This window comes from Nomascus leucogenys, chromosome 5 (assembly GCF_006542625.1).
Source record: "Nomascus leucogenys isolate Asia chromosome 5, Asia_NLE_v1, whole genome shotgun sequence".
In the NCBI taxonomy this organism is placed as follows: Eukaryota; Metazoa; Chordata; class Mammalia; order Primates; family Hylobatidae; genus Nomascus; species Nomascus leucogenys.
The window spans coordinates 105,590,039-105,662,127 of record NC_044385.1 but is presented as its reverse complement, the minus strand read 5'-3'; the positions used below and the strand labels follow the sequence as shown (position 1 = coordinate 105,662,127).

The following is a 72,089-nucleotide window of genomic DNA, read 5'->3' as shown; positions in this document are numbered from 1 at the left end:
ACTTCCCTTTATAATGCTGTTCAGTGCATTTGTCCAATAACTCATTGTCTCAGAAATTGTCTTGCTCACTTCCTATAGACATTCTCCTGTCTCCTCAGTGACACATTCATGGAGATAGACATTCACAGTCGCCTCTTCTGGCTTCTCTGGCTCCACCTTGATGCATTCTTGCCTTATCCCAGACCAGGCCAGGCCCTTGCTCTGGATCTCAAAGGCCCAGGCCACATAAGGGCAGAGCAGCCACGTCAGAGCTGCTCCTGGCACCAAGGAAAATTATTTGCCCTGAGAGGCAAACACAGCCCCAGCAGTGTCCAGAGTATCAATCCCTCTCTTCTCTGTTATAAAAGGCCCTATTGTAGAAACACAAATCATTCAGAGATGGCATGTACAATGTCTAATCACTTAATAGCCACTGGGCACCTACTGGGTATGGGCCCCAAACTAGATACTGTCTGTAACCTATTCACTAGAGGGAGACAGGTAGGAATATGACACAGATTTATATTCATCTCCTGTTCTAGCCCATTACACCATGGCCAACACACAGCCTTTGAACAAGTAGACAATTACAGCCATAATAGAGATGAGAATATTTTTATCTGTGAGTAGCAAGGTAGGGGATAGAACACAAGCTTGCTATTCACACTGACCTAATTTTGAATCCTGCTTCTATACTTAATCAACTGTGTGGCCTTGGGGAGCTTACCGAATCCCTCTGGGATTATCTGGCCCTGTTTGCAAAAGGAAAATAATAATCTCTACACCATAAGTGCTGTGAAGAACAATTTAGAAGGTAGAAAGGCCAAAAGCTATGGGAGGTATACAGAGGACACAACAGTATTAATTCCCTTACCCATCTTTTGGTTTCTAAATAATTGTCAGGACATTTTATATTCGATATCTTATTATTTGAACCTTATGCAAATCCTACTTGTATGTACTTCAATCTCAGAGATAGAATTTTAGGTCGTTGGATCTCTTTTTGTTTTCCTTTTGGAAATTTGATTGAAGAAACACACTTGTTTTCTCCAATTACCTTAGCTTTGCTCCTTGGCAAGTTTTTCAAAATACCCGAAGCCATAAAAAGGGTTAATTTTATTCCAGTGTACCAGATGTCTTCAGCACCTTGACTTTAGTAATGTACTAAGAACAGTAAGTCTTTTTAATGAAAGTGAAAGGTATGCATTGTACTTAAATCTGGAGCTTTTTCCCCTGAAGAAACGCTGCCGCTGGGACTGCATCCCGCCATTTTAGACGGGGTGAGATATGTTTTTGCTTGCGTTTACCCTTTTGCAGTACATTTTCAAGCGACTGCAGTTGGTATCCAAGCAGTTAAAACTACATCAGCACTAATAGCTATGAGCTCATCTTGTATAAAGACATTTTTAGTTAAACACCACAATCTTGGGGGGAAAAAGTTAGCGTGCTTAACCAGGCCAGCTTGGAATAGCTCACAATATGACGCATACCACAGGAAATAGAGTGGTATGAGGCACCTACAAAATATTTTTCAAACAAGTCATTGACGCTGTAAGCCCCATGCCTCAGCTTTAGGAAGTCACTTATTAAGAATCAACACCAGCCGTGCCAAGCTAAGCTTTTGCTCTTGGTGATTTTCCAATTGAATATTCAGGGCCCTGTCTCAGTCTTGTTTTCAGGGAAGTACATGCCTGGAATGTTAGCAAGCTATTTGCTGGAAAAAATGCCCACAACAGGCCTAATGTTGATCACATTAATGCGTTTGAGTGGGTATAGAGTGCAAATGATTGAAAATGCTTCCAGATCCCTGTTGCAGGGGACAAAGCAGGCTCTGTTCTCTGATCTGATGGTCACTTTTTTTTCCAGTGGAGGATGTGGCGCAGGAAGAGGGAAGAGTGCCAATCTCTGTCTAATGGTTCCAAACAGGCCCTGGGCCTAGCTCTTTGGATGCTGATGAGTGGGAAATGAAACACAGATGGGTCAGATGGGTAAGGAGAGGGGGATTACAGGTCAGGCCAAAGAGTTGGAATAAATTAAGTGCTTATAAGGTACAGAATGGCACATTGTTTAAGTGAATGGACAGGGAAAAAACATTCCTGCATTGTTTGGTCCAGTGAGTGAACTCCACATTCCTCTTCCCAGACCAACCTAGGCCACAGAGGTCCCCATCATCAGAATGTATATGAGCAATGAACCAAAATGTGGCCAAATGGTGCCTGAAATATTCTGCTATACCCCAAAGCAGCCAATTTTGTTTTATTACACAGGAGATGTAATTTATTGGGAGAAATGTTTGGGCTCATATGTCAGATCATAGAGAGTCAGATTTGGGGTTCCCTTGGGGATCTCTGAGGAGAAGGTGAGTAACCACAAATTAATACAGCAGGGAAATAAAGTGACAAAAGAAATGTTTCATTGTGCTTGAAATATTGAACCAATTTCCCCCTTTTTAGCCTTTTAAACCTTTGCTCACAAATCAAAGAGTAGCTCAACTTAAGAGAACTCAGCAGAAGCCTGTCGTGCCCAGTAATGACAACAAAAAACGTGAAGTCCAATGTATCCTTGGTTTTAAGTGTCTTCATAACACAGGGAAAGATAGTAAAAATGACTTTCTGAGGATGTTAGAAAATGATCAAAACTATTAGATAACTAAAAAAGAAAATGCTGATAATCACAATGGATCTGTCCATTTTGTGTTCTAGGTGTGTTAGAAAAATCATGAAATCCCAAAGTGTATACAAAGCTGATTATTCAGCATTAGGTAATTATAGGACAGGCTGGATGAATTGTGTTTACTTGAAGGCACAAAACTAATAGAATGTTAAGGGCAGAAAGCGTTACATAAAGAAGAGCTAAAGCTGCAGTTGCCAACAAAATTAGAAAGTTCTAAAGCTTGGAATTGATGGTTTATTATTTATTTTAGTATGACAGAAATTATTTTCAGAAGCTTATTTTCATACCAACCATGTTTCCATTTTATGGACTTGACCTTTACTAGAATATCCCACAGGCAAAACTGGAGACAGTGGTTGTCTGTAATCATCAGGGATGCTCATGCTTCAAGTATTAAGAGTGTCTGTTTATCAATTGGTGTGTTACAACTCCAGAGACTACAGGGAGATCATTTCAAATAATGAGTATAGAAAGTCTTGATGCAGCATATCTTTCAAAGGCTGGTAATTTTCACTGTTGTTAATTTTAGTAAATTGGTTCAGTGAGCAATATCAATTATATGTATATATCATCTTATTTTCTACAGTCTATGACCACTTCAAAACTAATAGCTGTATTACTTGTAATTTAAATATTTTATCTTTTCTCCTGACCTCCTCCCCTTCAAAACCTTTATTACGCTAATGCTCTGAGTCTTGAGAAGGGGCTCCAGGAATAAATGACCAATTCTTTTTTTCTTTTAATTTTATGTTACTTTAAGTTCTGGGATATGTGTGCAGAACGTGCAGGTTACATAGGTATACATGTGCCATGGCGGTTTGCTCCACCTATCAACCTGTCATCTAGGTTTTAAGCCCTGCATGGATTAGGTATTTGTCCTAATGCTCTCCCTCCCCTTGCCCTCCACCCCCTAAGAGGCCCCGGTGTGTGATGTTCCCCTCCCATGTGTTTTCATTGTTCTACTCCTGCTTATGAGTAAGAACATGTGGTATTTGGTTTTCTGTTCCTATGTTAGTTTGCTGAGAATGATGGCTTCCAGCTTCATCCATGTCCTGCAAAGGACATACACTCATTCTTTTTTATGGCTACATAGTATTTGATGGTGTATATGTGCCACATTTTCTTTATCCAGAAATGACCAATTCTTAAAGCAAATTTGAGAAACAACCATGATACAAGCATCATTATTAAGAGTTTGAGGGCCAGGCCTGTAATCCCAGCACTTTGGGAGGCTGAAGTGGGTGGATCACCTGAGGCCAGGACTTCAAGACCAGCCTGGCCAACATGGTGAAACCCCATCTCTACTAAAAATACAAAAATTAGCCAGGCATGGTGGTGTGCACCTGTAATCCCAGCTACTCGGGAGGCTGAGGCAGGAGAATCACTTGAACATGGGAGGCGGAGGTTGCAGTGAGCCAAGATTGTGCCACTGCACTCCAGCCTGGACAACTAAGAGTGAAACTTGGTCTCAAAAAAAAAAAAAGGAAAGAAAGAGTTTGAGAAAAAAACAAGATTACAGAGAAATTTATATCTTAAGCTGAGCAAAAACATAAAACTATTATTCATTGAAAGAATGACATAGACTTATAAGAAACTAATAACCAGTTTGGGGTATTTGCTGTTTCTTTTCCAATAAAATGAATGCTGTTTTTTTCAGTCTCCTTTTCTCTCTTGACTACAAATAAAATAAAAAAAATATGGCAGTGGGAAATGTTCACGGAAGAACCAGAAGGTGGAAGCTTGTGTGTAGGGGGGGTGGTGTTTAGAAATGGAGATGTCACTATGTTGCCCAGGCTGGCCTTAAATTCCTAGGCTTTTGATAATGCTTAAATGACTATGTGTTATATCATAAAATTGGAGATAATTCTTTTCAGAAAAAAATATATGTAACAGGATAAGGTTCCCAGGAGATTGCTGTTTTATCTAGAACACATTTTCAATGGGATGTCAGATGAGTGGGTGACAGGGCGTTGGGGCTACCACAGAGTTCCAATGTGCCTTCTGGAGCTAGACCCTGAAGGTGATAGAAAGGGGAGTGAGTAACAGAGATCTCTCATGTGCCTCTGAGGATACCTGGGCCACCTGGCAAGAAGCCAAGTATTACTATTGGATGGAAAATGTCCTGAGGCTAGAAACAGCCAGTCCAACATCTAAGTCTAAGGTATAAGCCTAATTCAGGACACGGAAGCTTCCATGATAAACACTCTTAAGTTGGAAAAGCAGGCAGTAAGGGTGAGGCCATGGCTACCATCAGCTGGTACAATCTACCTGCAGCCATGCCTGACTGTCCACTCACACAGGGCACATCTTTTGAGGGATGTGGCCCTTAGGTTTACCAGGTAGGAGAAAACACTAGAAAAGCACAGCTCCCTGGAGCAGTGGAATGAATCTATCATCAATACCATTCCTACAGTTACTCTGCAATTAACATGGTATAGTAGACAACAATTAGGAAAAAAAAAAAACTCTTAAAAGGAGCTTTATATTTTATATGCTCCAGACCCCACAAAACCCTAATTTACCCTTGGGATTACCATTTATGAGGTGGAAGTAGCGAAAGAGTTTTTGGAGAGAGAAGGGAAGTATACAATTGGTTTCTTGATATGCCTGGCTTGAAGCACTGTAGAATTTAGGCAAAGCAGTCCATTTGATAGCTAAATATCGTCTCACGAGTAGGACTGAAAACAAATTCTTCTGATCAATTCTGTACACTGGGGTACACAACTTTTGAACCACATCATATGTCTTTCATTTAACAAAGACAAGTGTAGAAACATTACACTTGATCTAGGCAGTCTTGTAAAAGTTAGTTGACAATTTCCAAACCCTCATTTCATTTTGTGTGTGTGTCTTTAAAAACACATAATGCAAACAGAAATATGAAGACTGGTCTCACACTAAAGGAATTTCCTTTACTGCCAATAACTTCAGAAATAAGGAAGGAAGTATTGACTATCTTCAAAGCAGGTTCTTTATGCCATTTTCGAGTTGTGGGGACGGATTTATGCTCCTCCAGCATGCATTTTTCCCTTGACTCTTTTATAAATGAAGGCAGGTGTTCACAAGGCAGTTGACTAAGGTAAGATGTGCCCTTTGGCCATGGAGTACAGCAAAGCTATCTGTACTATAAGGGGGTTGTCGCACCTGTGCCTTGATCCTTCTTTAGCAGAGGTTTAGAACCCGTCGGCATACACTCCACATAGCGGTGTTCTGTTCAGTCAGAGGCTAGAACAGGGAGGCCCTGACATTACTATTTTTATCATGGCTCCTTGGTAATAAGCATAAAGAAAATACGGAACCATTATCCTCAAGGTAAAAATTAATGCACAAGAGGTACATAGTAGAGATTAAATTCAAATGAAGGACTTCTGAAACCCTGTCAGCCAGGCCAATAATATAACTCATAGACCATTTCACCTCCATAGAGTTACTTTACAGCACTTGGGTGTTTTCTGTATGCTCAATTAAAATCCTACTCTGGTGGGAAAAACCAGATTTCCAACTGGTGATTTTATTGATTCAATAAAATTTAAGAAATTCTGCTTATGGAAAACCTCATTACCCAAAACTAATAAATAAAAGTTTACCCTGCAGTCTGGTTCCTCTTTATTTGACAGAATTAAAAATCACTCTGGAACAACTTAGTTCATTTTTCACTTGTTAATTGAGCTTAATAGTTTAGTAACTCCCTTTCTGTTCTAAGCTTGTGAACTCTTCATTCTTTCCGGCAGCACTTGCATTCTCTCACTCTTAACTTTACAGAGCATACATTTACAAAGAAGTTTAATAGAAATAAAGAGCACAGGCGAAGGGGGAAGAAATAAGAACATTTTATTTGGGGTGAAGCAATGACTTAAGGCTCAGCCCAGTCTTTGGGGATGGGTGTCAAGTTGCACTACACTGTTAGAAGGATATTTTGTCAAAGCCTCAGGTGCAATGTCCATGTGAGGGACAATTTTATTATTGAATACATGTCACAGCAGATTTCCACTTATGTTCGGCATTTATAGAAATCACAAAGAGCCAAAGTTGTGCCTGGAATGGACAAAACCTTTCAATCAATTTCACCTTCTGGCACAAAGATTTATTCTTTGGAAGGCTATTAGTGTACAAATGTTTGCTTGTTTGTTCTTCCTGCCACACTTATCATATGTCTTTTTAAAGTAGGAATTTATTAAAAGCAACTTTGAATATGATGGGTGTGTTACAATCTTTAAAGTGCAAAACTCAAAGGACAATAACAAAGTTGGTCAAGATACTTCTGTCACTCTTCAGTTTTCCATCCAACTCCTGATACATACTCCAGCCATACCTGTTCTAGTCAGGTAACTAATACCACATCCATCCTGGATTGTCTGTACCAACCATGCCCACTATACAGAAAACAATCAGCCAACTTTTATACTACATACATCTTAAAGACTAGTAGTTGAGGTATGAGTTAACCTGAGTTGTGGAGCCTTTGAAATATATCATGTGGCCTCATTTTATGTCACCCTATGGTGATGATGACGACTCCTCCTCCTCCTCCTCCTGCTTCTCTTTCTGCTTCTGCTTCTTCTTTTTTTCCATTTATCCATTGAAAAGATAATTAGGAAAAACAAGACATTTTCAAGCAAGCAGGAACAAACTAGTTCAATGTATGCAGATGCAAATATATGATTGTTTTGTCTTCAGATGCAAATTGAGTACAAAAAGAAAACCCAGCCTGGACTTCATTAGGTAGTGCCAAATTGTTTTCCAAAGTGGTTGTACCAACTTAGGCTTCTATCAGCAATGTGTAAGTGTTCCCATTGTTCTACATTCTTTCCAGTGTAGGTCTCAAGTAATTCATAATTCTAAACATGGCAAAATCCTCAAAATATGCTAATGTAGTAACTATTTTCATTTCTAAATTAAATTGTTGAAGTCAAGTCAGAGAGAAAATTGTTGAATTGGTCTGGGCTCAAAATCAGCTCACTTTTCTTCTCTATCCTCACATTCACAGTTGATCTTATTTAGGCCTGTGATTTGAACCAGCATTCAGTGACCTCCAAATTTATATCATCTGTTCGGACCTCTTTCTGCTTTTTACTTGATTGCTCATTCACTAACTCCTTTCATGAGTTTAACATACATCTCAAACTTAACCTCCCTGTCTCTCTCTAACGGGACCACTTGACATCCACAAAAAAAAGCAGTCAACAACTATAAATGGCCGGACTGGTTCATATCTGTTCAAATAAAAACTCCTCATTAAATATATAAAGAATCAAATGCCTCGCCTTTAAAAAAAACTATTCACTTCTTGTCCCACCTCTTCTGAGAGGTTTTACTCTTCAATCATTTTTATCTGATTATCAAGTGGATCAAGTTTGGGGACTTTTTATTTGGATAATTTTCTCCCAGTTATGAAACTACTTACTAACTATTTCAACATCTTGAATTTTCACTTAACTTCATAGTGTCAGGCATCTGACTTGTTATTTCAAATTCTCCTAAAACTACAGCTATAAATGCCTGCATAATATTACATTGTATACAGAAACCACAATTTTTTTCGTTTCTCTATTTTATAGCACATATTCCTAGATAGTTTATATTCTTTGAGTCTATTAATGATTTCTTTTTTCAGTATATTTATGCAGATGGTTATTGCTGGTGCCTAGGAAAGTTATTAATTAAATGCATATGTTTATCTTGTGCCAAGCCACATCATTAAACTTTTCTAAGAATTATAGCTAATTTCTACTAATAATAGTTATTCAGTTGTTTCTTTACTGTTTGCAGGGATGAACAAATGCTGTATAATAGAAATAATGTACAATAATAGAAATAAATTTTCTTCCCAAAATATAATTTTGTTTCGCATTCTAGTATTAGTACTTCCGAAACAATATTAAGTGATAACATTTTTTACTTATGGAACACTTACTATATAATAGACCCCATTATGATAGCTTAATAAAATTATATATTATTTCATTGTTTGCTAGATTTTTTGCTAATTTTTTGAAAAAAATATTTTCAATATCCATAAACATCTGATTGGCTATTGGTTTGAGATGATAGTTTATCATGCAAAAGCAAGAATTTTGTATTTCTTTTTTTCAAATGAAGTTTTATTTTAAAACAGCTTTAACATTTATAGAAGAGTTGTAAGGATAGTCCACAGAGTTTCTGTGTGTCCTTCCCCTGGTTTCCCCTAATTTGACAACTTAAATAACCATGGTTCATTCATCAAAACTAAGAAATTGACAATGGCACATATTATCAAATAAGCTGTAGATTTATTTCAGCTTTCTACAGTTCTTTTACTAATAATTTCCTTTTTCTGCACCAGAATCCCATCCTGGTTACTATATTATACTTAGTCATATGTCCCATTAGTTTCCTGTGATAGTTTCTCCGTCTTTTCTTGTTTTTAATGACTTTGACAACTTTGAAGAGTACTGGTCAGATATTTTGTAAAATACCCCTCAATTTTAGATTGTCTGTTTTTCTCATGGTTACATTCGGGTTATGGGCTTGGGAGAAGAATGTTACAGAGAAGTGCCCTTCTCATCACATCATGTAAGTGAGTATGATAGCAACCCTAATTGTCAGTGGTATTAACTTTCATTAAGGTAGTGTGTGCCAGGCTTCCCCACTGCAAAATTGCTATTTTTCTCCTTTCCACACTCCATTCACTAGGCCAGTTACACTCTCTCCTCCAGGAGGAGAGGGGAATTAAGCTCCACTTCCAGGAGGAGAGGGTGTCTATATATTATATTTAGAATTCTTCCGTAAGGAAGATTTGCCCCATCTCCTCCATTTACTGATTTACTCATACGTTGATTTATATTAGTATGGGCTCAGAGATATTTATTTTATACTTTGGGTCCAATGCTACATTATTTACTTTGTTGCTCAAATTAATCCTGCTTTGGACAGTTGGCCCTCTCAATTGACTCCTACATCCCTTTGACATGCCCCATTGTTTGCTTTGCTCCATTTGTTTCTTTTAGCACTTCACTTCTGTAAGAAGCTCCAGGCTCACCTGGCCCTTTACCTGCCGCAGTCCTAGAAACAGCCACTTCTCCAAGGAGCCTTAGTTTGTTTTATTGGAGAATAATCAAAATTTGGGCAATGGGTGTTGTATTCCTTTTTGCATGTTACTACTATTTGTGTTTTGTTTTACTTTTTAAAAATAATTATGGTAATATACACACACTAAGCACAAAACGTGTCATCTTAACCATTTTTATTTTTTTTTTTGAGATGTAGTTTCGCTCTTGTTGCCAAGGCTGGTGTGCAGTGGCGCAATCTCAGCTCACTATAACCTTCACCTTCCAGGTTCAAGCAATTCTCCTGCCTCAGCCTCTCCAGTAGCTGGGATTATAGGCGCCTGCTACCACTCCCAGCTAATTTTTGTATTTTTGGTAGAGAGGGGGTTTCACCATGTTGGCCAGGCTGGTCTCAAACTCCTGACCTCAGGTGATCCACCTGCTTCGGCCTCCCAAAGTGCTGGGATTACAGGTGTGAGCCACTGCGCCTGACCATCTTACCCATTTTTCAGTATGCAGCTTAGTGACATATATTCACATTCTTGTACAACTAGCTCTATTATCCATCTCCAGAATGGTTTTTATCTTGCAAAATGAAACACGCTACTCATTAAACTATAACTCCCTATTACTTACTCCCTCAACCCCTGGCAACCACCATTCTACGTTTTTTGTTTTTGTTTTTGAGACAGAGTCTTGCTCTGTCACCCAGGCTGCAGGCTGGAGTGTAGTGGCGCAATCTTGGCTCACTGCAACTTCCGCCTCCCGGGTTCATGCATTTCTCCTGCCTCAGCCTCCCTAGTAGCTGGGACTACAGGCACGTGCCAGCATGCCCAGCTAATTTTTGTATTTTTAGTAGAGACAGGGTTTCACTGTGTTAGCCAGGATGGTCTCAATCTCCTGACCTTGTGATCCACCCTCCTGGGCCTCCCAAAGTGCTGGGATTACAGGTGTGAGCCACCATGCCCAGCTTCTACTTTCTACCTCTACAAATTTGACTAGATACTTCATACAAATGGAATCATATAGTATTTGTCCTTTTCTGACTGGCTTATTTTACTCAGCATAATATCCTCAAGGTTCTTCTGTGTTGTAGCATGTACCAGAAAGAATTCCATTCCTTTTTGAGGCTGAATAAATTTCCATTGTATATATATGCTAGTTTGTTTGTCCATTCATCTGTTGGACATTCATCTGCAGGTTGTTTTCAGCCCTTGGCTATTATGAATGCTGTTATGAACATGAATGTACAAATATTCTTTCAAGTTTCTGCTTCCATTTTTGGGGGATATATACCTACTAATAAAATTGCTGGATCATATGGTAAATTCTTTTAATGTTTGGAGAAACTTTCATACTGTTGTCCACAGTAGCTCTGTCATTTCACATCCACATGAACAGGGCCCAAAGATTCCATTTTCTCCATAATCTCACCAACGCTCGCTATTTCCTGGCTTAGTTTTGTTTTTGTGTTTATAGTAGCTATCCTAATGCATGCAAGGCGGTATTTCCTTGTGGTTTTGATTTGCATTTCCTTAATGATTAGTGATATGGCACATCTTTTCATTGGCCATTTGTATATCTTCTTTGGAGAAATGTCTATTTAAGCTCTTTGCCATTTTTTTCATTGAGTTGTTTGTTTTGTTGTTGTTGAGTTGTACTAGTTCTTTATATAATTCAGTTTAATGCCTTATCAGACATACGATTCACAGATATTTTCTCCCATTCCATAGGTTGCCTTTTCATGTTGCTGATTATGCTCTTTGATTCACAGAAAATCTTAATGTTGGTATCATCCAGTTTATCTATTTTTTCTTTGGTTGCCTATGCTTTTGGTACCATATCCAAGAAATCATTGCCAAAGCCAATGTTATAAAGTGTGTTTTACTTTTAATGAACGTTTTCCTATTTCATGAGACCTAGATAGAAAATAGTTTTTACTAGGAAATAATGGAAGATAAAGGTGGAGTCAAGACAGGTTAGGACTACTATGTAAGAAGCACTTAATTATAAGATAAAGAATTTTGGAGTTGATCAAATATGTATGGAAAAGTCAATGAAGGTTTTTGAGTAGGTAAGCAACTGACGAAAATCAGTGTTTCAAGACGAACAAAAAACGGTGAGTGAATCCTGCACCTTCAGCTGTGGTATCCAAGTGTTCTCATTGGGACTGACTATGGGGTTGGCACAACCCACAGAGAGCAAGGAGAAACAGAGCGGACTGACAGCCCACCCAGGAGCCTCACAGGGCAAGGAGAGCTCCCACCCCAGCCAAAGGAGGTGGTGAGTGGTTATGCTATCCTGCCTGGGAAGCCATGCTTTTTCCATGGATCTGTGCAACCCACAGATCAGGAGATCCCCTCATGAGCCCATGCCACCAGGGCCTTGGGTCCCAAGCAGAGAGCCATGCAGATGCTCGGTGGCCACTCAGGTTTCAGCCAGTGGTAGCAGGCTGGAGACTGCCTAAGACAACCAAATTTCCAGGGGGAGGGGCAGCTGCCATCACTGCAGCTCCAGTCTTCCATTTTCCCCTGCCAGTATTGGGGAGGCTGGGTGGTTTTGACTGGGAGGAATTCCCCACTGCACAGCACAGAAGCTGTGGCAGATTGTGGCCAGACTGCTTATTTAGGTGGGACCTGGATCCATTCCTCCTCATCAGGCAGGGCCTCCCTGTGGGAATTTCAGCAACTCAAGCCAAGGGTTTATGAACATAACTCTGATATCCCTGAGAGGAAGCCCCTGGGGTGGAAGGGGTGGCTGCAGTCTCCACGGTTCAGCAGACTTAGTCTTTCCTGCCTGCTGGCTCTGAGGAGTCCAGACAGTCCAGATGAGGGGCATTTCCCCCAGTGCAGCACACTTATTTTGCCAAGAGGCAGTCAGAATGCTTCATTAAGTGGGTCTCTGATCCTGTGCCTTCTGACCAGGTAAGACCTCCTAACAGGGGTCACCAGATACCATATACTGTAGAGTTCTGGCTGGCATTAGGTTGGTGCCCCTCTGAGATAGAGCTCTCAGAGGAAGGAACAGAAAGCCACCTTTGCCATTCTGCAGCCTCCACTGGTGACACTTCCAGGTGTGGGAGGGACCCAGGAGAATGGGGTCTGGAGTAGACCCCCAGCAAACTGCAGCAGCCCTATGGGCAGAGGGGTCTAAACAAACAAACAAAAAAAGCAAAAAAACAAACAGAAAGCAACAGCAATATCAACAAAAGCAACCCCACAAAAACCATGTCCTAGGGTCAGCAGCCTGAAAGATCAAAGGTAAATAAGTTCACAAAGATGAGGACGAATCAACGCAAAAGTGCAAAAACTCAAAAAGCCAGAGTGCCTCTTCTCCTCCAAATGATTGCAACACCTCTTCAGCAAGGGTACAGAACTGGGCTGAGATGAGATGGATGAACTGACAGAAGTAGGCTTCAGAAGGTGGGTAATAACAAACTTCACCGAGCTAAAGGAGTATGTTCTAACCCAATGCAAAGAAACTAAGAACCATGATAAAACATTACAGGAGATGTTAACCAGAATAATCAGTTTAGAGAGAAACATAAATGACCTGATGAAGCTGAAAAACAAAACACGAGAACTTCACAATGAAACCACAAGTATCAATAGCTAAACAGACCAGGCAGAGGACTCTCACAGCCTGAAGACTAGCTTGCTGAAATAAGACAGGCAGACCAGATTAGAGAAAAAAGAATAAAAAGGCACCAAAAAAGCCCTCCAAGAACTATAGGATTATGTAAAAAAGATCAAACCTACAACTGATTGGGGTACCTGAAAGAAATGAGGAGAAGGAACCAGGTTGGAAAATATACTTCAGGATATCATCCAGAACTTCCCCAGCCTAGCAAGTTAGGCCAACCTTCAAATTCAGGAAATCCAGAGAACCCCAGTAAGATACTCCAGGAGAAGATCAGCCCCAGTACATCTAATTGTCAGATTCTTCAAGGTCAAAATGAAGGAAAAAAAGTTAAGGGCAGCCAGAGAGGAAGGCCAAGTCACCTACAGAGGGAAGCCTGTCAGACTAACAGCAGACTTCTCAACAGAAACCCTACAAGCCAGGAGAGATTGGGGGTCAATATTCAACATTCTTAAAGAAAATAATTTCCAACCCAGAATTTCACATCTGGATGAACTAAGCTTCATAAGCAAAGGAGAAATAAAATCCTTTTCAGACAAGCAAATGCCAAGGGAATTCATGAGCACCAGGTGTGCCTTGCAAGATTTCCTGAAGGAAGCACTATATATGGAAAGGAAAAACTGTTACCAGACACTACAAAAACACACTGAAGTACACAGACCAATGATACTATGAAGCAACTACATTAACAAGTTTGCAAAATAACCAGCTAGCATCATGATGACAGGATCAAATTTACACATAACATCAACATTAAATGTAAATAGGCTAAATGCCCCAATTAAAAGGTGCAGAATGGCAACTGGATAAAGAGTCAAGACCCATTGGTGTGCTGTATTCCAGAGACCCATCTCATGCGCAAAGACACAACTAGGCTCAAAATAAAGGGATGGAGGAAAATTTACCAAGCTAATCAAAAGCAGAAAAAAAGCGAGGATTGCAATCCTAGTTTCTGACAAACAGACTTTAAGCCAAAAAAGATCAAAAAAGACAAAGAAGGGCATTACATAATGGTAAAGGGTTCAATTCAACAAGAAAAGTTAAGTATCCTAAATATATATGCACCCAATACAGGAGCACCCAGATTTATAAAACAAGTTCTTAGAGGCCTACAAAGAGAGTTAGACTCCCACAGAATAATAGTGGGAGACATTAACACCCCATGGTCAATATTAGATTGATCATTGAAACAGAAAATTCACAAAGATATTCAGGTCTTGAACTCAGCTCTGGATCAAGTGGACCAGATAGATATCTACAGAACTTTCCACCCAAAAGCAACAGAATATACATTCTTCTCAGCACCACATGGCACTTACTCTAAAATCAATCACATAATTTGAAGTAAAACACTCCTCAGCAAATACAAGGAAACTGAAATTATAACAAACAGTCTCTCAGACCACAGCACAATCAAATCAGAACTCAAGAGTAAGAAACTCACTCAAAACCACACATGGAAATTGAACAACCTGCTCCTGAATGATTCCTGGGTAAATAATAAAATTAAGGCAGAAATCAAGAAGTTCTCTGAAACTAATGAGAACAAAGAGACAACATACCAGAATCTCTGGGACACAGCTAAAATAGTGTTAAGAGGAATATTTATAGCTCTAAATCCCCACATCAAAAAGGAAGAAAGATCTCAAATTGACATTCTAACATCACAACTAAAAGAACTAGAGAAGTAAGAACAAACAAATTCAAAAGCTAGCAGAAGACAAGAAATAACCAAGGTCAGAGTAGAACTGAAGGAGATAGAGACAAAAAAAAAGATTCTTCAAAAAAATCAACGAATCTAGGAGCTGATTTTCTGACCAAATTAATAAAATAGACCACTAGCTAAACTAATAAAGAAAACAGAGAGAAGAATCAAATAGACACAACAAAAAATGATAAAGGGATATCACCACTGACCTCACAGAAATACAAACAACCATCAGAAAATACTATAAACACCTCTATGCAAAAAAAAAAACAAAAAACAAACAAACAAAAAACTAGAAAACCTAGAAGAAATAGATAAATTCCTGGAAACATACACCCTCCCAAGACTGAAGCAGAAAGAAGTTGAATCCCTGAACAGACCAATTATGAGTTCTGAAATTGAGGCAATAATAAACAGCTTCCCAACCAAAAAAAGCCAAGGACCAGATGATTCACAGAGGAATTCTACCAGTGGTACAAAGAGGAGTGGTACCATTTCTTCGGAAGCTAGTCCAAACCATTGAAAAGGAGGGACTTTTCCTTAAGTCATTTTATGAGGCCAGCATCATCCTCATACCAAAACCTGGCAGAGATACAACAACAACAAAAAAAGAAAACTTCATGCTAATATCCCTGGTGAACATTAATGCAAAAATCCTCAATAAAATATTGGCAAACCTAATCCAGCAGCACATCAAAAAGCTTATCTAACCATGATCATCAAGTCAGCTTCATCCCTGGGGTTCAAGTCTGGTTCAACATATGCAAATCGGTAAACATAATTCATCACATAAACAGAACTAAAGAAAAAAAATCACACAATTATCTCAATAGATGCAGAAAAGGCTTTTGACAAAATTCAACATCCCTTCATGTTAAAAACTCTCAATAAACTACAGATCAAAGGGACATATCTCAAAATAATAAGAGCCATTTATGATAAACCACAACCAATATTATACCGAATGGGCAAAAGCTAGAAGCAGTCCCCTTGAAAACTGGCACAAGGCAAAAATGCCCTCTCTCACCACTCCTATTCAACATATTATTGGAAGTTCTGGCCAGGGCAATCGGCAAAGAAAGAAATAAAGCATGTTCAAATAAGAAGAGAGGGAGTCAAATGTCTCTGTTTGTAGATGACACATCCCTATATCCCTATATTTAGAAAACCCCTTCTTCTCAGTCCAGAAACTTCTTAGGCTGATAAGCAACCTCATCAAAGTCTCAGGATACAAAATCAATGTGCAAAAGTCACAAGCAGTCCTATACACCAACAACAGGCAAGCAGAGAGAAAAATCAGGAGTGAACTCACTTCACAATTGCCACAAAGAGAATAAAATACCTACGAATACAGCTAACAAGGGAAGTAAAGGACCTCTTCAAGGAGAACTACAAACCACTGCTCAAGGAAGTCAGAGAGGACACAAACAAATGGAGAAACATTCCATGTTCATGGACAGGAAGAATCAATGTCATGAAATGGCCATACTGCCCAAAATAATTTATAGATTCAATGCTATTCCCATTAAACTACCATTGTCATTCTTCACAGAATTAGAAAAAAACTACTTTAAAATTCATATGAACCCAAAAAGAGCCCATATAGCCAAGACAATCTGAAGCAAAAAGAACAAAGCTTGAGGCATCACTCTACCCAACTTCAAACTATACTACAAGGCTATAGTAACCAAAACAGCATGGTACTGATACAAAAACAGACACATAGACCAATGGAACAGAATACAGAACTCAGAAACAAGACCACACATCTACAACAATCTGATCTTTGACAAACCTGACAAAAACAAGCCATGGGGAAAGGATTCCCTACTTAATAAACAGTGCTGGGAGAACTGGCTATCTACATGCAGAAAATTAAAAGTGGAACCCTTTTTTACACCTTATTCAAAAATTAAGTCAAGATGGATTAAAAACTTAAATGTAAAACCCGAAACTATGAAAACCCTAGACGAAAATCTAGGCAATACCATTCAGGACATAGTCATGGGAAAAGATTTTATGATGAAATCACCAAAAGCAATTACAACAAAAGCTAAAATTGACAAATGATATCTAATTAAAGAGCTTCTGAACAGCAAAAGAAACTGTCATCAGAGTGAACAGACAACCTACAGAATGGAAGAAAATTTTTTCAATCTATCCATCTAACAAAGGTCTAATATCCAGAATCTATTATACAAAGGACTTAAACAAATTTACAAGAAAAAAAAACAAGCAACTCTATTAACAAGTAGGCAAAGGATATGAACAGGCACTTCTCAAAAGAAGACATTTAAGCAGCCAACAAACATATGAAAGAAAGTTCAACATTACTGATCATTAAAGAAATGCCAATCAAAACCACAATGAGATACCATCTCATGCCTGTCAAAATGGTGATTATTAAAAAGACAAGAAACAACAGATGCTGGCAAGGCTGCAGAGAAATAGGAACACTTTTACACCTTGGTGGGAATGTAAATTACTTCAACGATTGTGGAAGACAATGTGGCAACTCCTCAAACCAGAATACCATTTGACCCAGCAATCCCATTATCGGTTATATACCCAAAGGAATATAAATTACTCTATTATAAAGATACACACGTGCGTATGTTCATTGCAGCACTATTCACAATAGCAAAGACATGAAATCTATCAAATGCCCATCAATGGTAGACTGGGTAAAGAAAATGTGGTATATATACACTATGGAATACTATGCAGCCATAAAAGGAATGAGGTCATGTCCTTTGCCAGGACATGGATGGAGCTAGAAGCCATTATCCTCAGCAAACGAAGGCAGGCACAGAAAACCAAACAACGAATGTTCTCACTTATAAATGGGAGCTGAACGATATGAACAGATGGACACGGGGAGGGGAATAACACACCCTGGGGCCTGTCAGTGGAGCGAGGTGAGGGAGAGCCTCAAGAAAAATAGCTAATGCATGTTGGGCTTAATACCTAGGTGGTGGGTTGGTAGGTGCAGCAAATCACCATGGCACACATTTACCTATGTAACAAACATGCACATCCTGCACAGGTATCCTGGATCTTAAAATTTTTTAAAAAATCAGTGTTTCAAGAAGATAAATCTGGAATTTGTGTGCAGAATTCTTTTTTCCAGAAAGAAAAGAACAGAGATGAAAATACCAGTTATAGTGAAAGCTACTGCAAAAATCCAGGCAGTATATGATAAGAATGCCTATTAAAATATTTAAGTATTCTCTATAAGAATACTTTACATATTAAGAAAATGCAAAAATGAATTTAGAATAAAAATAAACTGAGATGGCCATGGGTACAACATAGGTTAAAAATAAACACAGAATATTTCTCAACACTTCTCTGTGGCATCAGTGAGCCCTTTGAATGAAAGGTTGAACTTAGCCTGGACAAGCAATTGTATTGAACAGTGTCATCTGAGAGAATTAAGATAAATATTTATTTTAACGCCTTTAAATGAAAAAAAATGATTTTACTCCTTCTAGAAGTGAATAATATACTCACTCCCTCATAATAGTTGCTCCTTAGCTTTACCTGCATTTGAAATAGCAGGAGTTTGGGGTTCATTAATTAAATCTATGGCAACTACTTTCAGTAAAATCGCCATTAAACAATCACTAGTGGTAATTAACACAACTTTTAAAATAATTGGTAAGAGAATAAGCTGACAGCTTAGTAAAGCATGTTGGGGGGTGAACAAACTTTTTGACACCATATTCCTTTTCTTTGATAAACTCAGTGAGGATGAAAAAGCTTTTCAAATCGGCTGATTTAACAACCTCTGTCCCACTAGAGAAAAATCTTTTCAGTCTGATGAGGCTGAAGCAATCTAAATGGAAATATTGGTTCCCACAGATTTCTATAGGCTTTGATGATAAAACCTTCTGCCTGGTATATTTCTTTTTGATCTAGCTGAAAAAGGATGCTGGGAGAGGCTAGGACCAGGCTCCTTCAATGACCAGCTGCTGATACAGCTGTGGCTTGTTAAGGCCACAGGACAAGGAACAGTTCCAACATGCTCCCTGTTTTATCACATTCTTAAGTTAACATTATATTACTAAGAAAATTGATATCCACAGAGATGCAGAATTATGGCGTGTTCTGAAGGCCAAATGAATTGTAAAAATGATGAACCAGCTACATATTTCAAGAAATTATTAAGATGTAAATGCTTATCAATAAAACCTTTCTTCCAACTTAGAGATCTGAAAACAGCGATCTGCTTTTAGATAGTTTCCTTGTCTGTGACTGATGGGGAGACAGTTTAAATTCTCCGGAGAAACACACTTTCTGGTCTCAAGTATCCAGACGGATTTGTATCCTGGATCTAACCTCAGAGGATTAAGGAGTGCTACAGAAGGCCTCCAGCTGATATGGGGATCTTAGCTATGACTCTCGCTGCTTTCCATTAAGGAAATGAGAAACAACTCATTTTTACAAGGTGCTAACTAAGCTTGGCTGAGCAGCCCAACTGAAAAATGAAACATGCCCAAACACTTCATGTTTATAAAAACAAACTCCATTAACATGCCTGGCTTCCCTTTTCATAAAATTGAAGATGATTTATTACATATCTTAGAGCAGTCCAATTTTCCTATAAAATGCATGTTCTGTATTATGTTTGGCACATTTTAGATGATCAATGTGTAATTGTTCAACTGAATTACAATGGATTTGTTTTCCATGAAAATGATAATGGAGGATTTTACAGAACCTGTGATGACCCAATGGCATAAAATACAGGGCTTATACAAACTTTAAGAACTGGTATGCACTCTAGAAAGGAAGTTAAACTTTTTTTTTTTTTAATGCCACAGTGTTCACCCTTCCAAAGTCAGCCTCAAAAGGAAGAAGTCCAAATTCTCTAACAACCTACTCCACCGAGTTGGGCCTCATTACAACAAGTCTCTTTAGTGTAATGCATGCATCTACAATCCCATATTAACCTTATTATTTAAATTATTCTAGTAAACCCAATCCTAGGACGTTTCTAAATTTCTTAAACATATTTCCAGTATAATCTCTACTATTTTTCATTATTCACTTAAAAAAAGGAGATTCAATAAGAAGGAAGGATATAAAACAATCATCTCCGCACCTACTCACTGAAATATAATATGTGGAATTGAAACCCTCTGTTTACCCAACCCTGATCCAATTACTTGCCCTTGATCCTCAGAAGTAACAACTTACTCCGATTTATCCAACTCTTAACTGAAATTTGCTCACCCACCTGTGGCCTAGGAACAAGGAAGAATAATAGAGTCATAGTGAAAATTAGTTTTACTTTTAATTTTTGCAAAGCACAGACTTAGTAGGGTTCCAATGATTTCATGTGTTTTTCAGAAGACACTGGTTCTCTTAACCCTATTGTGGAGATATACTTAACTACACTTACTGAAATGTTGGCCAAGAAGAAACAGACATTGTAGCGGCCTCAAAACCCATGCTTCTCTCATTACACTAGGCAACCTAGTCCCCTGTGTTGCACAAGAGGTCTCTAGCATTCTCTATGCACAGCCAAGTGCAGTTTTCTGCCCTTCTCTAATGCCATGTCTGTGTCTTAAAGAGGAGAGCAAATGTGAGGCTTCATAATAATGACATTCACAACTTCCAGTCACTTCTTTAGAGCTCTGGTCTGTTCCAGAGCAGGGTGTGCACACCCAAGGCAGGAGCAAATTGAGCCATTAGGTGATGGACAAATGACATTTTAATTCTTACTTAAATGTATTTTGATCTAAAGCAAAGAAGAAAGAAATTTAATATTAATACAAATAGTAGTATATATACAATACATGAATAAATATACATATATTGAGGGTGCATGTTTAAAAGTTTTTCTTGTAATTTTTAACTGATAAAAGAGAGTAATCAAATATATTTGGAGAGCACAGATCCAAATAATTCATGTTTACTATCTGTGTTACCTGAGGAAAAATAGTTTCAAGACATGTTGTGTGATTCTAATCACATGCAGGTAATACTGATATAGTTTTATATACATAAACATACCAGATTAAAATAAATTATTTACCTCTGTTCCCATAAAAAATGATACAGTTCCTAGAACTTTTAGTTTAGCTGAGTACATATAACTAAATATTCACTATTCATCAGCTGCACACTCTAGGTCTATTTTGAAAGACATTTTTATTTTATAATACACCTTTAGCTCTAAAAGGTTTTTAATTTGTTTTGTTTGAGAACCAGAGTTTAAAATGTCCAGAAGAGTTTTTCAGTTGAGGATAGTTAAAATTAAAATTGTAAATAGTTACTTATTACTCCAATATTTATTGAGCATCTACTATGATACAGTAATGATACAAAGGTTAAAAAATAAATATTTTGTATTTGCTTTTTTTCAAGTGCTAAGAGTAAGTAATGAGCAAAAGATCATTGGTGGTTCCTATCTTCAATTAATTTACTAAGAAATATAAAAGTTGAAATAAATTAGAGAAAATCTTTTAAGCAAAGTATGAACAAAGTCATGTAGACTGTATCTCTTCCATGTCCACCCTACTCTGCTGCTTCTTTCAGATTTCCTCTTCCTTGAGCACTGCTCAAAACAAACAAACAAACAAAAACCAAACAGATCCCTAGACTTGCTCTTCATTTGCCCATATCTCGGGATCATTCTATATTTTCATTCTCCTGAACTTCACCTCCCATTTCAACTTCTTTATTTTACCTGACCAACTTTATTTGGGTGATATTAAGTTTAATTTGATTGACTAATCCTGGCTCTTCTGAAATTCCTCCCTGGATTCACAGAAAGTCCTGAAAAAGGGAGACCAAGAGCAGGACTTAGGAGCCCCAGAGCAGGCTAGAGAGGAAGAACTTTTATGAGGCAGGCTTTTGAAGGTGGCATAAATTATTTCACATAGACCAGCTAACTCGGTCAGTTGCATTTGGGAAAGCTTGTGAGTCTCTCTGCTATTGGCCATTTTCTTGCATTTTAATGATCCTTAAATTGTTCAAAGTAATTATCATTTTAAATTCTTATATTAGGGTCTCTTTAATTGGGAGCCTTTTACAGGGCCACAGCAACTTCCTTTGGATGTATTAAGCTTGCTGTCTTCCCCCACAGCACAAGTCTCTATACAAAGCAAGCACTTATTCTTCCTAGAAACATTTACTGGATACTGCCTCAAACAAGGCATGGTGATAATGATGTGGCGGACACAAAGATGTATGCACAAAGCAATAACATGCCATTTTGACCAAGAAAATGAGGATTATGTTATCTCCCTCTTACAAACACATGGAAATGTTGTGAGTATATGGTATCTTAAAAATAAATTTTGGACACTGCTTTCAGCTGCACATCTTGCAGCACTGACAAATATATAGTGTCAATATAATACTATTATGTTTCCATTCCCACATCATCAGTCACAGGCTTATCTGTTTTACACAGTCACAGTTTCAAAGCATTTGGGAGACTTTATGGTGGGTAATGATTTAGGAAGAGATGAGAATAGTTGCACGTTTTTTAAAGAGTTGTGAGTGTATTTACTGGGAATGATGATGATGATCATGATGATAATGATAAGGTCCCCAGCTGTCTGTTGAAGTCTCTTTCTGGGAAACAGCTGGAAACTCATTCTCTAAAGATCGCATCTGGCTTGATTTGCCAGCACTCAAATCCCATTGATCTGGTTCTGTTCTAGCCCTCTGTACTCACAGTTCAAAGAGCAGGGAGGCCTGTAAAGAAATTACTGCCATATTGTTCAATCAGCCACAGTGAGCCATATATACGATTATAATTAGGAACACATTAAGGGAAGCAGCTCAGTGGAGATAAGCTGCCTGACTGCATACGCTTTTTGATGAGGGCTTAGCGCCAATCCGAAAAGAAAAAGATTAAATGTTTGTTACCAATCCTTTTGAACTTGTGGCAGAACATGTGGTAAAGTATTTTTGATTCAAATTAAAAGCATCCTAGGATAAAAATAACCCTGTTCTCCCAGGCCATTCCAAGTGAAACCATTTGGAGACTGATTTATTGTATTGCCCTTAACCTCTTTCCACCAGCATGATTAACGTAAGCATTTCTGAATCCCTTATAAGCCTGGACAGGTATTTGTCTTGTTACACATCTGTGGAACAAATGGCAATACAAATTATACACTCAACAGATGTAAGTTTTCAAAGGCCAGGCAAATTTAATTTGACTGTGCATGTAAATGAAAAGTTCATTGAGCTCCAAGGTCAGTGATGTGGATTGCAGGTAAAGAGGATTGTTGCATCAAACATCACCAAAAGGCCAGGGATTCAGAAACCCTCAAAGGGAGCTTCCTAAGCCAAGCAAAGAAAATAGAAGCTGCTGCTGCACCACCAAGGAGACAAGCACAGAGAAGGCTTCAAAAGAAAGGGGCAGCTTGACCACTACCATCTCGAAAGCCTTTAAACAGTCATTGGAAAGAAAAAAAAAGGCAAGACAACCATACCAAATATTTTAAGCTTCCATGACAAGAGGAAGCATGGTTTAGTGGTTTCTTCTGGAAATGGAGAATAGAAAGTTTGTTCCAGATTTAGTCTCTTCCTTCCTCTGTGGCCTTGGGCAAGACTCTTAGCCTCTCTGTGTCTGTTTAACTGTAAAATTGGGATATTAGTGTTTCCCACTTCACAGGTTTCTAAGGTTTAGCATCCTTCTACAGTGATGTTGACCTGTTTAAAATAATACTACATATTATACATTTCATGAGTCCAGAAAATTTGTAACCACATGACCTTATCTGCCAAAGGAATAATTTAGTTTAAGTTGTTTTTAATTATATCATGTGTTCTTAAAATTTCTGTGAACAGTGTAATTTATTTATTTAGTGGTGCTAAATGCTAATTTAAGAAAACCTCAATTATAATATTTTCTCACAGTGTCTCAGTTTTTCCCCAAGACACACCCACATACACATACACACATACATACACACACACACACACACACTTTCCTCATTTCCTCTTCCCATTCTAAATTTTGAGGTGTTTTGGCCTCTCTATAATTTCTCCCTTAGTAAAGTGGATATTGTCAATAGTAGTAACACTAAGCTTCTGAAAGCAATAAAACTAAATAATTAATACCACAAGGAAACACATAATGTCAGAACATAGTTGGGTAAGCCAAGGGATAAGACTCTAATATGGTAAAGTGTCTTGTGAATTTCTAAGGAGGGAAAACTTGCCTAACATTTTTGTACCCCTTTACCACTGAATTCCCTCAGGCCTAGTGTTCTGAAGAAAACAATCTGGGAAAAACAATTCGGGAATAACCTAAAGGGTTTTGATACACCTGTGTTCTTTGAGCAAGGTGAGTAAAAGTTTGGCCTTTTAAACAACAAGCAAATTATTTCCAAATGCAAATGTGCTTGATTGAGAATGCATATTTGCCTTTAGAAAGAAGAGGAAGGCAAGGGGGATAGGTAGAGTACTCTTTTCTTCTCTTGCTCCCACCGGGAAGAATATGCTGCTATTACTTTTTTTGTTTTGTTTGTGTGCTTTGATTCTGTCCTGTAGAAATAACAAGAATAAAAGTATTTGGTGTAACCTAACTTTCTCTATTGTAAGTCTGTGCTAATTACCAGAAGGTCAAACAAATTGAACCTGTAGTTTATGACAGTTTTATAAATAAACATTTTATGTGTAATCGATCCCTAGTGTTCTTTGAAATGCCAATTAGGAAACTCTTGCTGCTTTATAGCTATTAGTCAGGGAGAGATGGACCGATGACTTCACAGTTGTGTGAGAATAGCTCACTGCCTTACTCCTAAATGGCAAAGTTAAAAAGGGGCAAGGGACATCTTTCAGGTAAAAGAGGTGTATATGAAAATGAAAATCCAAGAACAACTGTCATAGCTGATAGCTAGGTAGCCACAGCACCCTTCTCGCAAGTGTCTTTGCACTGATTGCTTTGGGGGCCTGTCTTCTCCATTAAACCTTGGAGGTCAGAGATGACATCTTATTCATTTCCTTTTTCCTGGAATGTTCTGTGATGCTTAAATCAGATTAGGCACCTGTCATGCATTTACTGAATTAAACTGACAGCAAGTGATTTGGAACAACAGTACTTATAAAAATATACTCACTAACACTTAGATACTGAAGTTGAGTCTTATATTCAAAGTAAAATAGAGAAACACCATATTTACCTAGGTATTTCTGGCCAGAATATACAGCTCACTTGTGGCTGAAAAAGATGACAAAAAGTATAAATATCTTAGAACATTTGTATTGTTCAAATGCAATGTTTATCTACACAATTTATTTTTTGAATCAATGTGGGGAACTTTACTAATATCCTGGGTAAATGTCACTACTTGGTTATAATCTGTTGAGGTGGTTTTGTATTCTTGGTTCTTCTGTCATGAAAGTAATCCTCAGTGCTCTGGGTCATCCGGAATGATCGGGAATAACCCTGCCCTCAATGTTCTCATCCAAAACTTTGATAAAGTATCACATTCATGGCCAATGAAAGAATTCAGAGGTGTAAAAATTCAGAATTTCATTTAACTAGTCAACAGTCTTGGAATGTGGGTTTTCAGTCTCCAGCTATGTTCTCATCCAGCCTGGCTTTCTTTAATATACACAAGGATATACCAAGATCTTGTCAAATACTTGGCTGACAAAGATATATTTTGATTCTACTGTAATTGTAAGTCTACCGTTACTATGGTATCTGTCCCAAAGCTGACACTTACCTATTGCATAATAGAGCTAAAATGATCATGAAGATTGTCATGGTTAAGATTCTTGTGAACAGAAAGATCAGTGCATGCCAGATAGTGTTCACACTGGACTGCATACCTTCATAGACTTGTCTTCGCTGACATTAATACATTCACTGCCATTAAGCTTATATTTATTAAACATATGGCCAGTAACTTAGCTTCCTCAGGCTTCCTTGCCTTTGAGCTGTTGGGATGTGAATCGTATACTTAATATGCTTGTTTTGTAATGCCTTCGTTTCCCTCTGAAATGTCAAGTAAATTCCATAAAATACCTTTAGTTTATGGCTTTTGGATTTTAAGCATAGCCCTTTGAAGTTATAGACAGATCATGGTGCCAGAGTGAATTAATTGGTACATTTCCCATCAGCTTTAAGAATATTTTAAAAACTAGAAAATTAACTGAGAGAATCCCAGTATGTATGAGAATTTAATAGAAACAAAAATAGTAATTTATATACATGTATACACATATATTTAATCACATATATTATATAAAATAACATAAATGTATGTATTTAAAGGAATTATAAAATGAAATTTATAAAAAGGGACTAAGCATAGATACTATGTGAACAAGTCAAAATACCATTTCTAACAAGTTGAAACTGTTAAACTAAATTAACTAAATAATTTCTGACACTGTCATGTCAGCTCTTACTATCACAATGTTTCAAAATTACAAAGTGCTTTTCCATTAATTATCTCACATAAAACTCAAACCCATGCCTATGATTAAACATAAGGATGAAAAACAAATACCAAGAATCACTGTCATATGCAACTTGCATCCAGTTTTGTAAATTTAGCTCAAGAAATTGATAATGCCTTCAGGTTGCATTTCTAAAGTCATTTTCTAAAAGAAAAGATTAAATTATACACTTTTATTTAAAATGTATTACCATTTTATAAGGCCACAGCGTCTAAATGATGCTAAAAGCAAAGTATAGAAATGGAACACTTAGAGGCAAGAGGCTGGGCCTGAGAATTTCAGTATTCCACCCATGAAGCTGTGGGTCCCAACATGCTTTTAAAAAGACCCAGCTGAGCTGGGAATGGGAGAATCACAGCTTCTAACCTCAGCTTTACAGAGAACTTGCAATGTGACTTTGAGTAAATCACTTGACCTTTCTGAGCTTTTGATTCCCTATAGGTAATGATCCTGGCCTTATCTCCCTCATTGTTTCAAAAATAAAATGAGATGGATGATTTATGTGAAAGCACTTTGAATAGTAAAATGTGCTATATTATTATTCAAACAAGGCATTATCCTCTCAAACCTACTTAGAAGGGGGTTGTAAATGAAATACTGCATATTAATGTGATCTTGGTCTTCAGAGAACTTGGATTCTCTGGGCACCATTACAGTCTCAGCTATTTTTCAGCACAGCATAAATTATGTGCTCCAAACAAGTCCTCAATACCCTTCAGAAGCCTGAGAGGCGAGTGTGAGGCTGCTTAGTGCCCCTAAAATAGGTACCACTGTACAGAAAGGAAGAGCGTTTAAGAAAACAGTGAACAGGCTCTGCCTGCCAAGTCTGTGCTTGAGCTGCAGTTTCTCATGTGCACGGGTGTTGAGAATAAAGAAAGCATGTCTAAAAACCCAAGTCTAGGCAGGAATTTCTATACCCTCTGGTTATTTTACCGAGTTACTATAATAGATGCATGTCCATGCATAAGTGTGAATATACACAAACATGACATTATAAAAGGAGATAGCTTTGCCATATTACACACCCAATTCACAAAATGGCATCAGTTCCTCAAGCCTTATTTGCTATTGTAATTGGGTCCTTCTGCAAGCATGTTTCATGCATTTTTGATCCTCGAGTCATTTATCTACGCTACAATATTCGAGGTATTCACGAAGTGCATTTTCCCCCCACAATTGTATGTTTAGGTTGCATCTCAGAAATAATTCATTTCCTACTTACAAGTCTTAGAAATGCCTAAATAGTTTGTTACTGTTGTTCTTAAAACCCTAGGGCTTCAGGATGAGGCATAACTTGGAAAAATTTGGTTATAACTTTCTCAATCCGAGGACCCTGCCTCAATCTGGGAATTCTCAGTGGCATTTTACTAGAACTACCAAGTATGTTCACCTGTGAGGTTTCAGAGGCTGTAAGATCTCTAGAGCAAGGGCCCCTGTGTGTCCATATGCACCTTGGCCTTTATTCTCCTACAGTCCCTTAAAGGTAATGGTAATGCACTCTGCTAGGCACACAGTAATAAAAGCCTGATTCCTGGTCACCAAGGCCCATGCGGCTGCCATGGCTTCTGAAAGCCCTCACTATCAGAAAAGAATTTTTCTTCCTGTAATGTGGCTTAATGGTTAAGCATGATATGGTCAGAGATATGAACTGACATCTGAGATCAGTCGGGTATATGATTAAAGTGTCTTAACTTCTCAGGTCCTCTTTCTTCATCTGACAAATGGACATCATATTTTCTAACTAAAAGGATGGTGATGAGGATTAAATGAAATGGGTGCATAGAAAGTGCCAGGGGCACTCAATCAATGGCAAGTAGTAGTTGCAGTAAAACAACAGCCAATGGAAGTATCACTCTCCACTGCTGCAATAGGAAAAGGTGCACAGTTAGAAAGGAGAGTAAGCCTATTAAAAGACAGAAAAAAATATTCTTTAAACTTGAAGGGAGACATGCTATACACATCAGTTGGTAAGAGTGTAACTATGCAGACAGCTTTCCTGTCCATAAATCACAGGTCAAGCTACATAAAATTTATACAAGGAAATCAGGAAGAGGTATTCTCCACTCTCTTGGGTGAACTCCTGAACAGCTCTATAGCAAAGCAAGAGAGAAAGAATAAATCTAAAAACGCTTAGTACATTTGAAGTATTCGTATATGTAGTTTAAGATGTATGTGCTATTACAAAACAATGTGCAGCCATATGTACACCTAGAACTATAAACTTCAGGCTGGAAGAACTGGCCTCCATGCCCTGGTATGGCTGCTCAGCTGCAATGGTGTCTTTAGTTTCTTTCTTTTCTTTCTTTCGAGACAGAATCTCACTCTGTTGCCCAGGCTGGAGTGCAGTGGCGTGATCTTGGCTCACTGCAACCTCTGACTCCGAGGTTCAAGTGATTCTCCTGCCTCAGCCTCCCCAGTAGCTGGGATTACAGGCATACACCACCATGCCTGGCTATTTTTTTTTTTTTTGGACTTTTAGTAGAGACAGAGTTTCACCATGTTGCCCAGGCTGGTCTCGAACTCCTGACCTCAGGTGATCCACCCACCTCAGCCTCTCAAAGTGCTGGGATTACAGGTGTGAGCCACCATGCCCAGCCTGGTGTCTTTAGTTTCTAGTCTTGTCTTTTAAAGAAGAGATCAGGCTTGTCTGAATAGTTCCTGTGGGCACAGCTGGGGATAGAAGCACCCCTGATTTATAGCATTTGCCAATTTCCATGGTGTAAACACTCTCACCATGAGACTTCACTGAAAACAAAATTGAGAAGAGATGCACACAATGGCATCTCATGAGGCAGTGCTAAGAGGCTCCACCACACCACTGCATAAGCAGAACTGGCACCGAAGGTGGATGCTGTTCAGATGAAGATTTCAGCACACTGCACGTCTCAAGTGACTTCCATGTGCCTGGTCCTATTTCTGTCTTCAGCCTGAATTATTCCCATTTCCTTACATGTTTTTCCCCCAGATCTTACCCTTTTATCCCTAAGTCCCTCCTGTTGCTCTGCTATGAAGTATGGGCAATCTGCATCTTTCTGACTGAAGACAACAAAAGAAAGATGTAAACAAATCAGTCATTTACAGAAATATGGGGGCCTGGATTTCTAATAATGCCGTTAGTTTGTAAAAAGCTTATTTTATTCAAGATTCACTATATTGTGTGTCCAGAGTAAGTTGCAAATACTCAAGTTCAGGTCCTTACAACTGCACATATGGTCTATTTTCCACACACTTTAATATGGTCTATCAGCTTCCTCTCTCTCCACCCTACCCAGTCTGTGCAGCGCTGCCAGATATATCTTTCTGAAATAACACTTGGATCACATTTCTTACTCAGAAATTCTAGTGGTTTCCCAGTCCCTTCAGAAAAAAAAGCTCAAATTCTTAGCCCTCAAGGATTTTCAATTAGAATACCAGTGGCTTCAGGTGCCTTTTCATCCCCTCCTCTCCTGAGCTCTTTACCTAAGCCTAATTGCCATCTGTTCCTGCCTCTGAACTCACATCCTCCTTTATAGAGAGAACATTTTCACCTTGTCTTCAACTGCTGTTTTGGATGGAATGCTTGTTTCCCTCAAATTAATATGCTGCAACCCTATCCTCTAATGTGATGGGTAGGTGTTAGGAGATGGGGTCTGTGGGAGGTAAGTAGGATTAGATGAGGTCGTGAGGGTGGAGGCTTCATGAATGAGATTAGCGCCCTTTAAAGATGAGGCATGATACTAAACAGCACTCCCTTCCCCACAACACACTGCCATGTGAGGATACCATGAGAAGGTAGCCATCAGCAAACCAAGAAGTAAACCCTCACCAGACACTAATTTTTTTAGCACCTTGATCTTGAACTTCCCAGTTTCCAACTGTAAGAAATAAATATTTGTTATTTAGGCCACTCAGTTTATGGTGTTTTGTTACTGTAGCCCAAGCTAAGACAATGACTTTCTTCATACTTTCTTCAGTCCTGACTTCAAAGTGTACTTTTTCTGTGACTCTATTCTGACAATCCTATGTGATTTTCTCTTTTTCTCTGAATTCACTCAGTTATCTTATCTATGCCTCTTAAATTGCTCATATAATACACTGTTTGCTGTTGCATCTATTTGTTTACATAATCTGCTCAAGTGGGTTACCAGCATGAAAAGCACCAGGATATCTTTGACTATTCTGCCAGCATTCTCCAATAAATGTTTCTGTTATGATATAAATATTTTATATCCCCACTGTCCAATATGATAGCCATTAGCTACATTATGGCTATTGAGTACTTGACATATGGCCAGTGCAAATGGGAACTGAGCTTTATTTTTATTTATTTTAATTCAGTAAAATTTAAATCTAGAGTCACAGGTGACTAGTAGCTACATACTGGACTGCATAGCTAGACCCTCCATGACCATAGCACAGTGGCTTTTACTCTGGAGCTGCTCAACAATTATTTGTTAAAGGAATCAATGAAACTCCCTTATAAATCACAACATAACCCCAAACTGCCTTATAGCACATTCCTAGTTTCTAATCATCCTCTCCTACATTCTGTGACCATGTCCTCTTTGACCTTTCTAATCTCTCAAAACTCTTCTGGGTAATCTTGTTTACAATAGCCACGGGATGGATTTAGATGTTCACAAGTACACAGTCTGCTTCTAGCCCACTAAGATTCTCTAAGGTGAGCTCTGAGCATTTCAAGATTAGAGCTTTTGAGAGGAAACTGTTTTGACAGGCTCATCTCCACCCCTCAGGGCCAATATGCCAAAGCCTGGGTGTTTTGTTTGTTTATTTGTTTGTGAAGGAGTTTCACTCTTGTTGCCCAGGCTGGAGTGCAATGGCATGATCTTGGCTCACGGCAACCTCTGCCTCCTACGTTCAAGTGATTATCCCGCCTCAGCCTCCCGAGTAGCTGGGATTACAGGCATGCGCCACCCCGACCCCCGGCTAATTTTGTATTTTTAGTAGCGATGAGGTTTCTCTATGTTGGTCAGGCTGGTCTCAAACTCCTGACCTCAGTTGATCTGCCTGCCTGGGCCTCCCAAAGTGCTGGGATTACAGGTGTGAGCCACCACACCCAGCCACCTGAGTGTTATAGTCTACAGATTTTCTACAAATTGTCCTACCACTTTGGGTCACTTTTGTCATGCTGTTTAAATACAGAAAAGTCTAAATTTCAGTTTCTCATAGATGAAACATGGTTAATCCTGGTTAAAAAATATAAAATAGTTTAATTTGTAGCAAATAATCTTATGTATTATTGTGCATTCACTTGCACAGATGGCAGAACAGTTCGTTTGCAATTTAAGGAGTCTAAAATAATGTAAACACTCTGTTTCAGTGGCATTGAAGAAAAACTAAAAAATTCTTTTTCTCAAACAACTTGGAAAATGCTAAATTTCATTGAGAAATAACTTAGGATATAATTTTAAAGTGAAATGGACCTTAGACATTAGTGAGTCCATCACACCCATTTTACACTTAACAAATATAATTGTGGTCATTTAAAATTATTTTAATTAAACTATTAGTAAATGTTTGACTACAGCAGAGATAAATAGAAATTTATCCTATTTTTGTAAAATTCTCCATTAATTAACGGACTCTTAGTTTATAGGACTGTTAAAACTGATTTTATTTACAATAAGCAAATTAAATTAGATCACTGAACTTTATAAATATATAAAGTAAAATGCTGTTTTTATTCTTCACTCTCTAGCAGTCACTTGGAACCAGGTAATGTAACAACAACTGTCTCCTACAAAAAGTTCAATGTCTGTAAGAAAAGGAAACATTTACTTATTTGTCCTTTGTTTTTATTAGACACTGGGCTTTGCAGATGTCACTTTCTATGAATAGTTCACCCCCAAATTTGGCTGTACTCCTTACTAGCTTCTGTTTCTTAGAAGGCATTTAGAATTGCATCACGTTTTGATTTAATGCATGTGCACATTCACACACACACACAAATGAGAATTGAGAGTTAAATGTAATTAAATATTTTATAGTACAACATAAGTCACAGAAGATATATTTTCTGAAGTTTGTGTTAACCAATAAATACTCTGTAGAAAAATTAGAAAACTCTCCTAGGCAACTAATCATTTTATATTTTGCTTTCCATTCCCATACAATCTTTGACTTCCAATTATACTGAATTATGGGACCTGTTATACTACACAATGGTTGTATTGTTCTACTGCAAATCCACAATTTCAGCATCAAAAGGAATACAAATTTGCTTTCAAGATAGTGATACTAAAAGTATTCTCTGTCAATTGACAATTTCTCTAGGTCTAAATGTAATAGACTGTAAAAAGACATACTGAATGGCAAGACTAATAACATAGCACACTTAAATGAATGCAATGTTGTTATCTCTGAATTCTCATAGTACCTAACTAAGCCAAAAGATGCTGCCAGAATATTTTGTCAGTTAGGGGTTATGTAGCACTTTATAGTATAGATAAGAATAAAGTGTACAAAATAGAATCTTTTATACAGGAGTATCCTAATGAAGTTATTAAATTGTTCTACCTTTAATATTTCCTTACATTCATTCACCTATCTTGGTTTTCCCTACTAATGTGCTCATAAATCCCCTTCTACACAAAATACAACAGTCCTCTTTAGCTCAGCATGTTGTGTTTATCTTAGATTACAATTAGGATGTTACAGTAGACCAGGGATTTTTTTTTTTTTATTGTTCTGTTTTGTTGTAAGTTCTCAGTTTAGCATCCAGGATAATCAATTTGGTCTGAGACACACAGATACTTCATACTACATCACTATAACCTGTTGGACTGATGACCCAAAGGCAGTTATGGGTTTGTGTTTTTACTAGAAACAGTTCCAAACTGCTGAGCCACTCACTCTTTCAAACAGCATGCTCACAATCAGTCTAAAATCTTCCTTCACCAGCAAATGCACAGCATGAAATAGGTCCATATTTTAAACAACTTAGCTTACATTATATTCAAGACAACAGACATTAGAGTTAGTTGGTGTATTCCAACAGCATTGAGACGGTGTGAAGGCAGTATATAGTTCTCTTGAGAAACAGTCACAGCTGAAGCTATGACTCAAAACCAGGTCCAGTGAATAATTTACTAATCAATTGCATAGCACAATAAAAAAAATTCTCATATTTAAAAAACAAGAAATTTCTAAAAGCACAAAAGATTTTTTGGCTATAATAAAATAATGCAAAATATAATGAATAAAATGATATAAAATACAATAAAATAATATAAAATAATAATGAAGCCAAATGCTTTCTGTATTATGAGATAAATATATATTATATATATATTAATATATAAATGTAGAACATATGTATATATAAATTTATATATAGGATTATATATATTCTAATGCCTCATTAAATGGTAAGATATATTAAATATCAGTATAATTTTGCATTTAGAATAAAAAAGAAAATTTTAAAAAGATATCAACAAGATTATAGTTAAAACAGAAGTACTTTGTAAAATAGTAAACATAGCATGATTTAATGCTTTTTGAGAAACATACATATATAGATCAAACTGTTAATGATTATCTTTAGGTAGTATTTTATTTTTTTCCTTTTTTAACCTACCTATACTAACTTTTTCTGCAATAAGTAGGAATTAATTTTTGAATTTAAAATAGTTTAAGATCCAGCAATCCCACCACTGGGTATATATATATATATATATACAAAGGAAATGAAATCATTATGTCAAAGAGATCTCTGCACTCCCATATTCATTGCAACATTACCACAATAGCCAAAATATGGAATCAACTTAAGTGCTCATCAACAGATGAATGGACAAAGAAGATGTGGTATATATACACAACAGAATACTATACAGCTTTAAAAAGGAAGGAAATCCTGTCATTTGCAATGACATGGATGAGCCTGCAGGACATTATATTAAGTGAAATAAACCAGTCACAGAAAGTCAAATATCATATCACATTGTCTCATGCATATGTGGAATCTAAAAATGTTGAACTCATAGAAGTAGAGAGTAGAATGATGTTTACCACGGGCTGGGGTAGCAGAGATAGGGGGAAAAAATAAAATCATTTAAATTTTTCAAAGAACACCTATTGACTGGAGCTAGTAGCAGTTTACTCTGTAGCAATATCAGCAACAGCAGTAACAATAACGATGAGAGCAAACGCATCGTGTTTAATCATGCCAAGCACTGTTCTAACCTCTTTTTGTATATTGATTCATGTAATGCATACTGAATTCTGAAGTTTTTATTTAACTCTTGTTAGTGGGCACATCCTGTCTTGAAGAGGAGCCTTCATTTCTTTGACCAATCTCTCTCTTGATTTCTGCTGTTGAAGATCTCTGGACCAGTAGGAAAGTGAGTTTACTTTAGCCACTGAGGCCCTTCCTTGACATTGTAGGAGAATTTTGGAGATAGACAATACAGGCCTATTATGACAGCCCCATTACTATCAGTGACAACATGTTCTCCTTCCAGCTTTGTGCACCAGCATCACTAGCAGGTTACCCATAATCTCATGGTTACAAGATGGCTGCTATAACTGGACCATGATTGCCTCATTCCAGGTAGAGGGATAAGAAAGAGGCCCATTTATTTCAAGGGAAAGAGAATTCAGAATACTTGCACTGGTGGCAGTAGAAGTATCATCCCAATTATCAAACTCTTAGATCGAACATGCTAATAATTTGTGTCCGGCTGGTAGAAAAAAAAATACTCTCTGTCCATGCTAATTATTCTTATTTTGCCATAAAAAATATTGCTCTGGAACCTCATTCAACGTTCACAATTGGTTGAATGGTTCGTACACAGTCAATTCATGTTGTCAAATTCAATGAAAATATCCCATTTCTGAAAGTGAAGTTTTCAATCTGCTGTGATTCACTTCTCTTGAGTCAATCCCACTGCTGAGTTATTGTGCCCCCACAAGAGACTTGGTATGGATGGTGAAACAAGATTTTTTTCTCTGCTGCCTATTTGCTGAATGGCTACTTAGCCAGTCACTTGACTCATTCATGAATTCAGCAGGCAGCAACTGTGTGCCAGGTGCAGAACTTGAGATATACATGTGAAGATGTACACACATAAATATCACAGGATTCTGGCTCTTATGGTCATGTATGCTTAGTATACATGTGGAGAAATTTTGGGAGGCAGGAAGAAAGATATGGAAACAAGTAATTACAATAGGTATAATATATGCTACTAGAACAAAATACAAATTACTAGAGAAATAGGAAGAGGGGAAAAAGCCTTTCATCTGGAAAATACATTCCTCTGAGTTCACTAAAAGCACATTATGAACACTATTGTCCATAAGTATTAAAGGATTATAACACCTTATCTCCTATGGATAAATCAGTTTAATATAAGCACACATTAGGCATAAAGCACAATGAGATTTATTACACTTGATCTTAGCCAAAAGGCTGAGAAGCAATGCAATGAGATTTATTTATATTCTTTAGCAATTCTGTAATGGGGAAAAGGAGGCTTTGCATTCCCATTAGCACAATCCTATCAGCAGGTATAATGGGAATAGCCAGGATATTAAATCAACGTATTTTCATCCTAGGTGACTCTTACCTTCTAGTTGTTCAATTATTCTTTATACACAAACCGAGCCTGGCCACCTCATATTTTAGAGTCCTTTCCTTTGTACGTAGAAGTTACCTCTGCCACCCGTGAAAGCTAAGCCATGAAGCCTATTGAAATAGATGTGACCTAAGAAGTGTTTCAACCAGAAAGCAGGTAAGAAGATACAATAGGAAGCCATTTCTTCGAACACAGTAGAATGTAAAGAAAAGTAAGGAGGTGATAGAGCCAGATTATTAAGTGTCTAATCCCTGCTGCTCCCTAACGTATTGGGAAATCCAGGAACACTGGAGCTAGTGACCCACTTTCTGTGGTGTAATTTGGGGGATGTAGAAGCTCTACATTTTTCCCTGTGTCTCATTTAACATGCCGCCAGTACGCCACCAGTATACAATGCAGCATCAAGAGAGATGGCCCTTGATAGCCTGAAGTAGTACTCCTCTGTGTGGGATATACTTGGATCCTGTAAACGCGAATGACAGCAAGACAGAAGTGTTGGGAGAGCTGGCAGAAGTCTGGCCAGAAGCAAGGGCAGCATAGCGTGGAGACCAGAGGCTTCAGGCAATGGCCAAAGCCACACATGTCTCAGCATGATCTCTGCAGGCCATGAGGAGACAGCCACCTATCAGACAGCCACCTATCAGCAGACCCCCATGGGTTGGCACAGACTAATTTCCTCACCACAGAGCCCAAGAACAAACAGTGCACCAAACAAGGACCTGCATTCACAGAAGCTTGACGCTGCCTTAGGATTGTAAGATCGCCTCCTGGCCTCAAACCCCCAGACATATGGCACCATCTCGGGGAAGAAGAGGGAAATGGTTGGGAAATCTGACAGACTGAACATTTACCCTAAAGAGGATGAGTCATCCAAAAGAAATTATCTAAACAGGAAGAGACAGAAATGTAGTTAATTAGCAAGATTAAAGCACCCCAACCCCCAACCCTATGCCCTTAACAAGCAGAGTTAACAAGCTCAGGGGAAAAATTAAATCATTATCAAAAGATTCCCCCAAGCTTCTGAAAAGTCTAGAGAGGGAATTACGTGGAGTAGTATTCACAGGGCAAATGTCATTTATCCTATTACATTTATCCTATTACACCTAGCAGTCAAAAGCTGGTCCCTTTGAAGCAAGGTGGCCCTCATTCAGTTGACAATTTGGACTGATTGTGTTGGAAGAGAACTGCTCCTCAGTCAGTAGATCTTGATGTCAATAGAGATCACTTTTTAATCAGCTGCTTGCTGCTACTTGCTTTGCTCTGCAAAGTGGGCGGTCAGGGACAAAGGGCTAGCCACAGCTACTTCTCCCTAGTTCTGCTCCTCCTTTGTTATGGCCCCTAGACTCATTGTCCCCAAGTATTATGGGATAGATAACAATAAAAAAGTAAAATCTGTTCACAAACTGGGGGCGCGTTTTGGCAGAGTGGAAAAAAAATCTGAGTTGGGAGACAGTAGACAGAGCAGCTGGTAACGATTTTGTCACTGACTTTCCAAGTTCCCACACAATGTGTATTATTTAGGAGAAAAAATGTCAAATAAGTTTGGAATGCTGAGTTAAGTAAAGTCAAGCAGATGTCTTATCTGAAGGGCTACCTCTAATAAAGCTAATATGTATAGTGAAATTCCAAAGGGGCTAAGTATGCAGTTTCCCAAACTTATTCCAGTGGTATGCTGCAGCCGGCCCATACCAGCTTAAGGTTGTGGGCATCTCTTCCCAACTCTGAGTTCAGTGATGTCACTGTGGTAGTTTGAAATTGGCCATGGTGGGAGCAGTTATGCCACACAAATTGACAGTTACTAACAGGTTTTCTTTACTGCCATACCATTGTCTTAGAAAACACTTGTTAATAAAACCTGTCACAGGACTAGTGCATTAGTATTCTACTGCTGTTTCAACAAATTATCAAAAATTGAGTAACTTATAGCAACACAAATATATTATGTTACAGTTCTTAGGTAGAAATCTGACACAGGTCTCACTGGGCCACAGTCAAGGTGTCTGCATTCCTTTCTGAAGGTTCTAGGAGAGAGTTCATTTCCTTAACTTTTCCAACTTTTGGAGCCATCTGCATTCCTTGATTCAGGGCCCCCTTTCTTTATCTTTAAAGCCAACAGCAGCAGACTGGTCCCTTCTCACAGGGCAGCACCTCTTTCACACCCTTTTCTACTTTTAAGGACCTTGTGATTACAATGGGCTTACCCAAATAATCCAGGATAAACTCTCTATTTTCAGGTCAGTTAATTAGCAACCTTAATTCCACCTGCAATCATAACTACCCTTTGAAATGTCAAGTAATACAGTCACAGGACCCAGGGATTAGGATGTGGACAACTTCGAAGGGGCCATTATTCTCTCTGATACTAGTGTTCCAAGGAACACACTTTGGAAAGACTCACAAAAGCCTTGTGATGGGAAGTGCATTGGGCTACCCACTTTCTAATTTTTCTTGAGTAAATTCTTTATCTTTTTAGAGCTACAGTAAATTGCTCTATGAAATGAGGCTAATGTTTTCTTGATCTGCTTGGCAAAGTTGTTCGATAGACACAACAATGTCTTAAAAAGTGATGAGACTCTCTACGTGTGTAATATATCATTATTCTTAATAATAGTTAATGTAATACAAGTTTTTGTTTAAGGTCAAAATAATTCCCATAGTTTATAACTCAATCATGTTCTACCAGTATCTTCCCAAAAAGATAGGCTAGCTCTGGCCAGTGCCAAGAGGAGAGTGTGTGAAAATTGAGACCATGCGCAGACTTCGATCATTTTAGATTTTTACCTCAGCCGGGATCTAGATTAAGACTTCTCAGAGTCTTTAAAATTAGTGAAAAACCTGAAAAAAATGCAGGATCTTGTAGGTCTTTCAGGACTAGATTTGGGCAAATTCCCATTTATGTGCCCATTCTTCGCTTTCTCTCTCACTTCAACTTTGTAAGATTCTGTAAGCCACAATACAGATAATCAGGCCAATGTGGGGTAAAGAATGGGAAAATTTTAAAATAAATGTTCCCTTTTAGACACAAGTTGAAACCCAGATCCTTCCCACGGTGAGTCATAGAACTCAACATTCTCAAGTCGTAAGTATTGGTGGCTGAGTTGATGACTCTCTGCATCTGAAATAAATGATTGCATTACTGATTGAAATGTAACCTTTACTTTTTCCTGTTTAAATATTTGGTGCTTTGTCTTCTATCACCTGTATATCCTGAGGTTACATAATTTAAAATTTGAATTCAGGTTGCTAATTCACCAACTGCTGGCCCTTTTATCTACTCAAACATTCGCACCATTTTAGGGGTCTTATTACACAATTGTTTCCTGTACCATCATCAGCTTTGAGATGCACAGCTGATAAAGAGTATTAAGGAAAGAATTTTAAATGAACTATAGATTTTGCATAGAAAATAAATTATAATGAACTATGTGTTCAATTTCACTGTGCAGAATTTTGAGCTGTTTCACTCCGCCTCATTTTTGGCCAAGGCAAGTACTGCGAGTTGTTAGTTATCAGCCTTTGATAAACCTGACACTACCCAGCTTGGTTATATAATCCACCACCCTCTGGTCCTGGAAATGGCTGTGCCTTTGGAATCTGTGTCACATTATGCTGGCATCAACAAAACCAGCCAGGCAAGATGGTGACCTGGGCAGAGCTAAGATTCCAAGAACAGGATCACTTTCTGTTTTGTGTTGATTCCATTGTGAGGATTGTGAGTGTCAGATTTTTAGTCTTTGGTGTTGGGGTTTTTCTGATAACCTTGTCAGGGCCCAAACTAACCTGTCCTTTCTGGGCTGTACTCCAAGGAGCTACAAGGGGATTAGTAGCAGCAGCACTGTCTTGGCAAAAGGAGTCTTGGACCAGCCTTGACCAACCAGCAGGGCTTCTGTGGGCTAGTTCTGCCTGTGCACCATGATGATATGAGTTTTCATTAGCTTTGCCTCCTTGAGAATGACAGAAGCTTTCAGATTAGAAATGTATGAAATGTACATGGACAAGGAGAATAAATAAGCCTTGAAACCTAGAACTATGTCAACAGGAAATGAGAAAAGGAAATGCTAAAAACAAAAATGTGTTAAGTGTGGAGAGGGAGAAATAATTATGAAATCTAGATGGGGCCTTTCTTTCTATTTCAAAGAGTATTTGAAAACAGATATCTACATATCTGTATATACTTATATATACACACATACATGCATGCAAATATATGTGTGTATATACATATATACACACATACATGCATGCAAATATATGTGTGTATATATATATATATATATATATATATATATATATATATATACACATACACACACATTTTACATTTGGTTTAGGCCCTGAGCTCATTCAACAAAAACTGGTATGCCCAAAAGAATAATAGAGCATAACTATCATAATATGACTGCTCAATAAAATCAGCTGTGTAGGTTGCCAAAGGAATAACATCATTTTATGGAAAGAGTTCAGAGTTCAGATTATAAAGCAGATGCAAGAATAACCCCAGAGTGATAAGGCATGGTGGCTCATGCCTGTAATCCCAGCACTTTGGGAGGCTGAGGCAGGCAGATCACTTGAGTTTGGGAATTGGAGACCAGCCTGGCCAACGTGGAGAAACTTTGTCTAGACTAAAAATACAAAAATTATCTGGGCATGGTGGTGCATGCCTGTAGTCCCAGATAATTGGGAGGCTGAGGCACGAGATTCTCTTGAACCCAAGAGGTGGAGGTTTCAGTGAGCTAAGATCGCAACACTGTACTCCAGGCTGAATGACAGAGTGAGACCCTGTCTCAAAAACTACAATAATATTATTACTAATAAAATAACCCCAGGGAAGTCCTAGGGAACACAGGAAATAGACATCTAACAAGGTGTGGGCTGGTCATGAGGTATCAAGGGCTAAGTCTGCTCAAGGTAATTCAATTCCGTTAAAATGTACCTGTCACATCCTCCACTAAAGTATTATTCTAGATTATGCAGAAGACACCAAGGCTGGTGATGCAGGGGGCTTGCTGTCATGAAATCTATGATCTTGGTATCTGGATGGAGACAGTTGGTAGGAGGAAATATATTAGGTAGAATATATTTCTAGGCAGCTAGAATTAGAATCAAAATTTCAATGTAGTCAAAAAGCACACCTCTCTGAAAGTAGAATTCAAAATATCTCAACCTCTCTGAAAGCTAGGGAGACCTCCGGGTTTCCTTCTTACTATGCCTTCTTTATCTCATCTTTACAGAATCCATTTCCTCCCATTAAGATCACCTTCGCTATTGAGCACTCCTTGTTGTTAATACAACCTCGCTCTAATCGTTCATGCATTCCAGCTCTGCTGCCTATTAAGAATGGTTATACCTAGTTGTATGTTTCCATGGTGTGTGTAATTTTACATATTTCTGCAGTGGCTGTACATTTTTGAGAAGATGCATGTGCTTTTCTACCTTTTGCGTAAGATGATAAGTTCCTTTAAGGACAAGAACTCTATCCTCTTCCTTAGAAGGCCCCACATCTTCTCATAAAGCATTTGACACTTTAGGTATGCATAAGTCTGCCATTCTTATCTTCATCCACATTTATTACAGAAGCACAAATTTGAGTTCTTTTTCATCCTCTGGATCCTAATTTTTTTGTTCTCAATAATGGACAAGGGCTCTGTGAGAGAATCTCTGAGAATCTTTCCTCATGGATGGTCGTCTGATACAGTTATCTCGTTGGAGACAGTCTTCGAGGAAACTGATCCAATCAAGTCAGATCCTCTCTGATATGACTTGGATGTGTGTTCCCCCTCAAATCTCATATTGAAATGTAATCCCCAGTGTTGAAGATGGGACCTGGTGGGAGGTGACTGGATCATGGGGGCAGATTTCGCACGAGTGGTTTAGTACCACCCCCTTGTTGCTGTACTTGTGATAGTGAGTTCTCATGAGATCCAGTTGTTTAAAAGTGTGTAGCCTCTCCACTCTCACTCTCTTTCTCCTGCTCTGGCCCTGTGCCATACCTGCTCCCTCTGTCTTCCATCATGACTGTAAGTTTCCTGAGGCCTATCTAGAAGCTGAGCAGATGCCAGCATCATGCTGCAGCCTCAGAACCATGACTCAATTAAACCTCTTTTCTTTATAAATTATGCTGTCTCATGTATTTCTTTGTAGTACTGTGAGAACAGACTAATGCAGTCTTCAAAAGCTCAGTGACCCTGGAAAGAAACATGTCCAAGGGGTTCAAAGAAGCCACTAGTCCCAGAATAGATTAGGTGTATGTAATGCTAACATGAGTTTAGTGGGGATAAGGATGACACATATAATCAGTCAGCACTCAGCAAAATTTAGTCTTTCATTATCTGTCTTGTGTCAGTAAAGTGTTCATCTCACATAGAATGAAAAGGGTCTATGCACATTGAAACAGAGCCACCAAGGAATCACGGAGTAAACAATCTGAGTGCTATCCAGAACACCTGAATGAAGCTGATTCAGAGAAAAGCTATGCCTTCTGGTACACTTTCAGGTCAAGACCAGAATTCCACGACAATCCTCTCATCAAGAAATCAAATCTGTTCTTTTCCGCTTGCATCTTAGTGGCCTTGTGGCAGGGTTGACCAATATAGCAGAAGTGATTTCCAAGGTTAGGTCACAAAAGGCCATGCAGCTGCCATCTTTTTTGCTGGAATGCACATTCATAAGGTCAGCTACCCAGAAGCTACCATGCTGAGAGTAAGCTTGAGCCACATGGACAGCCCATGTGTCAGAGTTCCGTTTGATAAAGCTATCTGAGCCCAGCCTTTAGGTCATGTCAGCCCAGGTGCCAGACATGTAAGTGAAGAAGCCTCCAGATGAATGTAGCCTCTCATGGTTTGATTTATGCCCCGTATTTCAAATCTTCCCAAGCTGAAGCTTCCGACAGGTGAAGCAGAAACAAGCTATCTCTGCTGTGCTCTGTCTGAATTCCTAATCCACAAAATACATAAGCAAAATAAAATGTTGCTTGATGCCTCCTTTCTCCTTCTGCTTTTGTAGAAGATTGAGAAGACAGAGGCATTAAGACTATTTTATTTCATTATCTATCAAATTATCCCATTTTTGTGATTCAGTGACAAATATTAAATTACATCCATCATCAGAAGAATGAACACCTAGTGTATAATTTCTGATAGGTAGTCTGTGAATTTTGCTAAACTACACACGCACAAAATTGTGTCCAGTGGGCAAGTTTATACTCCTTGTTTCTTCTTTATCGGAACAGGAAGACACAGAGAGGTCCTATGCTGAGTAAACTGAAAAAAAAATACTAGCTTCCTCACTCACAGCTGACACAACCTGAAGTAGAATGAAGCAAGCACCAACTCTGGCCTGTGGACCATCTCAAGAGATCAGATGTCACAGTCCCTTTCCATGAACACATGATTAATAGAAAGAATTAGTGAAGTGTTTATTAACAAAATAGCAAGAATGTTAGCAACACTGTTATATTAGCATAGGATAAGGCCAGCTAGGTCAAAAAATATGTTTTACCTGATGACATAGACTAGAGATTCTCAGAATAGTCACACTTTTCAAATATTGAAAAAATAGTGTTTAGTGTAAGAATGGAGAAAGGGTTAAAAGCAGGAAAAAGGCATAACAAGGCTAATAAAATAAGGACAGCTTACTAAAGATAGTACTGATTCAACTATTCTGTAAATGCATCCAAAGTCATTATATTTATTACCAGCTGTGCACTATATCATTGAATAAATATTAATTGAGCTCCAATTCATGTAGCATAATTCAGACTTAAACTGAAACAAAAAACCCTATTCAGGCTACAAGCCAAAATGCAATATATTTTAGCATAATTAAAGGTAATTTTTATGACTGAAGTTTAATAATATTTTCAACAAATAGCATTGACTTCATTATTTTTATGTTTTATTAACTATATTTCAGGCACCCAAATTTCAGACACTTGGGATTCCCAGTTTATTTGGCATGATCAGACCAATCAGATTATTTCAATAATCCACCTAAGATTATCTGACATTATTTGAAATAATTGAGTGGATGGTCACAATTTGTCAAACTTTATTTCTTTCAGAGCCCATGTCTGATTGTTTTCATAGACCTGGCTTTTCCTCAGACCCAACTCTGGGATTACAACAAAATTTCTTTGTTGGGCAAAGTAATTTTAAATCTGATACATATACATATATATATATATATATATATATATACTATATATAGTGTATATATATATATAGTATATATATATATATATATAGTGTATATATATATATAGTCTAATCATTTTCACTTTATTATAGCGAAGTATTGTTAGGGACCCAAAACTATGAATTTGTGATTTCAGGCCTACAAAATACATTTATAACGCAACAAATGTATGCTATAAAAATTGCAGCATATATTTTCTTCCCAAATTCGCTAAAATCATAGGGTTAACACTAGCTTTCCTTTTTTTTTTTTAGAACACTTTCCTAGGGAAAAATATACTCTTTAGGCAGATATGAAATGTAAGCAATTTGAACCAAATTTACTTCCCATGTATTTAAATTCACAAAAAGCTGTATGAAAAAGAGTAGGTGAATACTACCCCTGTCCATTTTGATTTGATTGATTTGATTTTGGAATGTTACATCATTATTCCCATTTAAGAACTTTTGCTTCTGTGGAAAGAAATTTGAAATGGAAGATTTAAGGACTAATTTCCATTCCTAGGTCTCCCACTGATCATCACTATGATAATAAAAATATAATTATTGCTTTAATAATGTTAAATATTGTTAACATTATAATAATTATTTCATTTTATTTTACTACAATGTATGTCTTGTATTAAATATCATGTGTAAGTAATATGTTTCTACATGGTATCTAGGATAAGACACAATGAGCTTGAGCTACAGTTTTTTTTATCTGCTTAAAGGTCATAGATTGAATAGACTGGCTGCTTTCAGATTCCTTCTGGCACTACCAATCTCAGATTCTAATCCATAACTCCATCTGTCCCTGATACCCATTTAATGGAATAAAATTCAGTAATCTAAACTGAAATAACAGAAGACTGATGAATTTTGAATAATAGTCCCCATGTATTAAAAGCCCATTGTGCTCCTTGCAATATTATATCTAATCCTAATGACAACTTTGCAAAGCAGTTGTGATTACATTTATTCATTTATTTATTTATTTTTAATTTTTTTATTATTATACTTTAAGTTCTAAGGTACATGTGCACGGCACGCAGGTTTGATACATAGGTATACATGTGCCATGTTGGTTTGCTGCACCCATCAATTCATCATTTACATTAGGTATTTCTCCTAATGCTATCCGTCCCCCAGGCCTCCACCCCCTGACAGGCCCCAGTGTGTGATGTTCCCTTCCCTGCGTCCAAGTGATCTCATTGTTCAATTCCCACCTATGAATGAGAACATGCAGTGTTTGGTTTTCTGTCCTTGTGATAGTCTGATGAGAATGATAGTTTCCGGCTTCATCCATGTCCCTGCAAAGGACATGAACTCATCCTTTTTATGGCTACATAGTATTCCGTGGTGTATATGTGCCACATTTTCTTAATGCAATCTGTCATTGATGGACATTTGGGTTGGTTCCAAGTCTTTGCTATTGTGAATAGTGCCACAATAAACATATGTGTGCATGTGTCTTTATAGTAGCATGATTTATAATCCTTTGGGTATATACTCAGCAATGGGATTGCTGGGTCAAATGGTAATTCTAGTTCTAGATCCTTGAGGAATCACCACACTGTCTTCCACAATGGTTGAACCAATTTACACTCCCACCAACAGTGTAAAAGCATTCCTATTTCTCCAAATCCTCTCCAGCATCTGTTGTTTCCTGACTTTTTAATGATTGCCATTCTAGCTGGCGTGAGATGGTATATTATTTTGGTTTTGATTTGCATTTCTCTGATGACCAGTGATAATGAGCATTTTTTCATGTGTCTGTTAGCTGCATAAATGTCTTCTTTTGAGAAGTGTCTGTTCATATACTTTGCCCACTTTTTGATGGGGTTGTTTTTTTCTTGTAAATTTGTTTGAGTTCTTTGTAGATTCTGGATATTAGCCCTTTGTCAGATGGGTAGATTGTAAAAAATTTTCTCCCATTCCATAAGATGCCTGTTCACTATGATGGTAGTGTTTTTTGCTGTGCAGAAGCTGTTTAGTTTAATTAGATCTCATTTGTCTAAGATGGCTTTTGTTGCCATTGCTTTTGTGTTTTAGTCATAAAGTCCTTGCCCATGCCTATGTCCTGAATGGTATTGCCTAGGTTTTCTTCTAGGGTTTTTATGGTTTTAGGTCTAACGTTTAAGTCTTTAATCCATCTTGAATTAACTGTTGTATAAAGTGTAAGAAAGGGATCCAGTTTCAGCTTTCTACATATGGCTAGCCAGTTTTCCCAGCACCATTTATTAAATAGGCAATCCTTCCCCATTTCTTGTTTTTGTCAGGTTTGTCAAAGATCAGATGGTTGTAGATGTGTGGTGTTATTTCTGAGGCCTCTGTTCTGTTCCATTGGTCTATATCTCTGTGTTGGTAGCAGTACCATGCTGTTTTGGTTACTGTAGCTTTGTAGTATAGTTTGAAGTCAAGTAGCATGATGCCTCAAGCTTTGTTCTTTTTGCTTAGGATTGTCTTGGTTGTGTGGGCTCTTTTTTGGTTCCATATGAACTTTAAAGTAGTTTTTTCCAATTCTGTAAAGAAAGTCATTGGTAGCTTGATGGGGATGGCATTGAATCTATGAATTACTTTGGGCAGTATGGCCATTTTCACCATATTGATTATTCCTATGCATGAGCATGGAATATTCTTCCATTTGTTTGTGTCCTCTCTTATTTCGTTGAGCAGTGGTTTGTAGTTCTCCTTGAAGAGGTCTTTCACATCCCTTGTAAATTGGATTCCTAAGTATTTTATTCTCTTTGTGGCAATTGTGAATGGGAGGTCACTCATGATTTGGCTCTCTGTTTGTCTGTTAATGGTGTATAGGGATGCTTGTGATTTTGCACATTGATTATGTATCCTGAGACTTTGCTAAAGTTGCCTATCAGTTTAAGGAGACTTTGGGCTGAGACGATGGGGTTTTCTAAATATACAATCATGTCATCTGCAAACAGGGACAATTTGACTCCCTCATTTCCTAATTGAATACCCTTTATTTCTTTCTCTTGCCTGACTGCCCTGGCCAGAACTTCCAACACCATGTTGAATAGGAGTGGTGAGAGAGGGCATCCTTGCCTTGTGCCAATTTTCAAATGGAATGCTTCCAGATTTGCCCATTTAGTACGATATTGCCTGTGGGTTTGTCATAAATAGCTCTTATTATTTTGAGATACATTCCATCAATACCTAGTTTATTGAGAGTTTTTAGCATGAAGGGCTGTTAAATTTTGTCAAAGGCCTTTTCTGCATCTGTTGAGATAATCATGTGGTTTTTGTCATTGGTTTTGTTTATGTGATGGGTTATGTTCATTGATTTGCCTATATTGAACCAGCTTGCATCCCAGGGATGAAGCCAACTTGACCATGGTGGATAAGCTTTTTGATGTGCTGCTGGATTCAGTTTGCCAGTATTTTATTGAGGATTTTCACATCAATGTTCATCAGGAATATTGGTCTAAAATTTTCTTTTTTTGTTGTGTCTCTGCCAGGCTTTGGTATCAGGATGATATTGGCCTCGTAAAATAGGTTAGGAAGGATAACCTCTTTTTCTATTGATTGGAATATTTTCAGAAGGAATGTTTTGATTGGAATAGTTTCAGAAGGAGGTACCAGCTCCTCTTTGTACCTCTGGTAGAATTCAGCGGTGAATCTGTCTGGTCCTGGACTTTTTTTGGTTGGTAGGCTATTAATTATTGCCTCAATTTCAGAGCCTGTTATTGGTCTATTCAGAGATTCAACCTCTTCTTGGTTTAGTCTTGGGAGAGGGTATGTATCCAGGAATTTATCCATTTCCTCTAGATTTTCTAGTTTATTTGCGTAGAGGTGTTTATAGTATTCTCTGATGGTAGTTTGTATTCCTGTGGGATTGGTGGTGATATCCCCTTTACCATTTTTTATTACATCTATTTGATTCTTCTCTCTTTTCTTCTTTATTAGTCTTGCTAGCAATCTATCAATTTTCTTGATCTTTTCAAAAAACCAGGTCATGAATCCATTGATTTTTTGAAGGGTTTTTGTGTCTCTATATTCCTCAGTTCTGTTCTGATCTTAGTTATTTCTTGCCTTCTGCTAGCTTTTGAATGTGTTTGCTCTTGCTTCTCTTGTTCTTTTCATTGTGATGTTAGGGTGTCAATTTTAGATCTTTCCTGCTTTCTCTTGTGGGCATTTAGTGCTATAAATTTCCCTCTACACACTGCTTTAAATGTGTGCCAGAGATTCTGGTACGTTGTGTCTTTGTTCTCATTGCTTTCAAAGAACATCTTTATTTCTGCCTTCATTACATTATTTACCCAGTAGTCATTCAGGAGCAGGTTGTTCAGTTTCCATGTAGTTGTGCGGTTTTGAGGGAGTTTCTTAATCCTGAGTTTTAATTTGATTGCACTGTGGTCTGAGAGACAATTTGTTGTGATTTTTGTTCTTTACATTTGCTAAGTGCTTTACTTCCAATTATGTGGTCAATTTTAGAATTACTGCAGTGTGGTGCTGAGAAGAATGTATATTCTATAGATTTGGGGTGGTGAGTTCTGTAGATGTCTATTAGGTCTGCTTGGTGCAGAGCTGAGTTCAGGTACTGGATATCCTTGTTAACCTTCTGTCTCGTTGATCTGTCTAATATTGAGAGTGGGGTGTTAAAGTCTCCCATTATTATTTTTTGGGAGTCTAAGTCTTTTTGTAGGCCTCTAAGGACTTGCTTTATGAATCTGGGTGCTCCTGTACTGGGCGCATATATATTGAGGATAGTTAGCTCTTCTTGTTGAATTGATCCCTTTACCATTATGTAATGGCCTTCTTTGTCTCTTTCGATCTTTGTTGGTTTAAAGTCTGTTTTATGAGATACTAGGATTGCAACCCTTGCTTTTTTTTGCTTTCCATTTGCTTGGTAAATCTTCCTCCATTACCTTTATTTTGAGCCTATGTGCATCTTTGCATGTGAGATGGGTCTCCTGAATACAGCACACTGAGGGGTCTTGACTCTTTATCCAATTTGCCAGTCTGTGTCTTTTAATTGGGGCACTTAGCTCATTTACATTTAAGGTTAATATTGTTATGTGTGAATTGGATCCTGTCATTATGATGTTCACTGGTTATTTTGCCCATTAGTTGATGCAGTTTCTTTATAGCATTGACGGTCTTTACAATTTGGCATGATTTTGCAGTGGCTGGTACCGGTTGTTCCTTTCCATGTTTAGTGCTTCCTTCAGGAGCTCTTGTAAGGCAGGCCTGGTGGTGACAAAATCTCTCAACATTTGCTTGTCTGTTTTATTTCTCCTTCACTTATGAAGCTTAGTTTGGCTGGATATGAAATTCTGGCTTGAAAATTCTTTAAGAATGTTGAATATTGGCCCCCACTCTCTTCTGGCTTGTAGAGTTTCTGCCAAGAGATCTGCTGTTAGTGTGATGGCCTTCCCTTTGTGGGTAACTCGACCTTTCTCTCTGGCTGCCCTTAACACTTTTTCCTTCATTTCAACCTTGGTGAATCTGACAATTATGTGTCTTGGGGTTGCTCTTCTCGGGGAGTATCTTGGTGGTGTTCTCTGTATTTCCTGAATTTGAATGTTGGCCTGCCTTGCTAGGTTGGGGAAGCTCTCCTGGATAATATCCTGAAGAGTGTTTTCCAGCTTGGTTCCCTTCTCCCCATCACTTTCAGGTACACCAATCAAATGTAGATTTGTTCTTTTCACATAGTCCCATATTTCTTGGAGGCTTTGTTCATTTCTGTTTACTCTTTTTTCTCTAACCTTATCTTCTCACTTCATTTCATTCATTTGATCTTCAATCACTGATACCCTTTCTTCCACTTGATCAAATTGGCTACTGAAGCTTGTGTATGCATCATGAAGTTCTTGTGCCACGGTTTTCAGCTCCATCAGGTCATTTAAGTTCTTCTCTACTCTGCTTATTCTAGTTAGCCATTTGTCTAATCTTTTTTCAAGGTTTTTAGCTTCCTTGCAATGGGTTCAAACATCTTCCTTTAGCTCGGAGAAGTTTGTTATTACCGACCTTCTGAAGCCTACTTCTGTCAACTTGTCAAAGTCTTTCTCTGTCCAGCTTTGTTCTGCTGCTGCTGAGGAGCTGTGATCCTTTGGAGAAGAAGAGGCATTCCGATTTTTAGAATTTTCAGCTTTTCTGCTCTGGTTTTTCCCCATCTTTGTGGTTTTATCTACCTTTGGTCTTTGATGTTGGTGACCTACAGATGGGGTTTTGGTGTAGATGACCTTTTAGTTGATGTTGATGCTATTCCTTTCTGTTTGTTAGTTTTCCTTTTAACAGTCAGACCCCTCAGCTGCAGGTCTGTTGAAGTTTGCTGGAGGTCCACTCCAGACCCTGTTTGCCTGGGTATCACCAATGGAGGCTTCAGAACAGCAAATATTGCAGAACAGCAAATATTGCAGAACAGCAAATATTGCTGCCTGATCCTTCCTCTGGAAGCTTCGTCTCAGAGGAGCAGCCACCTATAAGAGTTGTCTGTCAGCCCCTACTGGGAGGTGTCTCCCAGTTAGGCTACACGGGGGTCAGGGACCCACTTGAGGAGGCAATCTGTTTGTTCTCAGAGCTCAAACACCATGCTGGGAGAATCACTGCTCTCTTCAGAGCTGTCAGACAGGGATGTTTAAGTCTGCAGAAGTTGTCTGCTGCCTTTCGTTCAGCTATGTCCTGCCCACAGAGGTGGAGTCTAGAGGCAGTAGGCCTTGTTGAGCTGCAGTGGGCTCTGCCTAGTTCAAGCTTCCCGGCCCCTTTGTTTACCTACTCAAGCCTCAGCAATGGCAGACGCCCCTCCCCCAGCCAGGTTGCCACCTAGCAGATAGACCTCAGACTGCTGTGCTAGCAGTGAGCAAGGCTCAGTGGCCATGGGACCTGCCGAGCCAGGCACAGGACAGAATCACCTAGTCTGCCAGTTGCTAAGACCCTGGGAAAAGAGCAGTATTTGGGCGGGGAGTGCCCGCTTTTCCAGGTAGTCTGTCATGGCTTCCCTTGGCTAGGGAAGGGAAATCCCCCAACCCCTTGTGCTTCCCGGGTGAGGCGACACCTCACCCTGCTTCAGCTTGCCCTCCATGGGCTGTACTGTCCACCGCAATGCACTCCGTGGACCCACTGTCCAACGAGTCCCAGTGAGATGAACCAGGTACCTCAGTTGGAAATGCAGAAATCACCCGTCTTCTGCATTGATCACGCTGGGAGCTGTGGACCAGAGCTGCTCCTATTCTGCCATTGTGGAATGCCCTCCCTAATACATACATTTAACAGTGAAAAATGGTGGATACTTTATACCAGTTTTTTTCCATCAAGGAAGAAAGCATACAGAGGGTAAAATTACAGTCAGATAATAAATAGGCCTGGATCCTTAGGCCCACTGTAAGATACAGCACAGATGCCTTCCCAAACCTTAGAAAAGCTAACTCATAAATCCCGATTAGCAATAAGGAAGACAGTTGAAGGAGTATAGCTACACCTGTGCAAATCTGTCACTCTTCCTAGAAAAAGTATTCAAACCACAGTGAGCAATGTCATGAAAAACAGAACACTTATCACCAAGAAGAACCGTTCTTCACTTCTCCTTCCCATTTTGTTCTGTAGTTGACAAAACCAGAGCTATAAATTGAACTATCTTCAGGAATTTACCTGGAAGGCAGCAGGTGAGCCACCATGTTCCATAGAAATGCTGGAGACAGCAGCAATGAATGGACAGCTCTACCTTCTAATTTTAAACATATTGCCACAGTGCCTGGATATCATCTCCTCTGGAAAACTTAACTCCTAGAAATTTAGCTGAAAGTCTAACACTGCAAATGTTAAGACCTGACACTACAAATCCTCCCTGGTGGGCCAAGTCTGTTCTCTTGGTAGTCCTATTAAATATATATTTTTTAAATTTTCTGTGAATATTTGAGTACTTTTTGTGCTGACCATATTCACAGTACTCCGTTCCATTAATGAAACACATTTGCCCAGACGAATCATCAGTAATATGCAATTAATCGTGTCTCCTAATGAACCAATATCCCAAAAACTGATGAGCAAAAATTTAAATAGTACTAGATGAGGGTAAGAGAATGCAATGTAAAATATTTCAAGAATAGTGTTAAACAGCAAGTTGAGTTACAAAATATGTTTCTTCTATTTAAGTGCCATTTTATTAAATACTTTCTTACCTATATTTTTGTGGACTTTTATTTTCAGTTCAAACTTTGATATCAACCTGTATGGTTAAATACAAGCTGTCAATTTGCCTTGTTCTCAAATTCATGTAATATTAAAAATAATGTCTACTACTATTAAGACATATATTTGCAATTATGCTCTCAAAATTATAATTTTTAAAATCAGTACTTTCATAACCATTTTCCTATAATCACTTGAATGAACATTGATCTAGAAAGCTAGTTCAGCTCGGCCAGGCCCGGTGGCTCACACCTGTAATCCCAGCACTCTGGGAGGCCGAGGCGGGTAGACCACGAGGTCAGGAGATGGACACTATCCTAGCTAACATTGTGAAACCCATCTCTCCTAAAAAAATACAAAAAAAATTAGCCAGGAGTGGTGGCAGGTGCCTGTAGTCCAAGCTACTCAGGAGGCTGAGGCAGGAGAATGGCGTGAACCCCTGAGGCGGAGCTTGCAGTGAGCCGAGATCACACCACTGCACTCCAGCCTGGGCAACAGAGTGAGACTCTGTCTCAAATAAATAAATAAATAAATAAAATAGAAAGCTAGTTCAGCTCTTGTTGTGTGCACCTCGTAATGACAATGAAATGTGGACTCATTCATGTGGTCAGAATTATTTCATAAGGCTACTTTCCCTGGTTTTAGAAATACCATGTTTCACATATTTAAATTATCCTTCTCTCAAAAGGATAAAACCTTGATTGAAATAACTTCCTCCTTTTTTCAATCAGCTACAAAAGGGAAAGAAATGAATTAACTACTAGGATTAAATTAATGCTGATGTAGCAGCTCATAACCACTTCTCAAATTTAGTAGTGGTGGTCAGGAAAAGGGAAGAGAATGTACAAAGAGAAGAATCAGCTGAAGATACATAATAGGACAACTGGACCGTGAGTTAATTGCCTGAGGGTCACCTAGGAACCTTGATTAAAAACATTAACATCTTGATGTAACAAATCTACAGGACTTCATGCCTCTTCCCCCAGGCTCCCACAGGCTTTTGGGGGCCCTCTGGTTGCCTTGGTCACAGAAGGTTTTCTTCCTTTAATCAAACTCCCCTCCCCCAACTCCACAGCCTCCTGCTTTGAAAAAAAGGAGCCTTTGCTCAGCAGACCAGTTCCAACTCTTATTACTCTTTTCTCTTGGCTCCAACGGCACAGAGCCCATGGTTCGATGGCAGCTAATTCCAGTGTCGCACAAAGATTTCCAGGAGACCTACCTGAAATGTGGGCAGAAAACAAAGACCACTGGCTGAGAACGTTTTAAGGGAACCTGGTTAGGAAACTGTGGCTACATATTATAAAATATCTGATGAGTTTTTGTCTCCCATTCTCAAATGTCTTGAAGGTTTTCTCAGTGCTTATGTCAAAAATAGGAGGAAGGGAGTCTAGTGACATGAACAGATCAGGATTTTGTTTTCCTTAGTTTCCCTTCAGGGTCCAGGCCCTCTTGACAATTTCAGATCTCATTTTCTTTCTACTTCTCTTTTCTGTATTTTCTCTTTTTTTCCCTCTCTTTCTTTCTTTTTCTTTCTTTCTGTCTCTCTCTCTCTCTCTTTCCTTTCTTTCTTTGTCTTTTCTTTCTTCTGTCCTCCTCCACTAAATTGAACATTTCTAAAGAACTGGGGCTAAGTCTTTTATTTTTTATAACCACTCTAGAGAGCCTGCTTTTCTGTGATTGCAATACTCCAGGAAAGCATTACAGTGTAACAGTTATTCATTGTCCCCTTCCATCCTCTAGCTCAATACCCTGTCCCCACCAGACCCAAGCCTGAAATTCACTCTCGGAGCTTTACTGTGTTAACTCAGTAATTCTTTGCTAGGACGAGGTTGACATAAAACCAAATCATCCTGGCGGATTTTTGTTTTTTCAAAACACAGAAAATTCCTTCCCCTAGGGGTTGTATCAGAATAGTTGAGAGAGCATAGAGATATCTGTTGCTTGAAAAGATTGACCAAAACTTTCTTACCCCCATCTCCTTCCTTGCCCCTCACTATGCACCTTTACTAGAAAGACAGTAAGACTATGTTGAGAACAACCACTTAAACGAAGACTGCAATTATCAAGACGTTAACTGACCAGGTCGTATATCTCTCACAGTTCATAGATTTTGTCTTCCCTTCTTGTTTAACCTCAGGTAGCCTTCTAAATAGAATAGTCACCTTTCAAAATGCAAATCTGATGAATATTCTACAATGATTCTCCTTCATCCTCAGAATGAAGCTCAAACTTCATACCTTTTAGGTGCATCTACTGCTGTAACACTACATGTTACCTGTCCTATAAATTCACCCCAGCCTCAGGTACTCTGCACTTTCACCCTTTGGTGCTTCTAATACGATACCTTCCACCTCGAATGTCCTGCCTTGAGTTAAATTTCATGATGAATATCCTCTCATTCTTCCTCTCCCCCTTCCTCTCATCCTTTGTGAAGCAGCTCAAGAGCATTTTTTCTCCAGGGACAGTATTTGAACCCTCCAAGACTAAGTTAAATGTCCATGTGAGGTAAGCACCCTTTGCAAACTTCCCTTATAGAACTTCTGATCACACTGCATTTGTAAAGAGGAGACTGACTCCATGTTTTTGGCGTTTGATGTTGAAAGCCCTCTTTCCTCGCTTTCTCGTGCCAAGTATCTGGACAAGCTGATGAGGAAACCTGGTGCTCCCTTCTTTGATGCCAGTGGGAGATTCAAGCCACACAAGCCCATGATTCCAGCCTCATTTTGGAATCACAACAAAAACCTAGAGCCAGCCTCCTTTCCTTGCCCTTAAGTCATTTTAGACCTTCTTGAAAGCCCTGCTTTTCTCACCTCAGAGATCTCAATTTTGCAAGTAATTAACCATTTCATACCCTGTCTATTAGTATGTGGTATCGGAAATCTCAATATCCAAACCAAACTTTAAGTGGAAGATCTATCAGCCATTGAAGGTAACCATAACAGTAATTGTAACTGATACAGAAGGGAGGCAGGGAAGTGCTGGGTAGAGAAAGGTGGGTCCCTTGCTAGGGCTCCACCCTCACGGACCTAGGTGAGGACAGGCTCTCCTGCCTTCCTGCCCAAATGTTGCAGTTTCCAAGATCACCCTGGCCTGCCATGCCCCCATTCTGGGCCTATAAAAACCCAAGACCCTAGCAGGCAGACATGCAGGTGACCAGATGTCGAGAGGAGCACATCAGCAGAAGACACAAGTGGCTGGATGGCTAGGGGACGTAGAGGGAGCACGCTGGTGGAAGAGCACACTGACAGATGCTGGCAAGCCAGCAGGCTATTGACCTACGGGATGAGGCAGAGTTTGGCCAGGGCAGTTGGAGGAGAGCTGGGCGTTAAGCGAAAAACCATCTCCCTTCTGGCTCCCCCATCAGCGGAGAGCTACTTCCACTCAATAAAACTTCGTACTCATTCTCCAAGCCCACGTGTGACCCAATTCTTCTGGTACACCAAGGCAGGAACCAAGGATACAGAAAGCCCTCTGTCCTTGGGACAAGGTAGAGGGTCTAATTGAGCTGATTAGCACAAGCCGCCTATAGACGGCAAACTAAGAGAGCATCCGGTAACACATGCCCACTGAGGCTTCAGAAGCTGTAAACATTCACACCTAGACACTGCTGTGGGGTCGGAGCCCTACAGCCTGCCCGTCTCTATGCTCCCCTAGAGGTATGAGCAGCGGGGCACTGAAGAAGCCAGCCACACCCCCAGCCCAAGCCCTGCGAGGAGGACAAGGGAACCTTTCCCGTTTCATAACCACTGTTTTTCTTGCTTACAATGTCCCCTAAATCATGAGTCCTTTGAGGATAAGGGCTGTGTGTTGCTTAAATATCCCCAGTACCTGGTAAAGTGGTATTGTGTCTGGCACAATAGTGAATGCTCAGTAAATGTTCACTTGCTGAATGAAGTACATATCTTTTGCTGAGTGCCTGCATTCATTAAATAAAATGTAAATAAATTAAACTTTTATGGTTTGAAAGAAACCTGGGTATTATCAAATATGACCCAAACTAATGAGTCATACAAACTAATGAGGCGTATATATTAGCATTGGTATTAGCACTCTCACTGCTATAGAGAAATGCCTGAGACTGGATAATTTATGAAGAAACGAGGTTTAATTGGCTCACAGTTTCACAGGCTGTACAAGAAGCATGATGGCTCTGCTCAGCTTCTGAGAAGGCCTCAGGAAACTTACAATCATGGCAGAAGGCAAAGAGGAAGCCAGCATGTTTTACATGGCTGGAGCAGGAATAAGAGAGAGAGGGGGAACATGCTACACACTCAACCAGATCTCATCAGAACTCACCCATTATGCAGTACCAAGGGGGGATGGTGCTAAACCGTGGGAAACTGCCCCCGTGATCCAACCATTTCTTACCAGACCTCACCTCCAACCCTGGGGATTACAACTGAACATGAGATTTGGGCAAGGACACAAATCCAAATCATATCAGCCTTGTTACCTATTATGGCAAAACAAATGTACAGAAGGTTTTGCTTCTATTATTGTTACTATTTTATAGTAAAAAGTCACAAAAAAGCTTACTAAAATACAAAGTTGTCCTTTGTGGACTAGGTTGAGAGGTAATGAGATCATTACCCTGGTTGGTATTTAAAAAGGCATCACTTAGAGGTGTCTATTGCAGTCTCAACAGCTCAAATATAGTATGTTAGGATTACCATTGATTTGGATAGCTTGAAGAACCTGGAAGTAATCATGAACACAGCCAGGTAGCAAGTTTTATGTACATTTATTATATGTTTCTGAATTATTTCAAAATGCTTTCAGATGGGATGCTTATATTTCAAAGCAGCCAGTATCAAAGTTAAATCTCTACCAGTAGCTGAGTTTAATAATTGCCCATAATTTACTTGGATCATCATCTGCATCAATAACAAGAATAATAGATAAAACCCTAGTGGACTAGCTATACAGTATAAAGGAGCAATGAGGCAATTGCCTCCAACTCATCACTGATTTGTACAGACACACCCACCTCCAACCCCCAACCTGTTTGTACAAGCCTGTTTGTAAATTCCCTGGGCTTAACTCTGTTGGAATAATGCATTACCTTGTAATGTAACTTCCTGTGTTCTTTTCCCTCTTCCTCCAACTCCCATGGACTGCTTTCTGCTCACTGCTGCAGCCCCAGCCTCTAGTGTGGGGCCGATCACCAGGGCTCCATTATGATCTCCCTAGGCTTTGGGCATTTTAGCCGTGGTGGGACTTTTCCTCCATAAAAAATATTTTAAAATATACCTTGTGACTGTTGGTATAAAGATGAATAGTTTAATATTATATGTTACAACATGTTCTTGGACCTAAAAGTTCATTTTCTTCTTGTGTTCATAAAAGCAATTCGAGCATTTTTCTGGGCCCCTAAGAGTTGGCCTTAGTGCTTAATGGATAAGTTGACCCTGCTGGGCATATCAAAGGTAGTCAGTTACTGCTTGATGGATGGATGACAGATGACAGAGGGAAGGAGAATGCAACCCGCCAGTTAGTACTAAAATAAATAACAATTCACACCCATATAATCAGTCTAACCCCCACTTCCATTATCACTTAAAGCCATTAGATGCAAGGAAGTAGGACTGCTGCTGCATTTCAAGAGGGTCCTGTTCTTTAAAGTACCATCCTCAATATTTTCATCCAAGTCTCCCTCTTCTGCCTGGGACCAGCAGGAGCCACATGCCCCAAACCTTGGTCAAGACCCAGGAGTCTTGGTCATGACCCTGTTTCTGTTCCTTTCCTTTGAGCTGCTCTCCAAACTTCTAATGCCAATAATCCACGTCGCCTAAAAGTGAAGTTGACCAGATGCCCTGAGTTGTACCTATGCAGTGTTCTTGAAGTTCCATGGCTGGGACATTGTTGTAAGCAAGTGGATCATTTTCATCATCCAGTATGGTAATGAATCTACCAGAAGAGTACTGCTGACATGCTGATTTGGACAGACTTTTATTCACAACAAACAAAGGACAAGTCACGCTTTGGGCCAACCCTGGGGCTTGAGCAGTGTGTGTTGTGGGCTCTCTGCATGTGGGTCTAGAGTACCTTAGGTTGGCGGGGTGGGGTGGGCATTCTTTAATAGGTAGATCCCTCTCCATCCCCACACTGGCACTCAGGACGGTCATCCCACCCTTTTCCGCTATACACCATGTGGCAGGTATCCCTCCAGGGCAGCTGCGCCTATCTCTTCCTAGGACATTCATTGCTCCCCAGTGCCAACATCCATATGGTGACAAGGTGCTCTCTGGGTTAACCTCACGCCATGTTGGATAAGGAATACACTTTGCTTCCAAGAATCACTTTTCTCTCTTCACCTATTCCCCCTTTCTCTCCATTTACGGCCCTTGTTGGTAGCCATGTGTGAGAGCCACGTTGTTGATCAATATTGAAAGGTTTCACAATCTAGGAATGTAGTGATTATGGCCTAAAGAGTTCAAGAGGAGACATGGATGGAAGATGTATTTGTGCTATGTTTATGCTACGGAAATCCACACAATAAATTCAAGATGACTGGAATATGGACTATTGTTCACATTTTCTGTGTACTCTGAACAAGATTTGTATTTGTGGCTATCAATGAAGCCTCATATCTACCTTTGAGAGAATCTCTGGAAGCCAGGATTTGTGGACAGTGGGGTGAATAATACAGGTCATGAGAAATGATGCAACCAACATTAAGTAAATGGTACTGGGAAGTTTCAAAGGCAAAAAGGTCAACATTATTTTAGCACAAATAGGGTCCAGAGAGCCATGGCCATGGCATTGTGAACAATGGCAATATTGCTACCTTATTCTCAGTATAAGGTAATAAATGTACCTTATTACATTTAACAATTAAGAACATGGGCCAAGCATGGTGGCTCATGCCTGCAATCCCAGCATTTTGGGAGGCTGAGGCGGGTGGATCACGAGGTCAGGAGATCGAGACCATCCTGGCTAACATGGTGAAACCCCATCTCTACTAAAAATACAAAAAATTAGCCAGGCATGGTGGCAGGCACCTTTAGTCCCAGCAACTCGGGAGGCTGAGGCAGGAGAATGGTGTGAACCCGGGAGGTGGAGCTTACAGCGAGCCGAGATAGCGCCACTGCACTCCAGCCTGGGCAACTGAGCGAGACTGTCTCAAAAAAAAAAAAAAAAAATTAAGATCATGACAAGGTGGTGCCTGACCACTGCAAAGAATCCTCACAGGCTCTGACTGGATAATAAACAAATGCGTAAGTACATCTTCTCTTATTATTCCAAATCTTGATTTATAAGGCACTATGCATGACCTCATGAATATTGTAATAATTTTTAATAGTGTTTATACAGACACAGGTGCTGCAAAAAATAAATATTTGCCTCAGGCTTTGCACACCTAAGGGGTGGCCCTGATTAAGAAAAAAACAGTTGGAAGGATCCTTCTTCCTTTCAAGATGATGAATTCCTGCAAGGATGCCTATGGCATGCTTTTTACCTTGATTTTATACAAATGTTAAGGAAAAGGACTAAGGAACAAGGTAACATGTAATTAGCACATCAAAGCTGATAGCCAAACACAGAAATACACAAACACGCATTGCTAGTGACAGTTTGTGTCAAGCCTTCAAGCCTTAGCAGTTTATCATTTTCATGGCAATTGCCAGAAGTAGCCCAAAATAATAGCAGCTCTTTGAAGAGCCATAGTGAAATTCAAGTCCCATTGAGAAGGTCTGAAAATTGTGCTCTCACAGCAAACAGAAACAAAATACTTTCTTCTTCCAGGTGTCACTTGAAGAAATTTAGTCATCACCATAGTTGCTACATTTTCAAAGAATCTTTTGAGGGGTGGGTCTTTTTATTATTTAACAATTAGTGAAGCAGGCAGACACTTACTTAAATGGGAGGTAGAGAATTTGGGAATGAATAAGTAATCACTGTCTTCTTCATAAATGCCTAAATAAGGGCCTGATAAAATATCAGCATTCTTGACACTTCCCATCCCCTTATTTCATCCACAGTTTAAAAAGCATTGCATCAACCAAGACAAAATCAGGAAAACAGCTGTTTAAAAATGAGGTTCTCTCCTGATGAGAAGAGTCAGAAAAAAATAAAACATATGTTGATGTTTTTGAAATTCCATTTGATGATTTTATGGTAAGGCAAACAATGCAATGAGAAGTAGTAAGAAGGAAACAAGCTCTAGCTAATTAGCCAATTCCAGAAGCACTCTGCAAACGTCTTCAGAGCAGTGAAGCTCTACTATAGTATTTTGCAAGTATTTAGCTAGATGGCAGCGTACATGCTACCTCATATTTCTGGTCCTAAAACCCAGTTGAGTATTCTACATAAAAATGTATATTTCTTTAATCCTTAAGATTTCACTAGATTAAACTACCCTTACTATATAGAGAAAGGGTGTTGGGCAGGGGGGCTAAGTCATTTTTCCATCACTTATGAATAAGCAGGTTTGATGAGATAAAATATCAGCAAAGAATAATATTTGAACTGCAAAGAGCATATCAGACTAAATAAATATTATTTAAACAACAGAAGGGGGTGAGGAAATCAGAAGCTGGATTTGTTTCTAATACTGAGTTTAAATAGTGAATCAAAGATCTGTATAGAGGAAAGTAGCTATTAATGGGTTTCTGCAGGAATAAAGAGAAGGTGAAATAAGGGCGAAGATGGAGAGGGTAATATAAGGATTTAGGTCTGAAGTAACCTATCTTTTTATGAGGACATGAGAGTGTGAAAAATCATAAGATCTGCAAACCTAATTTATAGTAATATATATATGAGTAGAAAATAATTTAGAAATTATCCAGTCATACTTTCTATGGAAGGCAGCATAACGCTCTCCCCACCAAAGATGTCCATGTCCTAATCCCTGAACTTGCAAAAATGCTACTTTACGTGGCAAAAGGGACTTTACTTTGTAGGTGGGATTAAGTTAAGAATCTTGAGATGGAAAAATTATCCTAGATTATTGGGATGGTCCCAGTATAACCAAATGGGTCCTTCTAAGAGGGAGGCAGAAGTGTCGGAGTAGGAACAAGGTCTGGAGATGCTATGCTGCTGGCTTTCAAGATAGTGGAAGGGACCACAAGCCAAGGAATGCAGGTGGCCTCTAGAATAAGCTAGAGAAGGGAAAGAAACAGATCCTCCCCTGGAACCTTCCAGAAAGAATACAGTCCTGCCAAAATACAGTCCTTGCTTTTATCCAAATAAGACATGTGTTGAACTTCTGATCCTCAGAACTGAAAGACAATAAATGTGTGCTATTGTAAGCAACTAAGTCCAGGGCAATCTGTGATAGCAGCAATAGGAAATGAATACACTGTTGTTCTTACAGTCTAGAGAGTAAAATAAGTTACCTAAAGTAACAGAGCTGGTAAATGGCAAAATAGAGAGTACAACCCAGGGACTGGAGGGGCCAATTCACTACAGGCCTCTTTCTGCTGGATTTTGTGTCAATAGAGAAATAGACATATGATTTGCTTAGGCATCCGAACTGGTAAAGTTGTATTAGGACAGATTGGGCTTGAGGTCAAATTGGATGTCCTAGTCCTACTACCCTGAGTTGGTCACCAACACAGCAGCTGAATAACTCTAGGTACATCCCCTCTGTCTGTCCTGTCTGCAGAACAGAGCTTCCTCAGGGAGGCTCAGAGGAGAGGGGAATGCCTACAGTCATAAGCAGGAGCTCCCAGGAGGGTAAATGGTCACAGGCCACATTTGAAGGGTGACTTCGAACATACTAAACTCACCCAAATGGGAAACATAGGTCATATCACCCAGTGGGAAGAGATGAGACAGAAGTATGTTCTTCCTCAGTGCTTGAATGAAGCAGGAAGGATGTTGGAAAATTTTTTCTTTTATTGGCTGCAAGAACTTGCCAAGACCAAGGGCCCTCTATGCATCTGACTTGAATCCCTTCTGGGCTTTCAGTCCTCACCTGCCTCTGTCACAACTCAGTTGGACCTCAGAGAGCCTAAATGAAGTTAAAGAATCTCATAATGAAGATGGATATATTTCTCTTTACCTTAATTTACAGAAGGATGTTGGTAGTAAAAAAAAAAAAAAAAATATATATATATATATAAAAAACACTGTTTTAAAATTGCCATGGTCTAAATGGTTGTGTCCCCCTTCACCAAAATCCTAATCTTCAATGTGATGGTATTAGGAGGTGGGGTCCTTGGGAGGTGAGTAGGTCATGAATGTGCAGCACTCATAAACGGGATTAGTGCCCTTATCAAAGAGGCCCCAGAGAGAGAGAGACCCCTTACCCCATCTAACATGTGAAGGCACAGCTGGAAGGCACCATCCACGAATAAGAAAGCAGCTCTCACCACACATAGAATCTGCCAGTGCACTGATTTTTGGACTTCTCAGCCTCCAGAACTGTGAGAGATAAATTTCCGTTGTTTGTAAGCCACCAAGTCTTTGGTGTTAGAGAAAGACAAAAAACAATTATGGAGGATTTAGGGTGACGTGAAGAAAGTAAATAGTGTGCCAACACAAGCATGGCACCTCCTGAAATATGAATGCATTTTTTACTCTACAGAAAATGTCTCTTCACTGAACTATTAGATGCTCTTTCCCAAGGCAATAATATGATCTTTATATTACCAGCACTTAGCATGGTGTCTGGCGGAGAGTAGACTTGCTAATATTTGTTGAGGAGGAGAATAATGTAACAGGGTTTATTGGTTTGTTGAGCTATACTTATTGAAACACTAAAAATTAAATGTGAGTATGAACATCTCTATTTTACAAATTAAAAAACCTGAGGGCACAGATAGATTTGGGACTGTGCTGAAGTTGACACAGTTAGGATTCAAACCCAGGTATTTGGGCCCTAAAGCCTTAGCTGTTGACTGCTGGGTGCTAGCACTTTGTCTTTTAGGCCACTAGAATATCTAGCTACAAATAGATTCTGAAGAGCCAAAGGACTGAGTAACACAGCTAGGGAGCAAATTGCAAAAAGGAGTTGAGAAATTCCCTATTCACTCTGTCTCATCTTCTTTCAAAGAAAAATTGTTACAATAACACAATTTTATAAATGAAAAATAAATTCCTCCACTATCATGCAGTTTAAAATTGCAGGAGTTTTTTTCAAACATATAATGTAATAAACATGTGGTTTAAAATGTCAGTCTTCCCCACGGCCTGCCCCAGATACGTTAGGCCTGTAAGCCTTGAAAGGATTTCCCCATGAAGGCAAATTCTAGATATATGCAACTCTGAGTCATGTGAGCAAGAAACCAGAAATTTATGTTGAATGACAAGATCAGTGTTGGAGGAATGAGCCATGTGCCAAAACTTCATCAGGCTGTGCTACAATCATAGGTGTTTTTCCTCCATGACTCTTATTTAGAAGCCTGTCTAATTTTTCACTGTTTCTTTTTCTCATTATGAAAAACACTGCCCTTCTTCTGGGCTATAGGAAGGTTATTCTAATGTGAAACTCATAGATTTATCCCACTGAGAGACAGCTGTGACTCAACATCACATCGGGTAGTGCCATCTGCCTGGGTAGGCGGCACTATCACAAACAGGCCTGTGAAAGTCACCCCGTCATTTGCTATGATGATGCCACTAAAAACATTATTTTTCCCATCAAATTATCTCCATTTGTGAGTCTTGGACACGATTTTTTCTGATTCTGGAATTAACATGATTTCTGCTTGTCTTAAATGATTAGTTTGCTTATTCTTCATGTATTGTCAGAAGGACAATTTGCTTTTTAAAAGGAAATAAAGCCTTAAATCACAAGAATAAGGTTAGGAAGTTGGAAATTCGCTTAACTAGTCAATGGGGAGAAAAAATAATTTGGGGGACTCTCTTATCTCTGACATAAATCTAGCTCTGTCACACAGAACTCTACACATCAGAAAAGTGATATGCCACGAACATAGCATAGAACTCCCACCCCCAAAATAACTTAGCCACATTGTACAAAGTGAGATAGCTAATAGAAGTACAACTATGACTTCACGGATTTATTTTTAAAATCTTCTTCAAAAATCAAAGAAATATAATGGATCTATGGAGTTAAAATATTCTAGTCTGACTTAGTTCACACTCTGTGAAGCCAGCGCTCAATAGCAACACACTCACACCAACCTAGGAAGAGTAAATGGAAATCTAAATTATTAACTTTTCCTTAAAAAAGACATACTACTGCATACAATTTTAATAGAGTGGTATTCTGGTATAGCAGCAAGATTCATACCTTAGAGTAATTTACAAATATATATGAAGAGATATGTACAGGAATATTCATAGCAGCATTACTTGCAAAAAGAAAAAAATCCTGAAAGTAACCCAAATGCCCAGGAAACTGAATGATTCTATTGTGATTATTCCAACAAATGGAATACCATACAACAGTAAAAATGGATGAGTTACAGCTACACGAGTCAACATGAATGAATTTCAGAATTATAAAGATGAGTGAAAAAACTCACCAAAGAATACATTCAATAGATACCATTTGTATTAAGACCAAAAATAACAAAAAATGTTAACCTATGGGCATAAATATATCTGTCATAAGATGATAACCAGAAAGCTAATAAAATAGTGTTTGCTCCTGAGCAACACAGAAGGAGATGCAAGCAGAGGAGAAGAGGTATATGTAATAGAAGACATCAACTGCATTGGTAATATATTATTTCTCAAACTGAGTACTCATGTTACTATTCTTGTAACTTCCACGTATGTGCATGTATTATATCACAGAAATGTTCCATAATATAAAAATTGGTTGAACTAACTATCTTGCTTTGGCAGTAACTAGTTGTTCACCAGCCATTTCCTTTGTCTTTCTGAGCATGTTACTGGCCTCCATTTCCCAGCCTTGCTTGCAGTTAGGTGCTGCACTGTGATGAGCTCTGTACCACGGACCATGGGCAGAAGAGGTACATGCTCTGTCCAGTGTGGCCTACAAAGCTGGCCCTGCACCTGGCATACTGTCTTCTTCCTGCATCTGCTAATCACATGCAAAAAGTCCATTGCAGGACTCTGTGGACTGAGAGGGTGGCAGAGGCTCTGGATAGTGGCAGAACTGCCATCCTCATTTTCACCCAACTGTGCTAAAAGCAAAAAACAAAAGTCAGTGTGATAAGCCACTGAGGTGTGGGGGTTACAGTAGCAGCTAGCTTCTCCTGCCAATACACTTACTATAAAGTGATAATCCTTCAGCCTACAGCTTCCAAATGAAATTAAAACTTCAGAATATAAACCAAAATCTATTCCAGAGAAATGAACTCAATCTCTCTTCAGTGATTAAAAACACCAAGCAAGATTCAAATCTATCTAAGGAAACTGAGGCCAGAACTTCCCTCCCTTAGAAAACAAACAAATATTATTTGGAATAAAATCAATCCCACTTTACCAAGAAAATGAGATAATTCACAGATCTTAATTCAAGCCAGTTTGTCATATCCAGTTCCAGACAAGGAGAGAGTCATAATGTATATGCTTGTAACCAAGAGGCCAACCATCCAAAAAGAAATGAATAATGGGGTCATGATAGACATTCCACAGAAAGATTCCAGGGAAGGGATAAGTAACTACCTCTTGCACCCATAAACCATAGCTGCAGAATAACATATAGAAGAGAATAATCGGCACAGCTACATTTTGTCACCCTTACTTTATGATAAGCATTATTATCATTGGCTGACAAACACAGTTAATTCTTCATAAATAAGATAGTCCTATTATTAGTATTTTACAGATGAGGAAATTGAGGCATAGAGAATGAAGTTCAAGGCTGTCCCAACATGCTATCTTAGACTGCGTTAAAGAGCTAACATGTTATTCTTCCAAAATATGGGGTAGTTATTTTTTTTTAAATATAGGTGTTGCAAAGAGGTCGAGGCCTTCTTGAATTCCCTTTTTTAAAAATCAGTGGGCCCATCTGTAAATTACTAACACTGTCAACTGAGAGTAGAAGCAGTAATAAAGCCAAGAGAGAGGATTCAGAAGAGAAGGGGATTAGAAACAGCTTCTCATCCTCCACCTTTCCTCTTGCTACTGCTTTTAAAAATCATCAATCTTACTTGGAACGTGTTTCAGAATCCTTTATTTTAAGACAAGAAAAACCATTAACAAACATGTCCTAAATGAGTTCCTACTAGGTGTATAATGTTCCATTATACACAAACGAGGCCTTACTTATAAAACTGGGTCCCCACTTCCAAGTTTCTGCAATGCAGAATAAAACACAAACATGTCAACTACTCCACTGGATCAAACAAAAAAAAAATCAATATCCTGTTTTCCTGAACCACAGAACTACTAATTGCCTTTAAGTGGGCAATATATTTCCTTGAAGTAAGATGAGCTAATTACTTTCCTTCTCTTTTCAGAAGCCTATGATAATAAAAGAATGGGAAAGTGTTTCTCCTTGAATTAAGATTGATTTAGGTAGAGTATAAAATGTATAACCTGGAGGTAAAATAAACAAAAAAGTGAGGAAAACAAACAATGATCAACAAAGATAAAAAATACTAAAAAGTAGGAAAAGATCTAGCAACATTGGAAAAAGTTGAAAATTTTCAGAAAAAGAATCTATGGATCTCTGAGAATCTTTCCTTCCCCAGTAATTAAGCTAACACTACGTGACATTTTGTTTTTTGCCAGACACTGCTATAAACATTATCCATGTATTAACTAACTTAAACAGCCAAGCTAGGTGAGTACTATTTATGTCCCTGTGTTTTAGAATGGGGACCTGTGTTTTAGAATGACCTGGTGCCAGGTCATACAGCTTTTAACTGACACAATCAATATTTAAAACTGAATCTCCCCTTGCCCAAGCTGAAATACTGAACATCTCTAAGGAAGTATCCTCTCGTCTCTTTTGGTTCCTTTGTGTAAGTCTTCACATCTTCTAGTGGTCTTAATGAATAATGAAGGTGAGAAGCCCAGGTAAACCTTTAGAGGTAAATCTGAATGTGCAGCTTTTGAAGATGCTGTCTAGGGAGAATTCCCCCAAGTATATCTGAGGAGAATTATAGCAATAGAGAAGTGAGCGGGATGGAAATCCTACCAGATGGCATAATATTGTTCAGACAGCGTTGACTGGTTTCCTTTGTATCATATGGAGAGACAACACGTGAGTAAGAAAGGGAGGATGCTGGTGTGTGGAGATGATAAAGGGAACAGGAATGAGAAAAGAAAAAGACATAATGATTGTTTTACAGTTTCTAGAAGTTTATGCACCATATTCCAAATAGGAAATGATTATATGAATTCAATATAATTCTTACAAAGTAATAAAATTACAAAGGGCTAAAGGTATTAACCATTCCAACAAGTGATTGGTGGAGTTAAGAAATGTAAAACTAGAGTAGGTTAGGGCAGTTGTCTCAGTTATCCAGCTAGTTAATGCCAGAGCCAACAAGAGAAATCTGATTCCTTAACTTAGTTTCTTGTTGCTTTTTTTTATAACCCTGTGCTACAATATCTAATAAACAATGTCAAGTCTTGATCATTAGCATCTACACTTAATTTAATATGAGCAATAGGCAGCAGAAGCTTCTATAGGCTTCTAGATTGTTTTTCCTCAATCTGTGTGAAGTTGCTAATTATCTGTTGTTAATGAAAACAACCCTGTAAGCAGCTGAAGAAATGGATTGGAAATAGTAGTTTGAAGGCCAGTAAAGAAACACAGGTGTTGCTATGTTCAATTAAAGCCTAACAAGAAACTTAGTGGGATAAAAGGGTGGGAGGTGGAACAGGAAAAGGGAAAAATGACATCATCCTCTGCTGGAACTGTTGGAGAAAGGAGAAAAGCCAGAAAATAGCTTACTAAGCACTTCCTAATAAGGAATTTGTAAAGCTGAAGATTTGCAGGACTAACTTTTGTCCACAAAACAATTTACATTTCAAAAAACTAATTTGTGAAAAGATTTTCTTTTAAAAACAGTAGAAAGTCATAGTAGTCAAAATTAAAGCAAAGACTAGATTTTGAAGCAGGCAATAAATTATAAATTGAGGGGTTGTTTTTGTTTTTGTGGAGGGCAAGGCGGGGGAATAGATTCTATTTAATTTGTTAAAGGTTGATATTTGTACACTGAAAACAGTATATTGTAGTACCTTACGGTATAGGCACTTTATCTGTGTTACTGCAGTCAGGATTAAAAAAAAAAGTCTTTTTGGTTTGTTTTTAACAATAATAGTGTACTTCTCAGAAGTCTTTTAAACAATAGTCAATGTTCCAGAATTGAGATACATGTACTGTTGACTTCTCACCTGAACACTAATTCTCTTATTCTTGTTAGGAATTCCATGTAATACAGAAAAAACGGCAACATTTATTTTGATTGTCTGTTTTGCATACCACAAGGCAAGGAATTCTCAGGTTCTGAGGAACACCTAAAAGACATGCAGAAAAGCATTACTTAAAACTTTGTCAGGAAGCTCTTTGCCCCCCTTCCCATCTCCGTCACCTTTAAATCCAGGTATATTTGTAGTAGGAATCTGTTCTGTGGAACCCTGCAGCAATATTTCCCTTCATTTCCATGACAACAGCTCTCTATCAACTTCTGAAGGAACTTGCCTGTATTGTAAACAAACCTCTCTTGGCAATTGGCCTGTTTTCTCTCTCTATCTCATCTTCCATCTGCTCAAAGGCTTTGCTTCAAAAAGAAATAGGTTGCAGGTGTGTACTTTTTCTTTCTCTATCTCCCTCCCCCTTTGTTTCTGAAAGAGGTCGATCTCAGAGATTAAAATTCCCTCAACTAGTGAAATTAACAGTCTCATGGAGCGAGGCTGAGTACCTGTGTGTACCTGGGAATGAACATTTGGAGCATATCAACACATAGCATGTTTGGTTCCATTTTAACACAAGCCTCCTCAGAAATAAGCAGACTAACACATTTCATGAAGTGAATTCTAACTACAGGAAAAAATAAAAAGCGATTCATGTCAGGCAAAAATAAATCCAAAATAAGTTTTATTTCCGAATCTTTCATTAACTCAAAATTACCTAAGCTATTATAGAAATATTATATACTATATTAATATTATATATATTATATATAATAGAAATAGCTTAGTATTAATAACAGAAGCAAAATCTTACCCTAAGCAAAGTGAGAAAAAATGTTTTTGTTTACTTGTTGGGGAAAAAAAAAGTCTCTTATACCTTTAACTTGAGAGTTTCATGACCTCACACCAGAGTACAACTTTAATCTTCAGGGCTTGAAATGTAGGTCAGTGATTTGTCCAATCTAATAAATTCGACATTTTTGTAAGTTCATTTACCTACACTGTTCTTTTTTTAATTCACTATCACAGCTACTGAATCAAGTGACTGCTAGAATAAACCGAATTGTCTGGCATTATTTAAGACACCAAAAACCAAAGAAAAAGTCAAGCAGGAGGGAAGAAAAAGATAAATTTTCTTTATGAAACATAAAGTTTGAAGAGAGATAACCGGAAAAAAAGTATTTGGCTAGAAGTACAGAGAGATTTGGGGGCATATGAACCACATTCTCAGGTTTCTATTGGAAATGTTATATTTGCTGGTTTTTTCCTTAATTTTCCTTAAGAGTCATGAGGAGGGACCACCTCACTAATAACATCTGAAGAAAGGTCTTTTTTAAAATTTATTTTTAGTTGACAAGTGAAAATTGTATAGATGCATGGCACACAATGTAGTGTTCATTTATATATAGTGCAATGATTAAGTAAAGCAAATTAACATATTCATCACCTCACATCATTATCATTTTGGGGGATGATTTTTGATATCTCCAGAAAACCCCAGATTTGTGAAGCCTGATGTATCTTCTCTTAGATAAACAACAGAAAATAACAACAAAAACAATAGCACGTTATATTGAATTTCCAGTATGTTTTTATTTTTCTGTTGATACTCTTATATTATCTAAACCTAAAGTACAGTACTAATAACAATAGACTTCTTTTAATTTTAAAGCATCTTCATGTCTTTATTTCATTTTATCATATGGTCTTTTATCTGTATAATTACAAAAATAATTTTATAAGAAGAAAATCCCAAATTCAGCATAGCCATAAAAACAAACAACAAGAAGAATCCTTACATCTTTCTTGTTGAAAGTACCCAGTTATTGTCTAATTATTTGTCATGACAAAAATAGTTATTCAAGACACAATGCCTGTAACAATTTATATACAGTAAGATTTCAGAGATGCCACCTTATTGGGAAAAAACTCAGATTATCCAGGGTTTACTTACAGCTTAGCTCTGATATTGATTGCTATCTCTTTAGGCAAGGTTCTTAGACTCCCTAAGTCCATTTCATGTATAAGTGTCCCCAAAACAAAATGGAAACAGTATTTATCTCTCAGCACATAATTGCACATAACAAATGTTAGTTCCATTCTCCTTTTACTGAGTAGGGGAAGAGGATCATTATGGTCAGAGGCATACTTGAGAGGTATAGAGTTAGTTAGGCTTTTAAAAAGTAAAGTTTCCAGTATTATTTTGTAAAAACAAAGTATAAGTGTGGTAACAATCTTCACAGATATTATACTCTACCCAGCATTACAAATATTACTCCAGCAGAAGTCAGTTGACATAATATGCATTATCATTCCACTGTTAACCACCACTTCCTCAAGAGTTCCCCACAGTAGTGTGCTAAGGGGACATAAAATGCTGCTACTATAAACCCACACTGACTTTGTGCACCAAATAAGGTAGAGACGTGAGTCCAAATTGCAAACAGAATCTAAGTTTCTATGTGTTTAAGTAGTCCCATTTGCAAACCAGATTCGACCTCTCAGGGCAATAAGATTTGGGGATGCTGTTGAATTATGAGGTAAAGTAAATCAGGACCACTTTTATGTATTAAATTCATTGGAAAATCATTTTCAAAGCTGTTGTAGCAATTCCAAAGAAGGAATCTGCCCTAGTCCTGGAGAGAATTGCTAATGATCTGGCTAGATTTTGGTAACCAGGTGGGAGATGACTTAGTTTTGGAAATCTCCACCTCCCTTAATAGCTATCTTTTTCTCCTCTTAGGTGTACCACTGACCTGTCAGTACGTCCCAACTGCCTACCCTGCCTCCTTCATTTTGTTTTGCTTGAATTTCTACTAATGTCAGCTACATTTGTAGTTGATTAAGGTATTTGGGAAAAGTGTCTTACATACTGCTTCTCCCTGGAAGTTTAAAGCCAGTCTGGAAATTCTATTAAATGTCTGGATGTATGCTCTTTGCACATATATTCATTCAAAAAGTATTTATTGAGTGCTTACTATGTGCCAGTAATTAATGCTGGGAATCTGGTGGGAACAAGGACAAAATCACTGTCCTCATGCAGTTCCATAGGCAGTGGAGGATATAGGCATTAATCAAATAATCACACAAACATATGTAAAATTGTGATACAGGAACTTTTAATGGAAGAATTTGACATCTAGCATTTGGAAGCAATTTTCAAGGAAGACCTCCCAGAGGAAATTGAGGCTCCAGCTCAAATTTGAAGACAGTAGTTAAGCAGACAAACAGTCACACATATATTGTATTTATTGTCTGTTCCTGTTTACTGGGATTTAAGTCCCACAAAAGCAGACCGTGCTGTTCCCTTTGTCACATTATCCTTAGGGCCTGAAACTGTGTTTGGCATCAAGTTCAAAACTCCATGAATGTTTAAGTGAATGAACTGAAATGAATTTAACTAAAGAGAAAGGGTCAGAGCAATTCACACGGGCTTGTGCAAAGACTTTAGCTGAAGGAATCGTGAAAA

The 72,089-nt window shown here is 38.5% G+C and overlaps 1 long non-coding RNA gene and 1 pseudogene across 1 annotated transcript; both read right to left on the bottom strand.

Moving 5' to 3' along the window:
- Window positions 1–20,304: 20,304 nt before the first annotated feature.
- LOC105739804 lies at window positions 20,305–65,848 on the bottom strand. Its single transcript, XR_001115786.1, has 6 exons — window positions 65,736–65,848; window positions 29,439–29,502; window positions 25,834–25,941; window positions 23,484–23,628; window positions 21,722–21,810; window positions 20,305–20,770 (listed from the first exon to the last, which is right to left on the bottom strand). It is a non-coding gene; the product is annotated as an uncharacterized LOC105739804 (long non-coding RNA).
- LOC115835223 lies at window positions 35,777–35,893 on the bottom strand (annotated as a pseudogene).
- Window positions 65,849–72,089: the final 6,241 nt, after the last annotated feature.